The 72,089-nt window shown below is 43.4% G+C and overlaps 1 protein-coding gene across 1 annotated transcript; it reads right to left on the bottom strand.

The window, feature by feature from the left end:
- Positions 1-28,003: 28,003 nt before the first annotated feature.
- Positions 28,004-39,038, bottom strand: LOC140374707 (protein S100-A14-like). Its single transcript, XM_072461698.1, has 3 exons — positions 38,940-39,038; positions 32,890-33,018; positions 28,004-28,804 (listed from the first exon to the last, which is right to left on the bottom strand). The coding sequence occupies exons 1-3, from the start codon at positions 38,949-38,951 to the stop codon at positions 28,634-28,636; spliced, it is 312 nt and encodes a 103-aa protein (XP_072317799.1). The 5' UTR covers positions 38,952-39,038; the 3' UTR covers positions 28,004-28,633.
- Between the last annotated feature and the right edge of the window lie 33,051 nt (positions 39,039-72,089).

The following is a 72,089-nucleotide window of genomic DNA, read 5'->3' as shown; positions in this document are numbered from 1 at the left end:
TGTGTCTTTAGAGCTTTTTAAAACTCTAAGGTGTGTCTTTAGAGCTTTATAAAACTTTGAGGTGTGTCTTTAGAGCTGTATAAGAATCTGAGGTGTGTCTTTAGAGCTTTATAACACACTGAGGTCTGTCTTTAGAGATTTATACACTCTAAGGTGCGTCTTTAAAGATTTATACACTGTAAGGTGTGTCTTTAGAGCTTTATAACACTCTAAGGTGTGTCTTTAGAGCTTTATAAAACTCTCAGGTGTGTCTTTAGAGCTTTATACACTCTGAGCTGTGTCTTTAGAGCTTTATACACTCTGAGGTGTGTCTTTAGAGCATTATACCACTCTGAGGTATGTCTTTAGAGCTCTATAACACTCTGAGGTGTGTCTTTAGAGCTTTATAACACTCTGAGGTGTGTCTTTAGAGCTTTATACACTCTAAGGTGTGTCTTTAGAGATTTATACACTCTAAGGTGTGTCTTTAGAGCTTCATACACTCTGAGATGTGTCTCTAGAGCTTTATAACACTCTGAGGTGTGTCTTTAGAGCTCTATACACTCTAAGGTGCGTCTTTAAAGATTTATACACTCTAAGGTGTGTCTTTAGAGCTTTATAAAACTCTCAGGTGTGTCTTTAGAGCTCTATAACACTCTGAGGTGTGTCTTTAGAGCTTTATACACTCTGAGGTGTGTCTTTAGAGCTTTATAACACTCTGAGATCTGTCTTTAGAGCTTTATAACACTCTGAGGTGTGTCTTTAGAGCTTTATACACTCTAAGGTGCGTCTTTAGAGATTTATACACTCTAAGGTGTGTCTTTGGAGCTTTATAACACTCTAAGGTGTGTCTTTAGAGCTTTGTACACTCTGAGATGTGTCATTAGAGCTTTATAACACTCTGAGGTGTGTCTTTAGAGCCTCATGCACTCTGAGGTGTGTCTTTAGAACTTTATACCACTCTGAGGTGTGTCTTTAGAGCTTTATACACTCTGAGGTGCGTCTTTAGAGCTTTATACCACTCTGATGTGTGTCTTTAGAGCTCTATAACACTCTGAGATGTGTCTTTAGAGCTTTATAACACTCTAAGGTGCGTCTTTAGAGCTTTATACACTCTGATATGTGCCTTTAGAGCTTTGTACACTCTGAGGTGTGTCTTTAGAGCTTTGTACACTCTGAGGTGTGTTTTTTAGAGCTTTATACCACTCTGAGGTGTGTCTTTAGAGCTCTATAACACTCTGAGGTGTGTCTTTAGAGATTTATAACACTCCGAGGTGTGTTTTTTAGAGCTTTATACCACTCTGAGGTGTGTCTTTAGAGCTTTATAACACTCTGAGGTGTGTCTTTAGTGCTTTATAAAACTCTGAGGTGTGTCTTTAGAGCTTTAGAACACTCTGAGGTGTGTTTTTTAGAGCTTTATACCACTCTGAGGAGTGTCTTTAGAGCTCTATACCACTCTGAGATGTGTCTCTAGAGCTTTATACACTCTAAGGTGCGTCTTTAAAGATTTATGCACTCTAAGGTGTGTCTTTAGAGCTTTATAAAACTCTAAGGTGTGTTTTTAGAGCTTTATAAAACTCTCAGGTGTGTCTTTAGAGCTTTATACACTCTGAGGTGTGTCTTTAGAGCTTTATACACTCTGAGGTGTGTCTTTAGAGCTTTATGCACTCTGAGGTGTGTCTTTAGAGCTTTATACACTCTGAGGTGTGTCTTTGGAGCTTTATAACACTCTGAGGTGTGTGTTTAGAGCTTTGTACACTCTGAGGTGTGTCTTTAGAGCTTTATACACTCTGAGGTGTGTTTTTAGAGCTTTATAACACTCTAAGGTGTGTCTTTAGAGCTTTTTAATACTCTAAGGTGTGTCTTTAGAGCTTTAAAACACTCTGAGGTGTGTCTTTAGAGCTTTATACACTCTGAGGTGTGTTTTTACAGCTCTATAAAACTCTGAGGTGTGTCTTTAGAGCTCTATAACACTCTGAGGTTTGTCTTTAGAGCTCTATAACACTCTGAGGTGAGTCTTTAGAGCTTTTTACCACCCTGAGGTGTGTTTTTAGAGCTTTTTACACGCTGAGGTTTGTCTTTAGAGCTCTATAACACTCTGAGGTGTGTGTTTAGAGCTTTGTACACTCTGAGGTGTGTCTTTAGAGCTTTATAACACTCTAAGGTGTGTCTTTAGATCTTTATAAAACTATGAGGTGTGTCTTTAGAGCTTTATAACACTCTAATGTGCGTGTTTAGAGCTTTATACACTCTGCGGTATGTCTTTAGAGCTTTTTACACTCTGAGGTGTGTCTTTAGAGCTTTATACACTCTGAGATGTGTCTTTAGAGCTTTATAACACTCTAATGTGCGTCTTTAGAGCTTTATACACTCTGCGGTATGTCTTTAGAGCTTTATACACTCTGAGGTGTGTCTTTAGAGCATTATACCACTCTGAGGTATGTCTTTAGAGCTCTATAACACTCTGAGGTGTGTCTTTAGAGCTTTATAACACTTTGAGGTGTGTCTTTAGAGCTTTATAACCCTCTGAGGCGTGTCTTTAGAGCTTTATACACTCTAAGGTGCGTCTTTAGAGATTTATACACTCTGAGGTGTGTCTTTAGAGCTTTATACACTCTAAGGTGCGTCTTTAAAGATTTATACACTCTAAGGTGTGTCTTTAGAGCTTTATAACACTCTAAGGTGTGTCTTTAGAGCTTTATAAAACTCTCAGGTGTGTCTTTAGAGCTTTGTACACTCTGAGCTGTGTCTTTAGAGCTTTATACACTCTGAGGTGTGTCTTTAGAGCTCCATAACACTCTGAGGTTTGTCTTTAGAGCTCTATAACACTCTGAGGTGAGTCTTTAGAGCTTTTTACCACTCTGAGGTGTGTCTTTAGAGCTTTACACACTCTCAGGTTTGTCTTTAGAGCTCTATAACACTCTGAGGTGTGTCTTTAGAGCTTTGTACACTCTGAGGTGTGTCTTTAGAGCTTTACACAATCTGAGGTGTGTCTTTAGAGCTTTATAACACTCTGAGGTGTGTCTTTAGACCTTTATAAAACTCTGAGGTGCGTCTTTAGAGCTTTATACACTGTGAGGTATGTCTTTAGAGCTTTATACACTCTGAGGTGAGTCTTTAGAGCTTTATACACTCTGAAGTGTGTCTTTAGAGCTCTATAAAACTCTGAGGTGTGTCTTTAGAGCTCCATAACACTCTGAGGTGTGTCTTTAGAGCTTTTTAACAGTCTAAGGTGTGTCTTTAGAGCTTTTTAAAACTCTAAGGTGTGTCTTTAGAGCTTTATAAAACTTTGAGGTGTGTCTTTAGAGCTGTATAAGAATCTGAGGTGTGTCTTTAGAGCTTTATAACACACTGAGGTCTGTCTTTAGAGATTTATACACTCTAAGGTGCGTCTTTAAAGATTTATACACTGTAAGGTGTGTCTTTAGAGCTTTATAACACTCTAAGGTGTGTCTTTAGAGCTTTATAAAACTCTCAGGTGTGTCTTTAGAGCTTTATACACTCTGAGCTGTGTCTTTAGAGCTTTATACACTCTGAGGTGTGTCTTTAGAGCATTATACCACTCTGAGGTATGTCTTTAGAGCTCTATAACACTCTGAGGTGTGTCTTTAGAGCTTTATAACACTCTGAGGTGTGTCTTTAGAGCTTTATACACTCTAAGGTGCGTCTTTAGAGATTTATACACTCTAAGGTGTGTCTTTAGAGCTTTATAACACTCAAAGGTGCGTCTTTAGAGATTTATACACTCTAAGGTGTGTCTTTAGAGCTTCATACACTCTGAGATGTGTCTCTAGAGCTTTATAACACTCTGAGGTGTGTCTTTAGAGCTCTATACACTCTAAGGTGCGTCTTTAAAGATTTATACACTCTAAGGTGTGTCTTTAGAGATTTATACACTCTAAGGTGTGTCTTTAGAGCTTTATACACTCTGAGCTGTGTCTTTAGAGCTTTATACACTCTGAGGTGTGTCTTTAGAGCTGTATACACTCTGAGGTGTGTCTTCAGAGCTTTATACACTCTGAGGTATATTTTTAGAGCTCTATAAAACTCTGAGGTGTGTCTTTAGAGCTGTATACACTCTGAGGTGTGTCTTCAGAGCTTTATACACTCTGAGGTTTGTCTTTAGAGCTCTATAAAACTCTGAGGTGCGTCTTTAGAGCTTTATACACTCTGAGGTGTGTCTTTAGAGCTTTATAACACTCTGAGGTGTGTCTTTAGAGCTTTATACACTCTAAGGTGTGTCTTTAGAGCTTCATACCACTCTGAGGTGTGTCTTTAGAGCTTTATACCTCTCTGAGGTGTGTCTTTAGAGCTTTATAAAACTCTCAGGTGTGTCTTTAGAGCTCTATAACACTCTGAGGTGTGTCTTTAGAGCTTTATACACTCTGAGGTGTGTCTTTAGAGCTTTATAACACTCTGAGATCTGTCTTTAGAGCTTTATAACACTCTGAGGTGTGTCTTTAGAGCTTTATACACTCTAAGGTGCGTCTTTAGAGATTTATACACTCTAAGGTGTGTCTTTGGAGCTTTATAACACTCTAAGGTGTGTCTTTAGAGCTTTATAAAACTCTCAGGTGTGTCTTTATAGCTTTATACACTCTGAGATGTGTCTTTAGAGCTTTATAACACACTGAGTTGTGTATTTAGAGCTTTAAAACACTCTGAGGTCAGTCTTTAGAGCTTTGTACACTCTGAGATGTGTCATTAGAGCTTTATAACACTCTGAGGTGTGTCTTTAGAGCCTCATGCACTCTGAGGTGTGTCTTTAGAACTGTATACCACTCTGAGGTGTGTCTTTAGAGCTTTATACACTCTGAGATGTGTCTTTAGAGCTTTTAACACTCTGAGGTGCGTCTTTAGAGCTTTATACCACTCTGAGGTGTGTCTTTAGAGCTCTATAACACTCTGAGATGTGTCTTTAGAGCTTTATAACACTCTAAGGTGCGTCTTTAGAGCTTTATACACTCTGATATGTGTCTTTAGAGCTTTGTACACTCTGAGGTGTGTCTTTAGAGCTTTGTACACTCTGAGGTGTGTTTTTTAGAGCTTTATACCACTCCGAGGTGTGTTTTTTAGAGCTTTATACCACTCTGAGGTGTGTCTTTAGAGCTTTATAACACTCTGAGGTGTGTCTTTAGAGCTCTATAACACTCTGAGATGTGTCTTTAGAGCTTTATAACACTCTAAGGTGCGTCTTTAGAGCTTTATACACTCTGATATGTGTCTTTAGAGCTTTGTACACTCTGAGGTGTGTCTTTAGAGCTCTATAACACTCTGAGGTGTGTCTTTAGAGATTTATAACACTCCGAGGTGTGTTTTTTAGAGCTTTATACCACTCTGAGGTGTGTCTTTAGAGCTTTATAACACTCTGAGGTGTGTCTTTAGTGCTTTATAAAACTCTGAGGTGTGTCTTTAGAGCTTTGTACACTCTGAGGTGTGTCTTTAGAGCTTTATACACTCTAAGGTGTGTCTTTAGAGCTTTATACACTCTGAGGTGTGTCTTTAGTGCTTTATAAAACTCTGAGGTGTGTCTTTAGAGCTTTGTACACTCTGAGGTGTGTCTTTAGAGCTTTAAACACTCTGAGGTGTGTCTTTAGAGCTTTATAACACTCTGAGGTGTGTTTTTTAGAGCTTTATACCGCTCTGAGGTGTGTCTTTAGAGCTTTATACCACTCTGAGGTATGTCTTTAGAGCTCTATAACACTCTGAGGTGTGTATTTAGAGCTTTATACACTCTGAGGTGTGTCTTTAGAGCTTTATAACACTCTGAGATCTGTCTTTAGAGCTTTATAACACTCTGAGGTGTGTCTTTAGAGCTTTATACACTCTAAGGTGCGTCTTTAGAGATTTATACACTCTGAGGTGTGTCTTTAGAGCTTTATACACTCTGAGGTGAGTCTTTAGAGCTTTTTAAACTCTGAGGTGTGTCTTTAAAGCTTTACAACACTCTGAATTGTGTCTTTAGAGCTTTATAACACTGTGAGGTGTGTCTTTAGAGCTTTAAAACACTCTGAGATGTGTCATTAGAGCTTTATAACACTCTGAGGTGTGTTTTTTAGAGCTCTATACCACTCTGAGGTGTGTCTTTAGAGCTTTATAACACTCTGAGGTGTGTCTTTAGAGCTTTCTAACAGTCTGAGGTGTGTCTTTAGAGCTTTGTACACTCTGAGGTGTGTCTTAAGACCTTTTACACTCTGAGGTGTGTTTTTTTAGAGCTTTGTACACTCTGAGGTGTGTCTTTAGAGCTTTATACACTCTGAGGTGTGTCTTTAGAGCTTTATAACACTCTGAGATGTGTCTTTAGAGCTTTTAACACTCTGAGGTGCGTCTTTAGAGCTTTATACACTCTGAGGTTTGTCTTTAGAGCTTTATACACTCTGAGGTGTGTCTTTAGAGCTTTGTAATCTCTGAGGTTTGTCTTTAGAGCTTTATAACACTCTGAGATGTGTCTTTAGAGCTTTATAACACTCTAATGTGCGTCTTTAGAGCTTTATACACTCTGCGGTATGTCTTTAGAGCTTTATACACTCTGAGGTGTGTCTTTAGAGCATTATACCACTCTGAGGTATGTCTTTAGAGCTCTATAACACTCTGAGGTGTGTCTTTAGAGCTTTATAACACTCTGAGGTGTGTCTTTAGAGCTTTATAACACTCTGAGGCGTGTCTTTAGAGCTTTAGACACTCTAAGGTGCGTCTTTAGAGATTTATACACTCTGAGGTGTGTCTTTAGAGCTTTATACACTCTAAGGTGCGTCTTTAAAGATTTATACACTCTAAGGTGTGTCTTTAGAGCTTTATAACACTCTAAGGTGTGTCTTTAGAGCTTTATAAAACTCTCAGGTGTGTCTTTAGAGCTTTATACACTCTGAGCTGTGTCTTTAGAGCTTCATACACTCTGAGGTGTGTCTTTAGAGCTTTATACACTCTGAGGTATGTTTTTAGAGCTCTATAAAACTCTGATGTGTGTCTTTAGAGCTCCATAACACTCTGAGGTTTGTCTTTAGAGCTCTATAAAACTCTGAGGTGTGTCTTTAGAGCTCCATAACACTCTGAGGTTTGTCTTTAGAGCTCTATAACACTCTGAGGTGAGTCTTTAGAGCTTTTTACCACTCTGAGGTGTGTCTTTAGAGCTTTACACACTCTCAGGTTTGTCTTTAGAGCTCTATAACACTCTGAGGTGTGTCTTTAGAGCTTTGTACACTCTGAGGTGTGTCTTTAGAGCTTTACACAATCTGAGGTGTGTCTTTAGAGCTTTATAACACTCTGAGGTGTGTCTTTAGACCTTTATAAAACTCTGAGGTGCGTCTTTAGAGCTTTATACACTCTGAGATGTGTCTTTAGAGCTTTATAACACTCTGAGGTGCGTCTTTATAGCTTTATACAATCTGAAGTGTGTCTTTAGAGCTTTATACACTCTGAAGTGTGTCTTTAGAGCTTTATAACACTCTGAGGTGTGTTTTTTAGAGCTTTATACCACTCTGAGGTGTGTCTTTAGAGCTCTATAAAACTCTGAGGTGTGTCTTTAGAGCTCCATAACACTCTGAGGTGTGTCTTTAGAGCTTTGTACACTCTGAGGTGTGTTTTTAGAGCTTTTTAACACTCTAAGGTGTGTTTTTAGAGCTTTTTAAAACTCTAAGGTGTGTCTTTAGAGCTTTATAAAACTTTGAGGTGTGTCTTTAGAGCTGTATAAGAATCTGAGGTGTGTCTTTAGAGCTTTATAACACACTGAGGTCTGTCTTTAGAGATTTATACACTCTAAGGTGCGTCTTTAAAGATTTATACACTCTAAGGTGTGTCTTTAGAGCTTTATAACACTCTAAGGTGTGTCTTTAGAGCTTTATAAAACTCTCAGGTGTGTCTTTAGAGCTTTATACACTCTGAGGTGTGTCTTTAGAGCTTTATAACACTCTGAGATGTGTCTTTAGAGCTTTTAACACTCTGAGGTGCGTCTTTAGAGCTTTATACACTCTGAGGTTTGTCTTTAGAGCTTTATACACTCTGAGGTGTGTCTTTAGAGCTTTGTAATCTCTGAGGTTTGTCTTTAGAGCTTTATAACACTCTGAGATGTGTCTTTAGAGCTTTATAACACTCTAATGTGCGTCTTTAGAGCTTTATACACTCTGCGGTATGTCTTTAGAGCTTTATACACTCTGAGGTGTGTCTTTAGAGCATTTTACCACTCTGAGGTATGTCTTTAGAGCTCTATAACACTCTGAGGTGTGTCTTTAGAGCTTTATAACACTCTGAGGTGTGTCTTTAGAGCTTTATAACACTCTGAGGCGTGTCTTTAGAGCTTTAGACACTCTAAGGTGCGTCTTTAGAGATTTATACACTCTGAGGTGTGTCTTTAGAGCTTTATACACTCTAAGGTGCGTCTTTAAAGATTTATACACTCTAAGGTGTGTCTTTAGAGCTTTATAACACTCTAAGGTGTGTCTTTAGAGCTTTATAAAACTCTCAGGTGTGTCTTTAGAGCTTTATACACTCTGAGCTGTGTCTTTAGAGCTTCATACACTCTGAGGTGTGTCTTTAGAGCTTTATACACTCTGAGGTATGTTTTTAGAGCTCTATAAAACTCTGAGGTGTGTCTTTAGAGCTCCATAACACTCTGAGGTTTGTCTTTAGAGCTCTATAAAACTCTGAGGTGTGTCTTTAGAGCTCCATAACACTCTGAGGTTTGTCTTTAGAGCTCTATAACACTCTGAGGTGAGTCTTTAGAGCTTTTTACCACTCTGAGGTGTGTCTTTAGAGCTTTACACACTCTCAGGTTTGTCTTTAGAGCTCTATAACACTCTGAGGTGTGTCTTTAGAGCTTTGTACACTCTGAGGTGTGTCTTTAGAGCTTTACACAATCTGAGGTGTGTCTTTAGAGCTTTATAACACTCTGAGGTGTGTCTTTAGACCTTTATAAAACTCTGAGGTGCGTCTTTAGAGCTTTATACACTCTGAGATGTGTCTTTAGAGCTTTATAACACTCTGAGGTGCGTCTTTATAGCTTTATACACTCTGAAGTGTGTCTTTAGAGCTTTATACACTCTGAAGTGTGTCTTTAGAGCTTTATAACACTCTGAGGTGTGTTTTTTAGAGCTTTATACCACTCTGAGGTGTGTCTTTAGAGCTCTATAAAACTCTGAGGTGTGTCTTTAGAGCTCCATAACACTCTGAGGTGTGTCTTTAGAGCTTTGTACACTCTGAGGTGTGTTTTTAGAGCTTTTTAACACTCTAAGGTGTGTCTTTAGAGCTTTTTAAAACTCTAAGGTGTGTCTTTAGAGCTTTATAAAACTTTGAGGTGTGTCTTTAGAGCTTTATAACACACTGAGGTCTGTCTTTAGAGATTTATACACTCTAAGGTGCGTCTTTAAAGATTTATACACTCTAAGGTGTGTCTTTAGAGCTTTATAACACTCTAAGGTGTGTCTTTAGAGCTTTATAAAACTCTCAGGTGTGTCTTTAGAGCTTTATACACTCTGAGCTGTGTCTTTAGAGCTTTATAGACTCTGAGGTGTGTCTTTAGAGCTCTATAACACTCTGAGGTGTGTCTTTAGAGCTTTATAACACTCTGAGGTGTGTCTTTAGAGCTTTATAACACTCTGAGGTGTGTCTTTAGAGCTTTATACACTCTAAGGTGCGTCTTTAGAGATTTATACACTCTAAGGTGTGTCTTTAGAGCTTTATAACACTCTAAGGTGCGTCTTTAGAGATTTATACACTCTAAGGTGTGTCTTTAGAGCTTCATACACTCTGAGATGTGTCTCTAGAGCTTTATAACACTCTGAGGTGTGTCTCTAGAGCTCTATACACTCTAAGGTGCGTCTTTAAAGATTTATACACTCTAAGGTGTGTCTTTAGAGCTTTATAACACTCTAAGGTGTGTCTTTAGAGCTTTATAAAACTCTCAGGTGTGTCTTTAGAGCTTTATTCACTCTGAGCTGTGTCTTTAGAGCTTTATACACTCTGAGGTGTGTCTTTAGAGCTTTATACACTCTGAGGTGTGTCTTTAGAGCTTTATACACTCTGAGGTATGTTTTTAGAGCTCTATAAAACTCTGAGGTGTGTCTTTAGAGCTCCATAACACTCTGAGGTTTGTGTTTAGAGCTCTATAAAACTCTGAGGTGTGTCTTTAGAGCTCCATAACACTCTGAGGTTTGTCTTTAGAGCTCTATAACACTCTGAGGTGAGTCTTTAGAGCTTTTTACCACTCTGAGGTGTGTCTTTAGAGCTTTACACACTCTCAGGTTTGTCTTTAGAGCTCTATAACACTCTGAGGTGTGTCTTTAGAGCTTTGTACACTCTGAGGTGTGTCTTTAGAGCTTTAAACAATCTGAGGTGTGTCTTTAGAGCTTTATAACACTCTAAGGTGTGTCTTTAGACCTTTATAAAACTCTGAGGTGCGTCTTTAGAGCTTTATACACTCTGAGATGTGTCTTTAGAGCTTGATAACACTCTGAGGTGCGTCTTTACAGCTTTATACACTCTGAGGTGAGTCTTTAGAGCTTTATACACTCTGAAGTGTGTCTTTAGAGCTTTATAACACTCTGAGGTGTGTTTTTTAGAGCTTTATACCACTCTGAGGTGTGTCTTTAGAGCTCTATAAAACTCTGAGGTGTGTCTTTAGAGCTCCATAACACTCTGAGGTGTGTCTTTAGAGCTTTGTACACTCTGAGGTGTGTTTTTAGAGCTTTTTAACACTCTAAGGTGTGTCTTTAGAGCTTTTTAAAACTCTAAGGTGTGTCTTTAGAGCTTTATAAAACTTTGAGGTGTGTCTTTAGAGCTGTATAAGAATCTGAGGTGTGTCTTTAGAGCTTTATAACACACTGAGGTCTGTCTTTAGAGATTTATACACTCTAAGGTGTGTCTTTAAAGATTTATACACTCTAAGGTGTGTCTTTAGAGCTTTATACACTCTGGGATGTGTCTTTAGAGCTTTATAACACTGAGGTGTGTCTTTAGAGCTTTATACACTCTGAGGTGCGTCTTTAGAGCTTTATACACTCTGGGATGTGTCTTTAGAGCTTTATAACACTGTGAGGTGTGTCTTTAGAGCTTTATACACTCTGAGGTGCGTCTTTAGAGCTTTATACACTCTGAGGTGTGTCTTTAGAGCTTTATAACACTCTAAGGTGTGTCTTTAGAGCTTTATACACTCTGGGATGTGTCTTTAGAGCTTTATAACACTGTGAGGTGTGTCTTTAGAGCTTTATAACACTCTGAGGTTTGTCTTTAGAGCTCTATAACACTCTGAGGTGCGTCTTTAGAGCTTTATACACTCTGAGGTGTGTCTTTAGAGCTTTATAATACTCTAAGGTGTGTCTTTAAAGCTTTATAAAACTCTGAGGTGTGTCTTTAGAGCTTTATAACACTCTGAGCTGTGAGGTGCGTCTTTAGAGCTTTATACACTCTTAGGTGCGTCTTTAGAGCTTGAAACACTCTGAGGTGTGTCTTTAGAGCTTTTTAACACTCTAAGGTGTGTCTTTAGAGCTTTTTAAAACTCTGAGGTGTGTCTTTAGAGCTTTACAACACTCTGAGGTGTGTCTCCAGAGCTTTAAAACACTCTGAGGTGTGTCTTTAGAGCTTTATAACACTCTGAGGTGCGTCTTTAGAGCTTTATAACACTCTGAGGTGTGTCTTTATAGCTTTATAACACTCTGAGGTGTGTCTTTAGAGCTTTATACACTCTAAGTTGCGTCTTTAGAGATTTATACACTCTAAGGTGTGTCTTTAGAGCTTTATAACACTCTAAGGTGTGTCTTTAGAGCTTTATAAAACTCTCAGGTGTGTCTTTAGAGCTTTATACACTCTGAGGTGTGTCTTTAGAGCTTTATAAACTCTGAGGTGCGTCTTTAGAGCTTTATACACTCTGAGGTGTGTCTTTAGAGCTTTATAACACTCTGAGGTGTGTCTTTAGCGCTTTATACACTCTAAGGTGTGTCTTTAGAGCTTTATACCACTCTGAGGTGTGTCTTTAGAGCTTTATACCTCTCTGAGGTGTGTCTTTAGAGCTTTATAAAACTCTCAGGTGTGTCTTTAGAGCTCTATAACACTCTGAGGTGTGTCTTTAGAGCTTTATACACTCTGAGGTGTGTCTTTAGAGCTTTATAACACTCTGAGATCTGTCTTTAGAGCTTTATAACACTCTGAGGTGTGTCTTTAGAGCTTTATACACTCTAAGGTGCGTCTTTAGAGATTTATACACTCTAAGGTGTGTCTTTGGAGCTTTATAACACTCTAAGGTGTGTCTTTAGAGCTTTATAAAACTCTCAGGTGTGTCTTTAGAGCTTTATACACTCTGAGATGTGTCTTTAGAGCTTTATAACACTCTGAGGTGTGTCTTTAGAGCCTCATACACTCTGAGGTGTGTCTTTAGAACTTTATACCACTCTGAGGTGTGTCTTTAGAGCTTTATACACTCTGAGATGTGTCTTTAGAGCTTTTAACACTCTGAGGTGCGTCTTTAGAGCTTTATACCACTCTGAGGTGTGTCTTTAGAGCTTTATAACACTCTAAGGTGCGTCTTTAGAGCTTTATACACTCTGATATGTGTCTTTAGAGCTTTGTACACTCTGAGGTGTGTCTTTAGAGCTTTGTACACTCTGAGGTGTGTTTTTTAGAGCTTTATACCACTCTGATGTGTGTTTAGAGCTCTATAACACTCTGAGGTGTGTCTTTAGAGATTTATAACACTCCGAGGTGTGTTTTTTAGAGCTTTATACCACTCTGAGGTGTGTCTTTAGAGCTTTATAACACTCTGAGGTGTGTCTTTAGTGCTTTATAAAACTCTGAGGTGTGTCTTTAGAGCTTTGTACACTCTGAGGTGTGTCTTTAGAGCTTTGTACACTCTGAGGTGTGTCTTTAGAGCTTTATACACTCTGAGGTGTGTCTTTAGTGCTTTATAAAACTCTGAGGTGTGTCTTTAGAGCTTTGTACACTCTGAGGTGTGTCTTTAGAGCTTTAAACACTCTGAGGTGTGTCTTTAGAGCTTTATAACACTCTGAGGTGTGTTTTTTAGAGCTTTATACCGCTCTGAGGTGTGTCTTTAGAGCTTTATACCACTCTGAGGTATGTCTTTAGAGCTCTATAACACTCTGAGGTGTGTCTTTAGAGCTTTATACACTCTGAGGTGTGTCTTTAGAGCTTTATAACACTCTGAGATCTGTCTTTAGAGCTTTATAACACTCTGAGGTGTGTCTTTAGAGCTTTATACACTCTAAGGTGCGTCTTTAGAGATTTATACACTCTAAGGTGTGTCTTTGGATCTTTATAACACTCTAAGGTGTGTCTTTAGAGCTTTATAAAACTCTCAGGTGTGTCTTTAGAGCTTTATACACTCTGAGATTTGTCTTTAGAGCTTTATAACACACTGAGTTGTGTATTTAGAGCTTTAAAACACTCTGAGGTCAGTCTTTAGAGCTTTAAAACACTCTGAGATGTGTCATTAGAGCTTTATAACACTCTGAGGTGTGTCTTTAGAGCCTCATACACTCTGAGGTGTGTCTTTAGAGCTTTATACCACTCTGAGGTGTGTCTTTAGAGCTTTATACACTCTGAGATGTGTCTTTAGAGCTTTTAACACTCTGAGGTGCGTCTTTAGAGCTTTATACCACTCTGAGGTGTGTCTTTAGAGCTCTATAACACTCTGAGATGTGTCTTTAGAGCTTTATAACACTCTAAGGTGCGTCTTTAGAGCTTTGTACACTCTGAGGTGTGTCTTTAGAGCTTTGTACACTCTGAGGTGTGTTTTTTAGAGCTTTATACCACTCTGAGGTGTGTCTTTAGAGCTCTATAACACTCTGAGGTGTGTCTTTAGAGCTTTTTAACACTCTGAGGTCTGTCTTTAGAGCTTTATACACTCTAAGTTGCGTCTTTAGAGATTTATACACTCTAAGGTGTGTCTTTAGAGCTTTATAAAACTCTCAGGTGTGTCTTTAGAGCTTTATACACTCTGAGATGTGTCTTTAGAGCTTTATAAAACTTTGAGGTGTGTCTTTAGAGCTGTACAAGGCTCTGAGGTGTGTCTTTAGAGCTTTATACACTCTGAGGTGCGTCTTTAGAGCTTTATACACTCTGAGGTGTGTCTTTTGAGCTTTATAACACTCTGAGATGCGTCTTTAGAGCTGTATACACTCTAAGGTGCGTCTTTAGAGATTTATACACTCTAAGGTGTGTCTTTAGAGCTTTATAACACTCTAAGGTGTGTCTTTAGAGCTTTATAAAACTCTCAGGTGTGTCTTTAGAGCTTTATAACACTGTGAGGTGTGTCTTTAGAGCGTTATAACACTCTGATATGTGTCTTTAGAGCTTTGTACACTCTGAGGTGTGTCTTTAGAGCTTTGTACACTCTGAGGTGTGTTTTTTAGAGCTTTATACCACTCTGATGTGTGTTTAGAGCTCTATAACACTCTGAGGTGTGTCTTTAGAGATTTATAACACTCCGAGGTGTGTTTTTTAGAGCTTTATACCACTCTGAGGTGTGTCTTTAGAGCTTTATAACACTCTGAGGTGTGTCTTTAGTGCTTTATAAAACTCTGAGGTGTGTCTTTAGAGCTTTGTACACTCTGAGGTGTGTCTTTAGAGCTTTGTACACTCTGAGGTGTGTCTTTAGAGCTTTATACACTCTGAGGTGTGTCTTTAGTGCTTTATAAAACTCTGAGGTGTGTCTTTAGAGCTTTGTACACTCTGAGGTGTGTCTTTAGAGCTTTAAACACTCTGAGGTGTGTCTTTAGAGCTTTATAACACTCTGAGGTGTGTTTTTTAGAGCTTTATACCGCTCTGAGGTGTGTCTTTAGAGCTTTATACCACTCTGAGGTATGTCTTTAGAGCTCTATAACACTCTGAGGTGTGTCTTTAGAGCTTTATACACTCTGAGGTGTGTCTTTAGAGCTTTATAACACTCTGAGATCTGTCTTTAGAGCTTTATAACACTCTGAGGTGTGTCTTTAGAGCTTTATACACTCTAAGGTGCGTCTTTAGAGATTTATACACTCTAAGGTGTGTCTTTGGATCTTTATAACACTCTAAGGTGTGTCTTTAGAGCTTTATAAAACTCTCAGGTGTGTCTTTAGAGCTTTATACACTCTGAGATTTGTCTTTAGAGCTTTATAACACACTGAGTTGTGTATTTAGAGCTTTAAAACACTCTGAGGTCAGTCTTTAGAGCTTTAAAACACTCTGAGATGTGTCATTAGAGCTTTATAACACTCTGAGGTGTGTCTTTAGAGCCTCATACACTCTGAGGTGTGTCTTTAGAGCTTTATACCACTCTGAGGTGTGTCTTTAGAGCTTTATACACTCTGAGATGTGTCTTTAGAGCTTTTAACACTCTGAGGTGCGTCTTTAGAGCTTTATACCACTCTGAGGTGTGTCTTTAGAGCTCTATAACACTCTGAGATGTGTCTTTAGAGCTTTATAACACTCTAAGGTGCGTCTTTAGAGCTTTGTACACTCTGAGGTGTGTCTTTAGAGCTTTGTACACTCTGAGGTGTGTTTTTTAGAGCTTTATACCACTCTGAGGTGTGTCTTTAGAGCTCTATAACACTCTGAGGTGTGTCTTTAGAGCTTTTTAACACTCTGAGGTCTGTCTTTAGAGCTTTATACACTCTAAGTTGCGTCTTTAGAGATTTATACACTCTAAGGTGTGTCTTTAGAGCTTTATAAAACTCTCAGGTGTGTCTTTAGAGCTTTATACACTCTGAGATGTGTCTTTAGAGCTTTATAAAACTTTGAGGTGTGTCTTTAGAGCTGTACAAGGCTCTGAGGTGTGTCTTTAGAGCTTTATACACTCTGAGGTGCGTCTTTAGAGCTTTATACACTCTGAGGTGTGTCTTTTGAGCTTTATAACACTCTGAGATGCGTCTTTAGAGCTGTATACACTCTAAGGTGCGTCTTTAGAGATTTATACACTCTAAGGTGTGTCTTTAGAGCTTTATAACACTCTAAGGTGTGTCTTTAGAGCTTTATAAAACTCTCAGGTGTGTCTTTAGAGCTTTATAACACTGTGAGGTGTGTCTTTAGAGCGTTATAACACTCTAAGGTGTGTCTTTAGAGCTTTATAAAACTCTCAGGTGTGTCTTTAGAGCTTTATAACACTCTAAGGTGTGTCTTTAGAGCTTTATAAAACTCTCAGGTGTGTCTTTAGAGCTTTATAACACTCTAAGGTGTGTCTTTAGAGCTTTATAAAACTCTCAGGTGTGTCTTTAGAGCTTTATAACACTCTGAGGTGAGTCTTTAGAGCTTTTTAAACTCTGAGGTGTGTCTTTAAAGCTTTACAACACTCTGAATTGTGTCTTTAGAGCTTTATAACACTCTAAGGTGTGTCTTTAGAGTTTTAAAAAACTCTCAGGTGTGTCTTTAGAGCTTTATACACTCTGAGTTGTGTCTTTAGAGCTTTATACCACTCTGAGGTGTGTCTTTAGTGCTTTATAAAACTCTGAGGTGTGTCTTTAGAGCTTTGTACACTCTGAGGTGTGTCTTTAGAGCTTTATACACTCTAAGGTGTGTCTTTAGAGCTTTGTACACTCTGAGGTGTGTCTTTAGAGCTTTATACACTCTGAGGTGTGTCTTTAGAGCTTTATAACACTCTGAGGTGTGTCTTTAGTGCTTTATAAAACTCTGAGGTGTGTCTTTAGAGCTTTGTACACTCTGAGGTGTGTCTTTAGAGCTTTATACACTCTGAGGTGTGTCTTTAGAGCTTTATAACACTCTGAGATCTGTCTTTAGAGCTTTATAACACTCTGAGGTGTGTCTTTAGAGCTTTATACACTCTAAGGTGCGTCTTTAGAGATTTATACACTCTAAGGTGTGTCTTTGGAGCTTTATAACACTCTAAGGTGTGTCTTTAGAGCTTTATAAAACTCTCAGGTGTGTCTTTAGAGCTTTATACACTCTGAGATGTGTCTTTAGAGCTTTATAACACACTGAGTTGTGTATTTAGAGCTTTAAAACACTCTGAGGTCAGTCTTTAGAGCTTTATAACACTCTGAGGTGTGTCTTTAGAGCCTCATACACTCTGAGGTGTGTCTTTAGAGCTTTATACCACTCTGAGGTGTGTCTTTAGAGCTTTATACACTCTGAGATGTGTCTTTAGAGCTTTTAACACTCTGAGGTGCGTCTTTAGAGCTGTATGCACTCTGAGGTAAGTCTTTAGAGCTTTATACACTCTGAGGTGTGTCTTTAGAGCTTTATACCACTCTGAGGTGTGTCTTTAGAGCTCTATAACACTCTGAGATGTGTCTTTAGAGCTTTATACACTCTGAGGTGTGTCTTTAGAGCTTTGTACACTCTGAGGTGTGTCTTTAGAGCTTTGTACACTCTGAGGTGTGTTTTTTAGAGCTTTATACCACTCTGAGGTGTGTCTTTAGAGCTCTATAACACTCTGAGGTGTGTCTTTAGAGCTTTATAACACTCTGAGGTGTGTTTTTTAGAGCTTTATACCACTCTGAGGTGTGTCTTTAGAGCTCTATAACACTCTGAGGTGTGTCTTTAGAGCTTTATAACACTCTGAGGTGTGTCTTTAGAGCTTTTTAACACTCTGAGGTGTGTCTTTAGAGCTTTATACACTCTAAGTTGCGTCTTTAGAGATTTATACACTCTAAGGTGTGTCTTTAGAGCTTTATAAAACTCTCAGGTGTGTCTTTAGAGCTTTATACACTCTGAGATGTGTCTTTAGAGCTTTATAAAACTTTGAGGTGTGTCTTTAGAGCTGTACAAGGCTCTGAGGTGTGTCTTTAGATCTTTATACACTCTGAGGTGCGTCTTTAGAGCTTTATACACTCTGAGGTGTGTCTTTAGAGCTTTATAACACTCTGAGATGCGTCTTTAGAGCTGTATACACTCTAAGGTGCGTCTTTAGAGATTTATACACTCTAAGGTGTGTCTTTAGAGCTTTATACCACTCTGAGGTGTGTCTTTAGAGATTTATACACTCTAAGGTGTGTCTTTAGAGCTTTATACCACTCTGAGGTGTGTCTTTAGAGCTTTATACACTCTGAGATGTGTCTTTAGAGCTTTTAACACTCTGAGGTGCGTCTTTAGAGCTGTATGCACTCTGAGGTAAGTCTTTAGAGCTTTATACACTCTGAGGTGTGTCTTTAGAGCTTTATACCACTCTGAGGTGTGTCTTTAGAGCTCTATAACACTCTGAGATGTGTCTTTAGAGCTTTATACACTCTGAGGTGTGTCTTTAGAGCTTTGTACACTCTGAGGTGTGTCTTTAGAGCTCTATAACACTCTGAGGTGTGTCTTTAGAGCTTTATAACACTCTGAGGTGTGTTTTTAGAGCTGTATACACTCTAAGGTGCGTCTTTAGAGATTTATACACTCTAAGGTGTGTCTTTAGAGCTTTATAACACTCTAAGGTGTGTCTTTAGAGCTTTATACACTCTGAGGTGAGTCTTTAGAGCTTTTTAAACTCTGAGGTGTGTCTTTAAAGCTTTACAACACTCTGAATTGTGTCTTTAGAGCTTTATAACACTCTAAGGTGTGTCTTTAGAGCTGTATAAGGCTCTGAGGTGTGTATTTAGAGATTTATACACTCTAAGGTGCGTCTTTAAAGATTTATACACTCTAAGGTGTGTCTTTAGAGCTTTATAACACTCTAAGGTGTGTCTTTAGAGCTTTATAAAACTCTCAGGTGTGTCTTTAGAGCTTTATACACTCTGAGCTGTGTCTTTAGAGCTTTATAGACTCTGAGGTGTGTCTTTAGAGCTCTATAACACTCTGAGGTGTGTCTTTAGAGCTTTATAACACTCTGAGGTGTGTCTTTAGAGCTTTATACACTCTAAGGTGCGTCTTTAGAGATTTATACACTCTAAGGTGTGTCTTTAGAGCTTTATAACACTCTAAGGTGCGTCTTTAGAGATTTATACACTCTAAGGTGTGTCTTTAGAGCTTCATACACTCTGAGATGTGTCTCTAGAGCTTTATAACACTGAGGTGTGTCTCTAGAGCTCTATACACTCTAAGGTGCGTCTTTAAAGATTTATACACTCTAAGGTGTGTCTTTAGAGCTTTATAACACTCTAAGGTGTGTCTTTAGAGCTTTATAAAACTCTCAGGTGTGTCTTTAGAGCTTTATACACTCTGAGCTGTGTCTTTAGAGCTTTATACACTCTGAGGTGTGTCTTTAGAGCTTTATACACTCTGAGGTGTGTCTTTAGAGCTTTATACACTCTGAGGTATGTTTTTAGAGCTCTATAAAACTCTGAGGTGTGTCTTTAGAGCTCCATAACACTCTGAGGTTTGTCTTTAGAGCTCTATAAAACTCTGAGGTGTGTCTTTAGAGCTCCATAACACTCTGAGGTTTGTCTTTAGAGCTCTATAACACTCTGAGGTGAGTCTTTAGAGCTTTTTACCACTCTGAGGTGTGTCTTTAGAGCTTTACACACTCTCAGGTTTGTCTTTAGAGCTCTATAACACTCTGAGGTGTGTCTTTAGAGCTTTGTACACTCTGAGGTGTGTCTTTAGAGCTTTAAACAATCTGAGGTGTGTCTTTAGAGCTTTATAACACTCTAAGGTGTGTCTTTAGACCTTTATAAAACTCTGAGGTGCGTCTTTAGAGCTTTATACACTCTGAGGTGAGTCTTTAGAGCTTTATACACTCTGAAGTGTGTCTTTAGAGCTTTATAACACTCTGAGGTGTGTTTTTTAGAGCTTTATACCACTCTGAGGTGTGTCTTTAGAGCTCTATAAAACTCTGAGGTGTGTCTTTAGAGCTCCATAACACTCTGAGGTGTGTCTTTAGAGCTTTGTACACTCTGAGGTGTGTTTTTAGAGCTTTTTAACACTCTAAGGTGTGTCTTTAGAGCTTTTTAAAACTCTAAGGTGTGTCTTTAGAGCTTTATAAAACTTTGAGGTGTGTCTTTAGAGCTGTATAAGAATCTGAGGTGTGTCTTTAGAGCTTTATAACACACTGAGGTCTGTCTTTAGAGATTTATACACTCTAAGGTGTGTCTTTAAAGATTTATACACTCTAAGGTGTGTCTTTAGAGCTTTATACACTCTGGGATGTGTCTTTAGAGCTTTATAACACTGAGGTGTGTCTTTAGAGCTTTATACACTCTGAGGTGCGTCTTTAGAGCTTTATACACTCTGGGATGTGTCTTTAGAGCTTTATAACACTGTGAGGTGTGTCTTTAGAGCTTTATACACTCTGAGGTGCGTCTTTAGAGCTTTATACACTCTGAGGTGTGTCTTTAGAGCTTTATAACACTCTAAGGTGTGTCTTTAGAGCTTTATACACTCTGGGGTGTGTCTTTAGAGCTTTATAACACTGTGAGGTGTGTCTTTAGAGCTTTATAACACTCTGAGGTTTATCTTTAGAGCTCTATAACACTCTGAGGTGCGTCTTTAGAGCTTTATACACTCTGAGGTGTGTCTTTAGAGCTTTATAATACTCTAAGGTGTGTCTTTAAAGCTTTATAAAACTCTGAGGTGTGTCTTTAGAGCTTTATAACACTCTGAGCTGTGAGGTGCGTCTTTAGAGCTTTATACACTCTTAGGTGCGTCTTTAGAGCTTGAAACACTCTGAGGTGTGTCTTTAGAGCTTTTTAACACTCTAAGGTGTGTCTTTAGAGCTTTTTAAAACTCTGAGGTGTGTCTTTAGAGCTTTACAACACTCTGAGGTGTGTCTCCAGAGCTTTAAAACACTCTGAGGTGCGTCTTTAGAGCTTTATAACACTCTGAGGTGTGTCTTTAGAGCTTTATAACACTCTGAGGTGTGTCTTTAGAGCTTTATAAAACTCTCAGGTGTGTCTTTAGAGCTTTATACACTCTGAGGTGTGTCTTTAGAGCTTTATAAACTCTGAGGTGCGTCTTTAGAGCTTTATACACTCTGAGGTGTGTCTTTAGAGCTTTTTAACACTCTAAGGTGTGTCTTTAGAGCTTTTTAAAACTCTGAGGTGTGTCTTTAGAGCTTTACAACACTCTGAGGTGTGTCTCCAGAGCTTTAAAACACTCTGAGTTGCGTCTTTAGAGATTTATACACTCTAAGGTGTGTCTTTGGAGCTTTATAACACTCTAAGGTGTGTCTTTAGAGCTTTATAAAACTCTCAGGTGTGTCTTTAGAGCTTTATACACTCTGAGGTGCGTCTTTAGAGCTTTATACACTCTGAGGTGTGTCTTTAGAGCTTTATAAACTCTGAGGTGCGTCTTTAGAGCTTTATACACTCTGAGGTGTGTCTTTAGAGCTTTATAACACTCTGAGGTGTGTCTTTAGAGCTTTATACCTCTCTGAGGTGTGTCTTTAGCGCTTTATACACTCTAAGGTGTGTCTTTAGAGCTTTATACAACTCTGAGGTGTGTCTTTAGAGCTTTATACCTCTCTGAGGTGTGTCTTTAGAGCTTTATAAAACTCTCAGGTGTGTCTTTAGAGCTCTATAACACTCTGAGGTGTGTCTTTAGAGCTTTATACACTCTGAGGTGTGTCTTTAGAGCTTTATAACACTCTGAGATCTGTCTTTAGAGCTTTATAACACTCTGAGGTGTGTCTTTAGAGCTTTATACACTCTAAGGTGCGTCTTTAGAGATTTATACACTCTAAGGTGTGTCTTTGGAGCTTTATAACACTCTAAGGTGTGTCTTTAGAGCTTTATAAAACTCTCAGGTGTGTCTTTAGAGCTTTATACACTCTGAGATGTGTCTTTAGAGCTTTATAACACTCTGAGGTGTGTCTTTAGAGCCTCATACACTCTGAGGTGTGTCTTTAGAGCTTTTAACACTCTGAGGTGCGTCTTTAGAGCTTTATACCACTCTGAGGTGTGTCTTTAGAGCTCTATAACACTCTGAGATGTGTCTTTAGAGCTTTATAACACTCTAAGGTGCGTCTTTAGAGCTTTATACACTCTGATATGTGTCTTTAGAGCTTTGTACACTCTGAGGTGTGTCTTTAGAGCTTTGTACACTCTGAGGTGTGTTTTTTAGAGCTTTATACCACTCTGATGTGTGTTTAGAGCTCTATAACACTCTGAGGTGTGTCTTTAGAGATTTATAACACTCCGAGGTGTGTTTTTTAGAGCTTTATACCACTCTGAGGTGTGTCTTTAGAGCTTTATAACACTCTGAGGTGTGTCTTTAGTGCTTTATAAAACTCTGAGGTGTGTCTTTAGAGCTTTGTACACTCTGAGGTGTGTCTTTAGAGCTTTATACACTCTAAGGTGTGTCTTTAGAGCTTTGTACACTCTGAGGTGTGTCTTTAGAGCTTTATACACTCTGAGGTGTGTCTTTAGTGCTTTATAAAACTCTGAGGTGTGTCTTTAGAGCTTTGTACACTCTGAGGTGTGTCTTTAGAGCTTTATAACACTCTGAGGTGTGTCTTTAGAGCTTTTTAACACTCTGAGGTCTGTCTTTAGAGCTTTATACACTCTAAGTTGCGTCTTTAGAGATTTATACACTCTAAGGTGTGTCTTTAGAGCTTTATAAAACTCTCAGGTGTGTTTTTTAGAGCTTTATACCGCTCTGAGGTGTGTCTTTAGAGCTTTATACCACTCTGAGGTATGTCTTTAGAGCTCTATAACACTCTGAGGTGTGTCTTTAGAGCTTTATACACTCTGAGGTGTGTCTTTAGAGCTTTATAACACTCTGAGATCTGTCTTTAGAGCTTTATAACACTCTGAGGTGTGTCTTTAGAGCTTTATACACTCTAAGGTGCGTCTTTAGAGATTTATACACTCTAAGGTGTGTCTTTGGATCTTTATAACACTCTAAGGTGTGTCTTTAGAGCTTTATAAAACTCTCAGGTGTGTCTTTAGAGCTTTATACACTCTGAGATGTGTCTTTAGAGCTTTATAACACACTGAGTTGTGTATTTAGAGCTTTAAAACACTCTGAGGTCAGTCTTTAGAGCTTTGTACACTCTGAGATGTGTCATTAGAGCTTTATAACACTCTGAGGTGTGTCTTTAGAGCCTCATACACTCTGAGGTGTGTCTTTAGAGCTTTATACCACTCTGAGGTGTGTCTTTAGAGCTTTATACACTCTGAGATGTGTCTTTAGAGCTTTTAACACTCTGAGGTGCGTCTTTAGAGCTTTATACCACTCTGAGGTGTGTCTTTAGAGCTCTATAACACTCTGAGATGTGTCTTTTGAGCTTTATAACACTCTAAGGTGCGTCTTTAGAGCTTTATACACTCTGATATGTGTCTTTAGAGCTTTGTACACTCTGAGGTGTGTCTTTAGAGCTTTGTACACGCTGAGGTGTGTTTTTTAGAGCTTTATACCACTCTGAGGTGTGTCTTTAGAGCTCTATAACACTCTGAGGTGTGTCTTTAGAGATTTATAACACTCCGAGGTGTGTTTTTTAGAGCTTTATACCACTCTGAGGTGTGTCTTTAGAGCTTTATAACACTCTGAGGTGTGTCTTTAGAGCTTTTTAACACTCTGAGGTCTGTCTTTAGAGCTTTATACACTCTAAGTTGCGTCTTTAGAGATTTATACACTCTAAGGTGTGTCTTTAGAGCTTTATAAAACTCTCAGGTGTGTCTTTAGAGCTTTATACACTCTGAGATGTGTCTTTAGAGCTTTATAAAACTTTGAGGTGTGTCTTTAGAGCTGTACAAGGCTCTGAGGTGTGTCTTTAGAGCTTTATACACTCTGAGGTGCGTCTTTAGAGCTTTATACACTCTGAGGTGTGTCTTTTGAGCTTTATAACACTCTGAGATGCGTCTTTAGAGCTGTATACACTCTAAGGTGCGTCTTTAGAGATTTATACACTCTAAGGTGTGTCTTTAGAGCTTTATAACACTCTAAGGTGTGTCTTTAGAGCTTTATAAAACTCTCAGGTGTGTCTTTAGAGCTTTATAACACTGTGAGGTGTGTCTTTAGAGCGTTATAACACTCTAAGGTGTGTCTTTAGAGCTTTATAAAACTCTCAGGTGTGTCTTTAGAGCTTTATAACACTCTAAGGTGTGTCTTTAGAGCTTTATAAAACTCTCAGGTGTGTCTTTAGAGCTTTATAACACTCTAAGGTGTGTCTTTAGAGCTTTATAAAACTCTCAGGTGTGTCTTTAGAGCTTTATAACACTCTGAGGTGAGTCTTTAGAGCTTTTTAAACTCTGAGGTGTGTCTTTAAAGCTTTACAACACTCTGAAGTGTGTCTTTAGAGCTTTATAACACTCTGAGGTGTGTCTTTAAAGCTTTACAACACTCTGAATTGTGTCTTTAGAGCTTTTAACACTCTAAGGTGTGTCTTTAGAGTTTTAAAAAACTCTCAGGTGTGTCTTTAGAGCTTTATACACTCTGAGTTGTGTCTTTAGAGCTTTATACCACTCTGAGGTGTGTCTTTAGTGCTTTATAAAACTCTGAGGTGTGTCTTTAGAGCTTTGTACACTCTGAGGTGTGTCTTTAGAGCTTTATACACTCTAAGGTGTGTCTTTAGAGCTTTGTACACTCTGAGGTGTGTCTTTAGAGCTTTATAACACTCTGAGGTGTGTCTTTAGTGCTTTATAAAACTCTGAGGTGTGTCTTTAGAGCTTTGTACACTCTGAGGTGTGTCTTTAGAGCTTTATACACTCTGAGGTGTGTCTTTAGAGCTTTATAACACTCTGAGGTGTGTTTTTTAGAGCTTTATACCGCTCTGAGGTGTGTCTTTAGAGCTGTATACCACTCTGAGGTATGTCTTTAGAGCTCTATAACACTCTGAGGTGTGTCTTTAGAGCTTTATAACACTCTGAGATCTGTCTTTAGAGCTTTATAACACTCTGAGGTGTGTCTTTAGAGCTTTATACACTCTAAGGTGCGTCTTTAGAGATTTATACACTCTAAGGTGTGTCTTTGGAGCTTTATAACACTCTAAGGTGTGTCTTTAGAGCTTTATAAAACTCTCAGGTGTGTCTTTAGAGCTTTATACACTCTGAGATGTGTCTTTAGAGCTTTATAACACACTGAGTTGTGTATTTAGAGCTTTAAAACACTCTGAGGTCAGTCTTTAGAGCTTTATAACACTCTGAGGTGTGTCTTTAGAGCCTCATACACTCTGAGGTGTGTCTTTAGAGCTTTATACCACTCTGAGGTGTGTCTTTAGAGCTTTATACACTCTGAGATGTGTCTTTAGAGCTTTTAACACTCTGAGGTGCGTCTTTAGAGCTGTATGCACTCTGAGGTAAGTCTTTAGAGCTTTATACACTCTGAGGTGTGTCTTTAGAGCTTTATACCACTCTGAGGTGTGTCTTTAGAGCTCTATAACACTCTGAGATGTGTCTTTAGAGCTTTATACACTCTGAGGTGTGTCTTTAGAGCTTTGTACACTCTGAGGTGTGTCTTTAGAGCTTTGTACACTCTGAGGTGTGTTTTTTAGAGCTTTATACCACTCTGAGGTGTGTCTTTAGAGCTCTATAACACTCTGAGGTGTGTCTTTAGAGCTTTATAACACTCTGAGGTGTGTTTTTTAGAGCTTTATACCACTCTGAGGTGTGTCTTTAGAGCTCTATAACACTCTGAGGTGTGTCTTTAGAGCTTTATAACACTCTGAGGTGTGTCTTTAGAGCTTTTTAACACTCTGAGGTGTGTCTTTAGAGCTTTATACACTCTAAGTTGCGTCTTTAGAGATTTATACACTCTAAGGTGTGTCTTTAGAGCTTTATAAAACTCTCAGGTGTGTCTTTAGAGCTTTATACACTCTGAGATGTGTCTTTAGAGCTTTATAAAACTTTGAGGTGCGTCTTTAGATCTTTATACACTCTGAGGTGCGTCTTTAGAGCTTTATAACACTCTGAGATGCGTCTTTAGAGCTGTATACACTCTAAGGTGCGTCTTTAGAGATTTATACACTCTAAGGTGTGTCTTTAGAGCTTTATAACACTCTAAGGTGTGTCTTTAGAGCTTTATAACACTCTGAGGTATGTCTTTAGAGCTTTATACACTCTGAGGTGAGTCTTTAGAGCTTTTTAAACTCTGAGGTGTGTCTTTAAAGCTTTACAACACTCTGAATTGTGTCTTTAGAGCTTTATAACACTCTAAGGTGTGTCTTTAGAGCTGTATAAGGCTCTGAGGTGTGTCTTTAGAGCTTTAAAACACTCTGAAGTGTGTCTTTAGAGCTTTATAACACTCTGAGGTGTGTCTTTAAAGCTTTACAACACTCTGAATTGTGTCTTTAGAGCTTTATAACACTCTAAGGTGTGTCTTTAGAGTTTTAAAAAACTCTCAGGTGTGTCTTTAGAGCTTTATACACTCTGAGTTGTGTCTTTAGAGCTTTATACCACTCTGAGGTGTGTCTTTAGTGCTTTATAAAACTCTGAGGTGCGTCTTTAGAGCTTTATACACTCTAAGGTGTGTCTTTAGAGCTTTGTACACTCTGAGGTGTGTCTTTAGAGCTTTATACACTCTGAGGTGTGTCTTTAGAGCTTTATAACACTCTGAGGTGTGTCTTTAGTGCTTTATAAAACTCTGAGGTGTGTCTTTAGAGCTTTGTACACTCTGAGGTGTGTCTTTAGAGCTTTATACACTCTGAGGTGTGTCTTTAGAGCTTTATAACACTCTGAGGTGTGTTTTTTAGAGCTTTATACCGCTCTGAGGTGTGTCTTTAGAGCTGTATACCACTCTGAGGTATGTCTTTAGAGCTCTATAACACTCTGAGGTGTGTCTTTAGAGCTTTATAACACTCTGAGATCTGTCTTTAGAGCTTTATAACACTCTGAGGTGTGTCTTTAGAGCTTTATACACTCTAAGGTGCGTCTTTAGAGATTTATACACTCTAAGGTGTGTCTTTGGAGCTTTATAACACTCTAAGGTGTGTCTTTAGAGCTTTATAAAACTCTCAGGTGTGTCTTTAGAGCTTTATACACTCTGAGATGTGTCTTTAGAGCTTTATAACACACTGAGTTGTGTATTTAGAGCTTTAAAACACTCTGAGGTCAGTCTTTAGAGCTTTATAACACTCTGAGGTGTGTCTTTAGAGCCTCATACACTCTGAGGTGTGTCTTTAGAGCTTTATACCACTCTGAGGTGTGTCTTTAGAGCTTTATACACTCTGAGATGTGTCTTTAGAGCTTTTAACACTCTGAGGTGCGTCTTTAGAGCTGTATGCACTCTGAGGTAAGTCTTTAGAGCTTTATACACTCTGAGGTGTGTCTTTAGAGCTTTATACCACTCTGAGGTGTGTCTTTAGAGCTCTATAACACTCTGAGATGTGTCTTTAGAGCTTTATACACTCTGAGGTGTGTCTTTAGAGCTTTGTACACTCTGAGGTGTGTCTTTAGAGCTTTGTACACTCTGAGGTGTGTTTTTTAGAGCTTTATACCACTCTGAGGTGTGTCTTTAGAGCTCTATAACACTCTGAGGTGTGTCTTTAGAGCTTTATAACACTCTGAGGTGTGTTTTTTAGAGCTTTATACCACTCTGAGGTGTGTCTTTAGAGCTCTATAACACTCTGAGGTGTGTCTTTAGAGCTTTATAACACTCTGAGGTGTGTCTTTAGAGCTTTTTAACACTCTGAGGTGTGTCTTTAGAGCTTTATACACTCTAAGTTGCGTCTTTAGAGATTTATACACTCTAAGGTGTGTCTTTAGAGCTTTATAAAACTCTCAGGTGTGTCTTTAGAGCTTTATACACTCTGAGATGTGTCTTTAGAGCTTTATAAAACTTTGAGGTGTGTCTTTAGAGCTGTACAAGGCTCTGAGGTGTGTCTTTAGAGCTTTATAACACTCTGAGATGCGTCTTTAGAGCTGTATACACTCTAAGGTGCGTCTTTAGAGATTTATACACTCTAAGGTGTGTCTTTAGAGCTTTATAACACTCTAAGGTGTGTCTTTAGAGCTTTATAACACTCTGAGGTATGTCTTTAGAGCTTTATACACTCTGAGGTGAGTCTTTAGAGCTTTTTAAACTCTGAGGTGTGTCTTTAAAGCTTTACAACACTCTGAATTGTGTCTTTAGAGCTTTATACACTCTGAGGTGTGTCTTTAGAGCTTTAAAACACTCTGAAGTGTGTCTTTAGAGCTTTGTACACTCTGAGGTGTGTCTTTAGAGTCTTTAAAATTGTTTTCTGGAAAAGTCTCAGATTCAAGTTCAGGACAAAAGACACAACATTTTGTCTCTCGCTCCAGAAGTCTTTTTATTCAAATCCAACAAACAAGAACGACATGATAATGTTAGAGTTAAAGTCCAGGTCAGAGTTAGAGTTAGAGTTAGTCTGAAGACGTTGAATACAAAATGTAAACATGTCAAAAGTGTTGGGGTCAGTTGGGGTCAGTTGGGGTCAGTTGGGGTCAGTTGGGGTCAGTTGCGGTCAGTTGGGGTCAGTTGCGGTCAGTTGGGGTCAGTTGGGGTCAGTTGCGGTCAGTTGGGGTCAGTTGGGGTCAGTTGGGGTCAGTTGGGGTCAGTTGGGGTCAGTTGGGGTCAGTTGGGGTCAGTTGCGGTCAGTTGGGGTCAGTTGGGGTCAGTTGCGGTCAGTTGGGGTCAGTTGGGGTCAGTTGCGGTCAGTTGGGGTCAGTTGGGGTCAGTTGGGGTCAGTTGGGGTCAGTTGGGGTCAGTTGGGGTCAGTTGGGGTCAGAAACATGACTCTGAAGTGGCTTTTCCCTTTTTACACTGAAACATTTGAACATTTGAGTTTGACATGAAATAGAAAGTAAGTGTTGTTAGTTTGTAATAAGCCTTAGCTCCTCCCCTGGCCCCGCCCTGACAGGAGGCCCCGCCCTCCCACGAGGCTGCAGGTGCACAGGAGGCCCCGCCCTCACATGAGGCTGCAGGTGCAGGTGGCGCCCGTCTCTTTGGGCGTGGCCTCGTACAGCGTGGAGGCCTGAGAGTTCACCAGGCTCCAGAAGTTCTCAAAGGAAACGTCTTGTCCCTTCTGAACTCCCATCTTCTGCAGGAGCGTCCCCACACCATCGTCTGTCTCCAGAGTCTGCAAGGACCAGAGGACACCATGAGAGGGACCAGAGGACACCATGAGAGGGACCAGAGGACACAATGAGAGGGACCAGAAGACACCATGAGAGAGACCAGAGGACACCATGAGAGAGACCAGAGGACACCATGAGAGAGACCAGAGGACACCATGAGAGAGACCAGAGGACACCATGAGAGAGACCAGAGGACACCATGAGAGAGACCAGAGGACACCATGAGAGAGACCAGTGGACACAATGAGAGAGACCAGAGGACACCATGAGAGGGACCAGAGGACACCATGAGAGAGACCAGAGGACACCATGAGAGGGACCAGAGGACACCATGAGAGAGACCAGAGGACACCATGAGAGGGACCAGAGGACACCATGAGAGAGACCAGAGGACACCATGAGAGGGACCAGAGGACACCATGAGAGAGACCAGAGGACACCATGAGAGAGACCAGAGGACACCATGAGAGAGACCAGAGGACACCATGAGAGGGACCAGAGGACACAATGAGAGGGACCAGAAGACACCATGAGAGAGACCAGAGGACACCATGAGAGAGACCAGTGGACACAATGAGAGGGACCAGAGAACACCATGAGAGAGACCAGAGGACACCATGAGAGGGACCAGAGGACACCATGAGAGAGACCAGAGGACACCATGAGAGAGACCAGAGGACACCATGAGAGAGACCAGAGGACACCATGAGAGAGACCAGAGGACACCATGAGAGAGACCAGTGGACACAATGAGAGGGACCAGAAGACACCATGAGAGAGACCAGAGGACACCATGAGAGAGACCAGAGGACACCATGAGAGAGACCAGAGGACACCATGAGAGAGACCAGAGGACACCATGAGAGAGTCCAGTGGACACCATGAGAGAGACCAGAGGACACCATGAGAGAGACCAGTGGACACAATGAGAGAGACCAGTGGACACCATGAGAGAGTCCAGTGGACACAATGAGAGAGACCAGAGGACACCATGAGAGGGACCAGAGGACACCATGAGAGAGACCAGAGGACACCATGAGAGGGACCAGAGGACACCATGAGAGAGACCAGAGGACACCATGAGAGAGACCAGAGGACACCATGAGAGAGACCAGAGGACACCATGAGAGAGACCAGTGGACACAATGAGAGGGACCAGAAGACACCATGAGAGGGACCAGAGGACACCATGAGAGAGACCAGAGGACACCATGAGAGAGACCAGAGGACACCATGAGAGAGACCAGAGGACACCATGAGAGAGACCAGTGGACACAATGAGAGAGACCAGAGGACACCATGAGAGAGACCAGTGGACACAATGAGAGAGACCAGAGGACACCATGAGAGGGACCAGAGGACACCATGAGAGGGACCAGAGGACACAATGAGAGAGACCAGAGGACACCATGAGAGAGACCAGAGGACACCATGAGAGAGACCAGAGGACACCATGAGAGGGACCAGAGGACACCATGAGAGGGACCAGAGGACACAATGAGAGGGACCAGAAGACACCATGAGAGAGACCAGAGGACACCATGAGAGAGACCAGAGGACACCATGAGAGAGACCAGAGGACACCATGAGAGAGACCAGAGGACACCATGAGAGAGACCAGAGGACACCATGAGAGGGACCAGAGGACACAATGAGAGAGACCAGAGGACACCATGAGAGGGACCAGAGGACACCATGAGAGGGACCAGAGGACACAATGAGAGAGACCAGAGGACACCATGAGAGGGACCAGAGGACACCATGAGAGAGACCAGTGGACACAATGAGAGGGACCAGAAGACACCATGAGAGAGACCAGAGGACACCATGAGAGGGACCAGAGGACACCATGAGAGAGACCAGAGGACACCATGAGAGGGACCAGAGGACACCATGAGAGAGACCAGAGGACACCATGAGAGAGACCAGAGGACACCATGAGAGAGACCAGTGGACACAATGAGAGGGACCAGAAGACACCATGAGAGAGACCAGAGGACACCATGAGAGGGACCAGAGGACACCATGAGAGAGACCAGAGGACACCATGAGAGAGACCAGAGGACACCATGAGAGAGACCAGAGGACACCATGAGAGAGACCAGAGGACACCATGAGAGAGACCAGTGGACACAATGAGAGGGACCAGAGGACACCATGAGAGAGACCAGAGGACACCATGAGAGGGACCAGAGGACACCATGAGAGAGACCAGAGGACACCATGAGAGAGACCAGAGGACACCATGAGAGAGACCAGAGGACACCATGAGAGAGACCAGAGGACACCATGAGAGAGACCAGTGGACACAATGAGAGGGACCAGAAGACACCATGAGAGAGACCAGAGGACACCATGAGAGAGACCAGAGGACACCATGAGAGAGACCAGAGGACACCATGAGAGAGACCAGAGGACACCATGAGAGAGTCCAGTGGACACAATGAGAGGGACCAGAGAACACCATGAGAGAGACCAGAGGACACCATGAGAGGGACCAGAGGACACCATGAGAGAGACCAGAGGACACCATGAGAGAGACCAGAGGACACCATGAGAGAGACCAGAGGACACCATGAGAGAGACCAGAGGACACCATGAGAGAGACCAGAGGACACCATGAGAGGGACCAGAGGACACCATGAGAGAGACCAGAGGACACCATGAGAGAGACCAGAGGACACCATGAGAGGGACCAGAGGACACCATGAGAGAGACCAGAGGACACCATGAGAGAGACCAGAGGACACCATGAGAGAGACCAGAGGACACCATGAGAGAGACCAGAGGACACAATGAGAGGGACCAGAAGACACCATGAGAGAGACCAGAGGACACCATGAGAGAGACCAGAGGACACCATGAGAGAGACCAGAGGACACCATGAGAGAGACCAGAGGACACCATGAGAGGGACCAGAGGACACAATGAGAGAGACCAGAGGACACCATGAGAGGGACCAGAGGACACCATGAGAGGGACCAGAGGACACAATGAGAGAGACCAGAGGACACAATGAGAGAGACCAGAGGACACCATGAGAGGGACCAGAGGACACCATGAGAGAGACCAGAGGACACCATGAGAGGGACCAGAGGACACCATGAGAGAGACCAGAGGACACCATGAGAGAGACCAGAGGACACAATGAGAGGGACCAGAGAACACCATGAGAGAGACCAGAGGACACCATGAGAGAGACCAGTGGACACAATGAGAGGGACCAGAGGACACCATGAGAGAGACCAGTGGACACAATGAGAGGGACCAGAGGACACCATGAGAGAGACCAGAGGACACCATGAGAGGGACCAGAGGACACCATGAGAGAGACCAGAGGACACCATGACAGAGACCAGAGGACACCATGAGAGAGACCAGAGGACACCATGAGAGAGACCAGAGGACACCATGAGAGAGACCAGAGGACACCATGAGAGAGACCAGTGGACACAATGAGAGGGACCAGAGAACACCATGAGAGAGACCAGAGGACACCATGAGAGGGACCAGAGGACACCATGAGAGAGACCAGAGGACACCATGAGAGAGACCAGAGGACACCATGAGAGAGACCAGAGGACACCATGAGAGAGACCAGAGGACACCATGAGAGAGACCAGTGGACACAATGAGAGGGACCAGAAGACACCATGAGAGAGACCAGAGGACACCATGAGAGAGACCAGAGGACACCATGAGAGAGACCAGAGGACACCATGAGAGAGACCAGAGGACACCATGAGAGAGACCAGAGGACACCATGAGAGAGACCAGAGGACACCATGAGAGAGACCAGAGGACACCATGAGAGAGACCAGTGGACACAATGAGAGGGACCAGAGAACACCATGAGAGAGACCAGAGGACACCATGAGAGAGACCAGAGGACACCATGAGAGAGACCAGTGGACACAATGAGAGGGACCAGAGGACACCATGAGAGAGACCAGAGGACACCATGAGAGAGACCAGAGGACACTATGAGAGGGACCAGAGGACACCATGAGAGGGACCAGAGGACACCATGAGAGGGACCAGGGGACACTGGGACCATGAGAGGGACCAGAGACAAAACCTGTCTCACCTTGGACAGGACAGGCATCTGGTTGGACAGCAGCGTCTGGAACTGTGTCGTGTTCATCGTGGGTTTGTTTTCTGACGCTTTGTGGAACTCTGAGACCAACGTGTTGAGGGCCAGTTCCAGGTCTGAGTACTGAGGAGAGAGAGGTCAGAGGTCAGACTGACCAGGCCTGACCAGGTCTAAACCAGGTCTAAACCAGGTCTAAACCAAGACTAAACCAGGTCTAAACCAGGTCTAAACCAGGACTAAACCAGGACTAAACCAGGTCTAAACCAGGACTAAACCAGGACTAAACCAGATCTAAACCAGGACTAAACCAGGACTAAACCAGGACTAAACCAGATCTAAACCAGGACTAAACCAGGACAAAACCAGATCTAAACCAGGACTAAACCAGGTCTAAACCAGGACTAAACCAGGTCTAAACCAGGACTAAACCAGGTCTAAACCAGGACTAAACCAGGACAAAACCAGATCTAAACCAGGACTAAACCAGGTCTAAACCAGGTCTAAACCAGGTCTAAACCAGGACTAAACCAGGACAAAACCAGATCTAAACCAGGACTAAACCAGGTCTAAACCAGGTCTAAACCAGGTCTAAACCAGGACTAAACCAGATCCAAACCAGGGCTAAACCAGATCCAAACCAGGGCTAAACCAGATCTAAACCAGGACTAAACCAGATCTAAACCAGGACTAAACCAGGGCTAAACCAGGGCTAAACCAGGGCTAAACCAGGACTAAACCAGGACTAAACCAGATCTAAACCAGGACTAAACCAGGACTAAACCTGGACGAAACCAGGTCTAAACCAGGTCTAAACTAGGTCTAAACCAGGACTAAACCAGGACTAAACCAGGACTAAACCAGGTCTAAACCAGGACTAAACCAGGACTAAACCAGGACTAAACCAGGACTAAACCAGGTCTAAACCAGGACTAAACCAGGACTAAACCAGGACTAAACCATGTCTAAACCAGGACTAAACTCTAATAGGAGTCAGATGTTTTAATGGAGACATATTTTCTGAATGACTCTGGAGAATGTAAGGAATGTGACTGAAACAGGGGGCTAAACAGGGCTAAAGTGAGGCTAAACAGGGTAAAAAAAGGCTATAGTGGGGCTAAACAGGGATAAACAGGGCTAAAGTGGGGCTAAAGCGGGGCTAAAGCGGGGCTTAACAGGGCTAAAGTGGGGCTAAAGTGGGGCTAAACAGGGGCTAAACAGGGCTAAAGTGGGGCTAAACAGGGCTAAGCGGGGCTAAAGTGGGGCTAAACAGGGCTAAAGTGGGGCTAAAGTGGGGCTAAACAGGGCTAAAGTGGGGCTAAACAGGGGCTAAACAGGGCTAAAGTGGGGCTAAACAGGGCTAAGCGGGGCTAAAGCGGGGCTAAACAGGGCTAAGCGGGGCTAAAGTGGGGCTAAACAGGGCTAAAGTGGGGCTAAAGTGGGGCTAAACAGGGCTAAAGCGGGGCTAAACAGAGCTAAAGCGGGGCTAAACAGGGGGCTAAAGTGGGGCTAAAGTGGGGCTAAAGTGGGGCTAAAGCGGGGCTAAAGCGGGGCTAAAGTGGGGCTAAAGTGGGGCTAAACAGGGCTAAACAGGGCTAAAGTGGGGCTAAAGTGGGGCTAAAGCGGGGCTAAACGGGGCTAAAGCGGGGCTAAACCGGGGCTAAACCGGGGCTAAACAGGGGGCTAAAGTGGGGCTAAAGCGGGGCTAAAGTGGGGCTAAAGTGGGGCTAAAGTGGGGCTAAACAGGGCTAAAGCGGGGCTAAACAGGGCTAAAGCGGGGCTAAACCGGGGCTAAACCGGGGCTAAAGTGGGGCTAAACAGGGGGCTAAAGTGGGGCTAAAGCGGGGCTAAACATGGCCAAAGTGGGGCTAAACTGGGGCTAAACTGGGGCTAAACTGGGGCTAAAGTGGGGCTAAAAAGGGGCTAAACAGGGCTAAACAGGGCTAAAGTGGGGCTAAACAGGGCTAAAGTGGGGCTAAACGGGGCTAAACAGGGCTAAGCGGGGCTAAAGCGGGGCTAAACAGGGCTAAACAGGGCTAAACAGGGCTAAAGCGGGGCTAGACAGGGTTAAAGTGGGGCTAAACGGGGCTAAAGCGGGGCTAAACAGGGGGCTAAAGCGGGGCTAAACAGGGGGCTAAAGTGGGGCTAAACAGGGGGCTAAAGTGGGGCTAAACAGGGTTAAAGCGGGGCTAAACAGGGTTAAAGCGGGGCCAAACTGGGCTAAACGGGGCTAAACTGGGGCTAAAGTGGGGCTAAAGTGGGGCTAAAGTGGGGCTAAACAGGGGCTAAACAGGGCTAAAGTGGGGCTAAACAGGGCTAAGCGGGGCTAAAGCGGGGCTAAACAGAGCTAAAGCGGGGCTAAACAGAGCTAAAGCGGGGCTAAACAGGGGGCTAAAGTGGGGCTAAACAGGGGGCTAAAGTGGGGCTAAACAGGGCTAAAGTGGGGCTAAAGTGGGGCTAAAGCGGGGCTAAAGCGGGGCTAAAGTGGGGCTAAAGTGGGGCTAAAGTGGGGCTAAACAGGGCTAAACAGGGCTAAAGTGGGGCTAAAGCGGGGCTAAAGCGGGGCTAAAGCGGGGCTAAACCGGGGCTAAACAGGGGGCTAAACAGGGGGCTAAAGTGGGGCTAAACAGGGGGCTAAACAGGGCTGAAGTGGGGCTAAAGCGGGGCTAAAGTGGGGCTAAAGTGGGGCTAAAGTGGGGCTAAACAGGGCTAAAGTAGGGCTAAACAGGGCTAAAGCGGGGCTAAACAGGGCTAAAGCGGGGCTAAACAGGGCTAAAGCGGGGCTAATCCGGGGCTAAACCGGGGCTAAAGTGGGGCTAAACAGGGGGCTAAAGTGGGGCTAAAGTAGGGCTAAAGCGGGGCTAAACAGGGCTAAAGCGGGGCTAAACGGGGCTAAAGTGGGTCTAAACAGGGGGCTAAACAGGGGGCTAAAGTGGGGCTAAACATGGCCAAAGTGGGGCTAAAATGGGGCTAAACTGGGGCTAAAGTGGGGCTAAACAGGGGCTAAACAGGGCTAAAGTGGGGCTAAACAGGGCTAAAGTGGGGCTAAACGGGGCTAAACAGGGCTAAGCGGGGCTAAAGCGGGGCTAAACAGGGCTAAACAGGGGCTAAACAGGGCTAAAGCGGGACTAAACAGGGTTAAAGTGGGGCTAAACGGGGCTAAAGCGGGGCTAAACAGGGGGCTAAAGCGGGGCTAAACAGGGGGCTAAAGTGGGGCTAAACAGGGCTAAAGTGGGGCTAAAGCGGGGCTAAAGTGGGGCTAAAGTGGGGCTAAAGTGGGGCTAAAGTGAGGCTAAACAGGGCTAAAGTGGGGCTAAAGCGGGGCTAAACAGGGCTAAAGCGGGGCTAAACAGGGCTAAAGCGGGGCTAAACAGGGGGCTAAGCAGGGGGCTAAAGTGGGGCTAAACAGGGCTAAAGTGGGGCTAAAGCGGGGCTAAAGTGGGGCTAAAGTGGGGCTAAATTGGGGCTAAACAGGGCTAAAGTGGGGCTAAACAGGGCTAAAGTGGGGCTAAACAGGGCTACAGCGGGGCTAAACAGAGCTAAAGCGGGGCTAAACCGGGGCTAAAGTGGGGCTAAACAGGGGGCTAAAGTGGGGCTAAAGTAGGGCTAAAGTGGGGCTAAACAGGGCTAAACAGGGCTAAAGTGGGGGTAAAACAGGGCTAAAGTGGGGCTAAACAGGGCTAAAGTGGGGCTAAAGCGGGGCTAAACAGGGCTAAAGCGGGGCCAAACAGGGCTAAACCGGGACTAAACAGGGCTAAACCGGGGCTAAACAGGGCTAAACCAAGGCTAAACAGGGCTAAAGCGGGACTAAACAGGGCTAAAGCGTCTGTGGAGCCTGATAAATGCTGCTAGAGGCAGTTTTGTTTTATTCGGAATAAACCAAACAGGAGAAACCAGGCCCCGCCCCCTGCAGGTAACATAAGCCCAGCCTCCTGCAGGTAACATAGGCCCCACATCCAGCAGGTGACAAAGGCCCCACCCCCTGAAGGTAACATAGGCCCCACCCCCTGAAGGTAACATAGGCCCCGCCCCCTGCAGGTAACATAGGCCCCGCCTCCTACAGGTAATACAGGCCCCGCCTCCTGCAGGTAACATAGGCCCCACCTCCAGCAGGTGACATAAGCCCCACCCCCTGAAGGTAACATAGTGCCCACCCCCAGCAGGTAACACAGGCCCCGCCTCCTGCAGGTAACACAGGCCCCACCCCCTGCAGGTGACACAGGCCCCACCCCCTGCAGGTGACACAGGCCCCACCCCCTGAAGGTAACATAGGCCCCACCCCCTGAAGGTAACACAGGCCCCACCCCCTGAAGGTAACACAGGCCCCACCCCCTGAAGGTAACACAGGCCCCACCCCCTGCAGGTGACACAGGCCCCGCCCCCTGCAGGTGACACAGGCCCCGCCTCCTGCAGGTAACATAGGCCCCGCCTCCTACAGGTAACACAGGCCCCGCCTCCTGCAGGTAACACAGGCCCCACCCCCTGCAGGTGACACAGGCCCCACCCCCTGAAAGTAACACAGGCCCCACCCCCTGCAGGTGACAGAGGCCCCACCCCCTGAAGGTAACATAGGCCCCACCCCCTGCAGGTAACACAGGCCCCACCCCTGCAGGTGACACAGGCCCCACCCCCTGAAGGTAACACAGGCCCCACCCCCTGCAGGTGACACAGGCCCCACCCCCTGAAGGTAACACAGGCCCCACCCCCTGCAGGTGACACAGGCCCCACCCCCTGAAGGTAACACAGGCCCCACCCCCTGCAGGTGACACAGGCCCCACCCCCTGCAGGTGACACAGGCCCAACCCCCTGAAGGTGACACAGGCCCAACCCCCTGAAGGTAACACAGGCCCCACCCCCTGCAGGTTACATAGGCCCCGCCTCCTGCAGGTAACACAGGCCCCGCCTCCTGCAGGTAACACAGGCCCCGCCTCCTGCAGGTAACACAGGCCCCACCCCCTGCAGGTGACACAGGCCCCACCCCCTGAAGGTAACACAGGCCCCACCCCCTGCAGGTGACAGAGGCCCCACCCCCTGAAGGTAACATAGGCCCCACCCCCTGCAGGTGACACAGGCCCCACCCCCTGAAGGTGACACAGGCCCCACCCCCTGCAGGTGACACAGGCCCCACCCCCTGCAGGTGACACAGGCCCCACCCCCTGCAGGTGACACAGGCCCCACCCCCTGCAGGTGACACAGGCCCCACCCCCTGCAGGTGACACAGGCCCCACCCCTGCAGGTGACACAGGCCCCACCCCCTGAAGGTTACATAGGCCCCGCCCCCTGCAGGTAACACAGGCCCCGCCTCCTGCAGGTAACACAGGCCCCGCACACAGGCCCCGCCTCCTGCAGGTAACACAGGCCCCGCCTCCTGCAGGTGACTGACAGGTTCCAAACAAACAGACACAAAATCAACAAAAGTTCCCAGTTTTGGGCCAAAAAGCTGCTCAGACCTGTTCTTGTGCCACGTGAAGCCTGACCCGCCCGCTGACCCTCCCGAGCCGACCACGCTGACCCGGACTGTTTAAGGTCCAGATCTTTGGACTTTGAGACTTAAGAGTAAATTTGTCTTTTCTTTCTCAAACAGTGACCACACCCACAACTGCAGGACCAGGACCAGGACCAGGACCAAACCAGGACTAAACCAGGACTAAACCAGGTCTAAACCAGGTCTTGTCCCGCACCAAACAAACAATAAATGAAGATCACATTTCAGGATCTTTGGAGAAAACCAGTTGTGCGCAATAAACTCGTAATTAGCTCTGTCTAAACCCGGTCTAAACCCGGACTAAACCCAGTCTAAACCGGGTCTGAAAGTGGCAGACCAGAAGAACAAAGTCAGAACGGAACCAGGACGAACTGTTGTGTTTTAAAGTCCTTGAAATAAACCGCTAAAAAGCGTGTGAGTAACTTTTAATCCCGGTTCACGCCCTGCTCGCCGCCGCCGTCAGGAATCCTCGGCTGTTTCCGCCTGTTTCCGACACATTCCGAACACTTTTCTGCACTTTTATGTCATTTTCACACATTTTGTGAACTTTACATAAACTCACCTTCGCCGCCATTTGGGAAAAGTTGTGACAAAGTCGGAAAAGTGAGAAAAAGGCGAAATTTTCCGGAGATGGACGAGCGCAGCCGAAGTGTCCCGAAGCGCGCAGAGCCGAGAGTGACGCGCGGCGGAAGTGGAGCATTTTGAAAGCGTAGGCCGCGCCCACTGGCACGAGCACCTGAGGAGAGGGCGGGGCCTGGGCGGGGATACACCTGAGGGTTCAGAGGTCACGTTCTGTAGACCTGAACCCACTGAACACTCTTCACACCGAACACTCTTCATACTGAACACTCTTCACACTGAACACTCTTCATATTGAACACACTGAACACCCTTCACACTGAACACTCTTCACACTGAACACTCTTCACACTGAACACTCTTCATACTGAACACTCTTCACACTGAACACTCTTCATACTGAACACTCTTCATACTGAACACTCTTCACACTGAACACTCTTCATATTGAACACACTGAACACTCTTCAAACTGAACACTCTTCATACTGAACACTCTTCACACTGAACACTCTTCACACTGAACACTCTTCATATTGAACACACTGAACACTCTTCACACTGAACACTCTTCACACTGAACACTCTTCACACTGAACACTCTTCATACTGAACACTCTTCACACTGAACACTCTTCACACTGAACACTCTTCATACTGAACACTCTTCACACTGAACACTCTTCATACTGAACACTCTTCACACTGAACACTCTTCATACTGAACACTCTTCACACTGAACACTCTTCATATTGAACACACTGAACACTCTTTATACTGAACACTCTTCATACTGAACACTCTTCACACTGAACACTCTTCACACTGAACACTCTTCATATTGAACACACTGAACACCCTTCACACTGAACACTCTTCACACTGAACACTCTTCACACTGAACACTCTTCACACTGAACACTCTTCACACTGAACACTCTTCATACTGAACACTCTTCACACTGAACACTCTTCATACTGAACACTCTTCACACTGAACACTCTTCATATTGAACACACTGAACACTCTTCAAACTGAACACTCTTCATACTGAACACTCTTCACACTGAACACTCTTCACACTGAACACTCTTCATATTGAACACACTGAACACCCTTCACACTGAACACTCTTCACACTGAACACTCTTCACACTGAACACTCTTCACACTGAACACTCTTCATACTGAACACTCTTCACACTGAACACTCTTCATACTGAACACTCTTCACACTGAACACTCTTCATACTGAACACTCTTCACACTGAACACTCTTCATACTGAACACTCTTCACACTGAACACTCTTCACACTGAACACTCTTCACACTGAACACTCTTCATACTGAACACTCTTCACACTGAACACTCTTCACACTGAACACTCTTCATACTGAACACTCTTCACACTGAACACTCTTCACACTGAACATACTGAACACCCTTCACACTGAACACTCTTCACACTGAACACTCTTCATACTGAACACTATTCACACTGAACACTCTTCACACTGAACACTCTTCACACTGAACACTCTTCACACCGAACACTCTTCACACTGAACACTCTTCACACCGAACACTCTTCACACTGAACACTCTTCATACTGAACACACTGAACACCCTTCACACTGAACACTCTTCATACTGAACACACTGAACACCCTTCACACTGAACACTCTTCACACTGAACACTCTTCAGACTGAACACTCTTCAGACTGAACACTCTTCACACTGAACACTCTTCACACTGAACACTCATCATACTGAACACACTGAACACTCTTCATACTGAACACTCTTCACACTGAACACTCTTCATACTGAACACACTGAACACTCTTCATACTGAACACTCTTCACACTGAACACTCCTCATACTGAACACTCTTCACACTGAACACTCTTCACACTGAACACTCTTCATACTGTACACTCTTCACACTGAACACTCTTTATACTGAACACTCTTCACACTGAACACTCTTCATACTGAACACACTGAACACTCTTCATACTGAACACTCTTCACACTGAACACTCCTCATACTGAACACTCTTCACACTGAACACTCTTCACAATGAACACTCTTCATACTGAACACTCTTCACACTGAACACTCTTCATACTGAACACTCTTCACACTGAACACTCTTCATACTGAACTCATACTGAACACTCTTCACACTAAACACTCTTCATACTGAACACACTGAACACTCTTCATACTGAACACTCTTCATACTGAACACTCCTCATACTGAACACTCTTCATACTGAACACTCCTCACACTGAAGACTCTTCACACTGAACACTCTTTATACTGAACACTCTTCATACTGAACACTCTTCATACTGAACACTATTCACACTGAACACTCTTCACACTGAACACTCTTCACACTGAACACTATTCACACCGAACACTCTTCACACCGAACACTCTTCACACTGAACACTCTTCACACTGAACACTATTCACACCGAACACTCTTCACACTGAACACTCTTCATACTGAACACACTGAACACCCTTCACACTGAACACTCTTCATACTGAACACACTGAACACCCTTCACACTGAACACTCTTCACACTGAACACTCTTCATACTGAACACTCTTCAGACTGAACACTCTTCACACTGAACACTCTTCACACTGAACACTCATCATACTGAACACACTGAACACTCTTCATACTGAACACTCTTCATACTGAACACTCTTCACACTGAACACTCTTCATACTGAACACACTGAACACTCTTCATACTGAACACTCTTCACACTGAACACTCCTCACACTGAACACTCTTCATACTGTACACTCTTCACACTGAACACTCTTTATACTGAACACTCTTCACACTGAACACTCTTCATACTGAACACACTGAACACTCTTCATACTGAACACTCTTCATACTGAACACTCTTCACACTGAACACTCCTCATACTGAACACTCTTCACACTGAAGACTCTTCACACTGAACACTCTTTATACTGAACACTCTTCACAATGAACACTCTTCATACTGAACACTCTTCACACTGAACACTCTTCATACTGAACACTCTTCACACTGAACACTCTTCACACTGAACACTCTTCATACTGAACACTCTTCACACTGAACACTCTTCATACTGAACACTCTTCACACTGAACACTCTTCATACTGAACACTCTTCACACTGAACACTCTTCATACTGAACACTCTTCACACTGAACACTCTTCACACTGAACACTCTTCACACTGAACACTCTTCATACTGAACACTCTTCACACTGAACACTCTTCACACTGAACACCCTTCATACTGAACACTCTTCATACTGAACACTCTTCACACTGAACACTCTTCACACTGAACATACTGAACACCCTTCACACTGAACACTCTTCACACTGAACACTCTTCATACTGAACACTATTCACACTGAACACTCTTCACACTGAACACTCTTCACACTGAACACTCTTCACACCGAACACTCTTCACACTGAACACTCTTCACACCGAACACTCTTCACACTGAACACTCTTCATACTGAACACACTGAACACCCTTCACACTGAACACTCTTCATACTGAACACACTGAACACCCTTCACACTGAACACTCTTCACACTGAACACTCTTCAGACTGAACACTCTTCAGACTGAACACTCTTCACACTGAACACTCTTCACACTGAACACTCATCATACTGAACACACTGAACACTCTTCATACTGAACACTCTTCACACTGAACACTCTTCATACTGAACACACTGAACACTCTTCATACTGAACACTCTTCACACTGAACACTCCTCATACTGAACACTCTTCACACTGAACACTCTTCACACTGAACACTCTTCATACTGTACACTCTTCACACTGAACACTCTTTATACTGAACACTCTTCACACTGAACACTCTTCATACTGAACACACTGAACACTCTTCATACTGAACACTCTTCACACTGAACACTCCTCATACTGAACACTCTTCACACTGAACACTCTTCACAATGAACACTCTTCATACTGAACACTCTTCACACTGAACACTCTTCATACTGAACACTCTTCACACTGAACACTCTTCATACTGAACTCATACTGAACACTCTTCACACTAAACACTCTTCATACTGAACACACTGAACACTCTTCATACTGAACACTCTTCATACTGAACACTCCTCATACTGAACACTCTTCATACTGAACACTCCTCACACTGAAGACTCTTCACACTGAACACTCTTTATACTGAACACTCTTCATACTGAACACTCTTCATACTGAACACTATTCACACTGAACACTCTTCACACTGAACACTCTTCACACTGAACACTATTCACACCGAACACTCTTCACACCGAACACTCTTCACACTGAACACTCTTCACACTGAACACTATTCACACCGAACACTCTTCACACTGAACACTCTTCATACTGAACACACTGAACACCCTTCACACTGAACACTCTTCACACTGAACACTCTTCATACTGAACACTCTTCAGACTGAACACTCTTCACACTGAACACTCATCATACTGAACACACTGAACACTCTTCATACTGTACACTCTTCACACTGAACACTCTTTATACTGAACACTCTTCACACTGAACACTCTTCATACTGAACACACTGAACACTCTTCATACTGAACACTCTTCATACTGAACACTCTTCACACTGAACACTCCTCATACTGAACACTCTTCACACTGAAGACTCTTCACACTGAACACTCTTTATACTGAACACTCTTCACAATGAACACTCTTCATACTGAACACTCTTCACACTGAACACTCTTCATACTGAACACTCTTCACACTGAACACTCTTCATACTGAACTCATACTGAACACTCTTCACACTAAACACTCTTCATACTGAACACACTGAACACCCTTCACACTGAACACTCTTCACACTGAACACTCTTCATACTGAACACTCTTCAGACTGAACACTCTTCACACTGAACACTCTTCACACTGAACACTCATCATACTGAACACTCTTCACAATGAACACTCTTCATACTGAACACTCTTCATACTGAACACTCTTCACACTGAACACTCTTCACACTGAACACACTGAGCACCCTTCACACTGAACACTCTTCACACTGAACACTCTTCATACTGAACACTCTTCACACTGAACACTCTTCACACTGAACACTCTTCACACTGAACACTCTTCATACTGAACACTCTTCACACCGAACACTCTTCACACTGAACACTCTTCATATTGAACACACTGAACACCCTTCACACTGAACACTCTTCACACTGAACACTCTTCACACTGAACACTCTTCACACTGAACACTCTTCACACTGAACACTCTTCATACTGAACACACTGAACATTCTTCACACTGAACACTCTTCACACTGAACACTCTTCATACTGAACACACTGAACACTCTTCATACTGAACACTCTTCATACTGAACACTCTTCACAATGAACACTCTTCATACTGAACACACTGAACACTCTTCATACTGAACACTCTTCACACTGAACACTCTTCATATTGAACACACTGAACACTCTTCACACTGAACACTCTTCACACTGAACACTCTTCATACTGAACACTCTTCACACTGAACACTCTTCACACTGAACACTCTTCATACTGAACACTCTTCACACTGAACACTCTTCACACTGAACACACTGAACACTCTTCACACTGAACACTCTTCACACTGAACACTCTTCATACTGAACACACTGAACACCCTTCATACTGAACACTCTTCATACTGAACACTCTTCACACTGAACACTCTTCACACTGAACATACTGAACACCCTTCACACTGAACACTCTTCACACTGAACAATCTTCATACTGAACACTCTTCACACTGAACACTCTTCACACTGAACACTCTTCATACTGAACACTCTTCACACCGAACACTCTTCACACTGAACACTCTTCATACTGAACACACTGAACACCCTTCACACTGAACACTCTTCATACTGAACACACTGAACACCCTTCACACTGAACACTCTTCACACTGAACACTCTTCATACTGAACACTCTTCAGACTGAACACTCTTCACACTGAACACTCTTCACACTGAACACTCATCATACTGAACACACTGAACACTCTTCATACTGTACACTCTTCACACTGAACACTCTTTATACTGAACACTCTTCACACTGAACACTCTTCATACTGAACACACTGAACACTCTTCATACTGAACACTCTTCATACTGAACACTCTTCACACTGAACACTCCTCATACTGAACACTCTTCACACTGAAGACTCTTCACACTGAACACTCTTTATACTGAACACTCTTCACAATGAACACTGTTCATACTGAACACTCTTCACACTGAACACTCTTCATACTGAACACTCTTCACACTGAACACTCTTCATACTGAACACACTGAACACCCTTCACACTGAACACTCTTCATACTGAACACACTGAACACCCTTCACACTGAACACTCTTCACACTGAACACTCTTCACACTGAACACTCTTCACACTGAACACTCATCATACTGAACACACTGAACACTCTTCATACTGAACACTCTTCACACTGAACACTCCTCATACTGAACACTCTTCACACTGAACACTCTTCACACTGAACACTCTTCATACTGTACACTCTTCACACTGAACACTCTTTATACTGAACACTCTTCACACTGAACACTCTTCATACTGAACACACTGAACACTCTTCATACTGAACACTCTTCATACTGAACACTCTTTATACTGAACACTCTTCACAATGAACACTCTTCATACTGAACACTCTTCACACTGAACACTCTTCATACTGAACACTCTTCACACCGAACACTCTTCATACTGAACACACTGAACACCCTTCACACTGAACACTCTTCATACTGAACACACTGAACACCCTTCACACTGAACACTCTTCACACTGAACACTCTTAATACTGAACACTCTTCAGACTGAACACTCTTCACACTGAACACTCTTCACACTGAACACTCATCATACTGAACACACTGAACACTCTTCATACTGTACACTCTTCACACTGAACACTCTTTATACTGAACACTCTTCACACTGAACACTCTTCATACTGAACACACTGAACACTCTTCATACTGAACACTCTTCATACTGAACACTCTTCACACTGAACACTCCTCATACTGAACACTCTTCACACTGAAGACTCTTCACACTGAACACTCTTTATACTGAACACTCTTCACAATGAACACTCTTCATACTGAACACTCTTCACACTGAACACTCTTCATACTGAACACTCTTCACACTGAACACTCTTCATACTGAACTCATACTGAACACTCTTCACACTAAACACTCTTCATACTGAACACACTGAACACCCTTCACACTGAACACTCTTCACACTGAACACTCTTCATACTGAACACTCTTCAGACTGAACACTCTTCACACTGAACACTCTTCACACTGAACACTCATTATACTGAACACACTGAACACTCTTCATACTGAACATTCTTCATACTGAACACTCTTCACACTGAACACTCTTCATACTGAACACACTGAACACTCTTCATACTGAACACTCTTCACACTGAACACTCCTCATACTGAACACTCTTCACACTGAACACTCTTCACACTGAACACTCTTCATACTGTACACTCTTCACACTGAACACTCTTTATACTGAACACTCTTCACACTGAACACTCTTCATACTGAACACACTGAACACTCTTCATACTGAACACTCTTCATACTGAACACTCTTCACACTGAACACTCTTCATACTGAACACTCTTCACACTGAAGACTCTTCACACTGAACACTCTTTATACTGAACACTCTTCACAATGAACACTCTTCATACTGAACACTCTTCACACTGAATACTCTTCATACTGAACACTCTTCACACTGAACACTCTTCATACTGAACTCATACTGAACACTCTTCACACTAAACACTCTTCATACTGAACACACTGAACACTCTTCATACTGAACACTCTTCATACTGAACACTCCTCATACTGAACACTCTTCATACTGAACACTCCTCACACTGAAGACTCTTCACACTGAACACTCTTTATACTGAACACTCTTCATACTGAACACTCTTCATACTGAACACTATTCACACTGAACACTCTTCACACTGAACACTCTTCACACTGAACACTATTCACACCGAACACTCTTCACACCGAACACTCTTCACACCGAACACTCTTCACACTGAACACTCTTCATACTGAACACACTGAACACCCTTCACACTGAACACTCTTCATACTGAACACACTGAACACCCTTCACACTGAACACTCTTCATACTGAACACTCTTCAGACTGAACACTCTTCACACTGAACACTCTTCACACTGAACACTCATCATACTGAACACACTGAACACTCTTCATACTGTACACTCTTCACACTGAACACTCTTTATACTGAACACTCTTCACACTGAACACTCTTCATACTGAACACACTGAACACTCTTCATACTGAACACTCTTCATACTGAACACTCTTCACACTGAACACTCCTCATACTGAACACTCTTCACACTGAAGACTCTTCACACTGAACACTCTTTATACTGAACACTCTTCACAATGAACACTGTTCATACTGAACACTCTTCACACTGAACACTCTTCATACTGAACACTCTTCACACTGAACACTCTTCATACTGAACACACTGAACACCCTTCACACTGAACACTCTTCATACTGAACACACTGAACACCCTTCACACTGAACACTCTTCACACTGAACACTCTTCACACTGAACACTCTTCACACTGAACACTCATCATACTGAACACACTGAACACTCTTCATACTGAACACTCTTCACACTGAACACTCCTCATACTGAACACTCTTCACACTGAACACTCTTCACACTGAACACTCTTCATACTGTACACTCTTCACACTGAACACTCTTTATACTGAACACTCTTCACACTGAACACTCTTCATACTGAACACACTGAACACTCTTCATACTGAACACTCTTCATACTGAACACTCTTTATACTGAACACTCTTCACAATGAACACTCTTCATACTGAACACTCTTCACACTGAACACTCTTCATACTGAACACTCTTCACACCGAACACTCTTCATACTGAACACACTGAACACCCTTCACACTGAACACTCTTCATACTGAACACACTGAACACCCTTCACACTGAACACTCTTCACACTGAACACTCTTAATACTGAACACTCTTCAGACTGAACACTCTTCACACTGAACACTCTTCACACTGAACACTCATCATACTGAACACACTGAACACTCTTCATACTGTACACTCTTCACACTGAACACTCTTTATACTGAACACTCTTCACACTGAACACTCTTCATACTGAACACACTGAACACTCTTCATACTGAACACTCTTCATACTGAACACTCTTCACACTGAACACTCCTCATACTGAACACTCTTCACACTGAAGACTCTTCACACTGAACACTCTTTATACTGAACACTCTTCACAATGAACACTCTTCATACTGAACACTCTTCACACTGAACACTCTTCATACTGAACACTCTTCACACTGAACACTCTTCATACTGAACTCATACTGAACACTCTTCACACTAAACACTCTTCATACTGAACACACTGAACACCCTTCACACTGAACACTCTTCACACTGAACACTCTTCATACTGAACACTCTTCAGACTGAACACTCTTCACACTGAACACTCTTCACACTGAACACTCATTATACTGAACACACTGAACACTCTTCATACTGAACATTCTTCATACTGAACACTCTTCACACTGAACACTCTTCATACTGAACACACTGAACACTCTTCATACTGAACACTCTTCACACTGAACACTCCTCATACTGAACACTCTTCACACTGAACACTCTTCACACTGAACACTCTTCATACTGTACACTCTTCACACTGAACACTCTTTATACTGAACACTCTTCACACTGAACACTCTTCATACTGAACACACTGAACACTCTTCATACTGAACACTCTTCATACTGAACACTCTTCACACTGAACACTCTTCATACTGAACACTCTTCACACTGAAGACTCTTCACACTGAACACTCTTTATACTGAACACTCTTCACAATGAACACTCTTCATACTGAACACTCTTCACACTGAATACTCTTCATACTGAACACTCTTCACACTGAACACTCTTCATACTGAACTCATACTGAACACTCTTCACACTAAACACTCTTCATACTGAACACACTGAACACTCTTCATACTGAACACTCTTCATACTGAACACTCCTCATACTGAACACTCTTCATACTGAACACTCCTCACACTGAAGACTCTTCACACTGAACACTCTTTATACTGAACACTCTTCATACTGAACACTCTTCATACTGAACACTATTCACACTGAACACTCTTCACACTGAACACTCTTCACACTGAACACTATTCACACCGAACACTCTTCACACCGAACACTCTTCACACCGAACACTCTTCACACTGAACACTCTTCATACTGAACACACTGAACACCCTTCACACTGAACACTCTTCATACTGAACACACTGAACACCCTTCACACTGAACACTCTTCACACTGAACACTCTTCATACTGAACACTCTTCAGACTGAACACTCTTCACACTGAACACTCTTCACACTGAACACTCATCATACTGAACACACTGAACACTCTTCATACTGAACACTCTTCATACTGAACACTCTTCACACTGAACACTCTTCATACTGAACACACTGAACACTCTTCATACTGAACACTCTTCACACTGAACACTCCTCATACTGAACACTCTTCACACTGAACACTCTTCACACTGAACACTCTTCATACTGTACACTCTTCACACTGAACACTCTTTATACTGAACACTCTTCACACTGAACACTCTTCATACTGAACACACTGAACACTCTTCATACTGAACACTCTTCATACTGAACACTCTTCACACTGAACACTCCTCATACTGAACACTCTTCACACTGAAGACTCTTCACACTGAACACTCTTTATACTGAACACTCTTCACAATGAACACTCTTCATACTGAACACTCTTCACACTGAACACTCTTCATACTGAACACTCTTCACACTGAACACTCTTCATACTGAACTCATACTGAACACTCTTCACACTAAACACTCTTCATACTGAACACACTGAACACTCTTCATACTGAACACTCTTCATACTGAACACTCCTCATACTGAACACTCTTCATACTGAACACTCCTCACACTGAAGACTCTTCACACTGAACACTCTTTATACTGAACACTATTCACAATGAACACTCTTCATACTGAACACTCTTCACACTGAACACTCTTCATACTGAACACTCTTCACACTGAACACTCTTCACACTGAACACACTGAGCACCCTTCACACTGAACACTCTTCACACTGAACACTCTTCATACTGAACACTCTTCACACTGAACACTCTTCACACTGAACACTCTTCACACTGAACACTCTTCATACTGAACACTCTTCACACCGAACACTCTTCACACTGAACACTCTTCATATTGAACACACTGAACACCCTTCACACTGAACACTCTTCACACTGAACACTCTTCATACTGAACACTCTTCACACTGAACACTCTTCACACTGAACACTCTTCATACTGAACACACTGAACATTCTTCACACTGAACACTCTTCACACTGAACACTCTTCATACTGAACACACTGAACACTCTTCATACTGAACACTCTTCATACTGAACACTCTTCACAATGAACACTCTTCATACTGAACACACTGAACACTCTTCATACTGAACACTCTTCACACTGAACACTCTTCATATTGAACACACTGAACACTCTTCACACTGAACACTCTTCACACTGAACACTCTTCATACTGAACACTCTTCACACTGAACACTCTTCACACTGAACACTCTTCATACTGAACACTCTTCACACTGAACACTCTTCACACTGAACACACTGAACACTCTTCACACTGAACACTCTTCACACTGAACACTCTTCATACTGAACACACTGAACACCCTTCATACTGAACACTCTTCATACTGAACACTCTTCACACTGAACACTCTTCACACTGAACATACTGAACACCCTTCACACTGAACACTCTTCACACTGAACAATCTTCATACTGAACACTCTTCACACTGAACACTCTTCACACTGAACACTCTTCATACTGAACACTCTTCACACCGAACACTCTTCACACTGAACACTCTTCATACTGAACACACTGAACACCCTTCACACTGAACACTCTTCATACTGAACACACTGAACACCCTTCACACTGAACACTCTTCACACTGAACACTCTTCATACTGAACACTCTTCAGACTGAACACTCTTCACACTGAACACTCTTCACACTGAACACTCATCATACTGAACACACTGAACACTCTTCATACTGTACACTCTTCACACTGAACACTCTTTATACTGAACACTCTTCACACTGAACACTCTTCATACTGAACACACTGAACACTCTTCATACTGAACACTCTTCATACTGAACACTCTTCACACTGAACACTCCTCATACTGAACACTCTTCACACTGAAGACTCTTCACACTGAACACTCTTTATACTGAACACTCTTCACAATGAACACTCTTCATACTGAACACTCTTCACACTGAACACTCTTCATACTGAACACTCTTCACACTGAACACTCTTCATACTGAACTCATACTGAACACTCTTCACACTAAACACTCTTCATACTGAACACACTGAACAGTCTTCATACTGAACACTCTTCATACTGAACACTCCTCATACTGAACACTCTTCATACTGAACACTCCTCACACTGAAGACTCTTCACACTGAACACTCTTTATACTGAACACTCTTCATACTGAACACTCTTCATACTGAACACTATTCACACTGAACACTCTTCACACTGAACACTCTTCACACTGAACACTCTTCACACCGAACACTCTTCACACCGAACACTCTTCACACTGAACACTCTTCATACTGAACACACTGAACACCCTTCACACTGAACACTCTTCATACTGAACACACTGAACACCCTTCACACTGAACACTCTTCACACTGAACACTCTTCACACTGAACACTCTTCACACTGAACACTCATCATACTGAACACACTGAACACTCTTCATACTGAACACTCTTCACACTGAACACTCCTCATACTGAACACTCTTCACACTGAACACTCTTCACACTGAACACTCTTCATACTGTACACTCTTCACACTGAACACTCTTTATACTGAACACTCTTCACACTGAACACTCTTCATACTGAACACACTGAACACTCTTCATACTGAACACTCTTCATACTGAACACTCTTTATACTGAACACTCTTCACAATGAACACTCTTCATACTGAACACTCTTCACACTGAACACTCTTCATACTGAACACTCTTCACACTGAACACTCTTCATACTGAACTCATACTGAACACTCTTCACACTAAACACTCTTCATACTGAACACACTGAACACTCTTCATACTGAACACTCTTCATACTGAACACTCCTCATACTGAACACTCTTCATACTGAACACTCCTCACACTGAAGACTCTTCACACTGAACACTCTTTATACTGAACACTCTTCACAATGAACACTCTTCATACTGAACACTCTTCACACTGAACACTCTTCATACTGAACACTCTTCACACTGAACACTCTTCACACTGAACACACTGAACACCCTTCACACTGAACACTCTTCACACTGAACACTCTTCATACTGAACACTCTTCACACTGAACACTCTTCACACTGAACACTCTTCACACTGAACACTCTTCATACTGAACACTCTTCACACCGAACACTCTTCACACTGAACACTCTTCATATTGAACACACTGAACACCCTTCACACTGAACACTCTTCACACTGAACACTCTTCATACTGAACACTCTTCACACTGAACACTCTTCACACTGAACACTCTTCATACTGAACACACTGAACATTCTTCACACTGAACACTCTTCACACTGAACACTCTTCATACTGAACACACTGAACACTCTTCATACTGAACACTCTTCATACTGAACACTCTTCACAATGAACACTCTTCATACTGAACACACTGAACACTCTTCATACTGAACACTCTTCACACTGAACACTCTTCATATTGAACACACTGAACACTCTTCACACTGAACACTCTTCACACTGAACACTCTTCATACTGAACACTCTTCACACTGAACACTCTTCACACTGAACACTCTTCATACTGAACACTCTTCACACTGAACACTCTTCACACTGAACACACTGAACACTCTTCACACTGAACACTCTTCACACTGAACACTCTTCACACTGAACACTCTTCATACTGAACACACTGAACACCCTTCATACTGAACACTCTTCATACTGAACACTCTTCACACTGAACACTCTTCACACTGAACATACTGAACACCCTTCACACTGAACACTCTTCACACTGAACAATCTTCATACTGAACACTCTTCACACTGAACACTCTTCACACTGAACACTCTTCATACTGAACACTCTTCACACCGAACACTCTTCACACTGAACACTCTTCATACTGAACACACTGAACACCCTTCACACTGAACACTCTTCATACTGAACACACTGAACACCCTTCACACTGAACACTCTTCACACTGAACACTCTTCATACTGAACACTCTTCAGACTGAACACTCTTCACACTGAACACTCTTCACACTGAACACTCATCATACTGAACACACTGAACACTCTTCATACTGTACACTCTTCACACTGAACACTCTTTATACTGAACACTCTTCACACTGAACACTCTTCATACTGAACACACTGAACACTCTTCATACTGAACACTCTTCATACTGAACACTCTTCACACTGAACACTCCTCATACTGAACACTCTTCACACTGAAGACTCTTCAAACTGAACACTCTTTATACTGAACACTCTTCACAATGAACACTCTTCATACTGAACACTCTTCACACTGAACACTCTTCATACTGAACTCATACTGAACACTCTTCACACTAAACACTCTTCATACTGAACACACTGAACAGTCTTCATACTGAACACTCTTCATACTGAACACTCCTCATACTGAACACTCTTCATACTGAACACTCCTCACACTGAAGACTCTTCACACTGAACACTTTTTATACTGAACACTCTTCATACTGAACACTCTTCATACTGAACACTATTCACACTGAACACTCTTCACACTGAACACTCTTCACACTGAACACTCTTCATACTGAACACACTGAACAGTCTTCATACTGAACACTCTTCATACTGAACACTCCTCATACTGAACACTCTTCATACTGAACACTCCTCACACTGAAGACTCTTCACACTGAACACTCTTTATACTGAACACTCTTCATACTGAACACTCTTCATACTGAACACTATTCACACTGAACACTCTTCACACTGAACACTCCTCATACTGAACACTCTTCACACTGAACACTCTTCACACTGAACACTCTTCATACTGTACACTCTTCACACTGAACACTCTTTATACTGAACACTCTTCACACTGAACACTCTTCATACTGAACACACTGAACACTCTTCATACTGAACACTCTTCACACTGAACACTCTTCATACTGTACACTCTTCACACTGAACACTCTTTATACTGAACACTCTTCACACTGAACACTCTTCATACTGAACACACTGAACACTCTTCATACTGAACACTCTTCATACTGAACACTCTTCACACTGAACACTCCTCATACTGAACACTCTTCACACTGAAGACTCTTCACACTGAACACTCTTTATACTGAACACTCTTCACAATGAACACTCTTCATACTGAACACTCTTCACACTGAACACTCTTCATACTGAACACTCTTCACACTGAACACTCTTCATACTGAACTCATACTGAACACTCTTCACACTAAACACTCTTCATACTGAACACACTGAACACTCTTCATACTGAACACTCTTCATACTGAACACTCCTCATACTGAACACTCTTCATACTGAACACTCCTCACACTGAAGACTCTTCACACTGAACACTCTTTATACTGAACACTCTTCATACTGAACACTCTTCATACTGAACACTCTTCACACTGAACACTCTTCATACTGAACACTCTTCACACTGAACACTCTTCACACTGAACACACTGAACACCCTTCACACTGAACACTCTTCACACTGAACACTCTTCACACTGAACACTCTTCATACTGAACACACTGAACATTCTTCACACTGAACACTCTTCACACTGAACACTCTTCATACTGAACACACTGAACACTCTTCATACTGAACACTCTTCATACTGAACACTCTTCACAATGACCACTCTTCATACTGAACACACTGAACACTCTTCATACTGAACACTCTTCACACTGAACACTCTTCATATTGAACACACTGAACACTCTTCACACTGAACACTCTTCACACTGAACACTCTTCATACTGAACACTCCTCATACTGAACACCCTTCACACTGAACACTCTTCACACTGAACAATCTTCATACTGAACACTCTTCACACTGAACACTCTTCACACTGAACACTCTTCATACTGAACACTCTTCACACCGAACACTCTTCACACTGAACACTCTTCATACTGAACACACTGAACACCCTTCACACTGAACACTCTTCATACTGAACACACTGAACACCCTTCACACTGAACACTCTTCACACTGAACACTCTTCATACTGAACACTCTTCAGACTGAACACTCTTTACACTGAACACTCTTCACACTGAACACTCATCATACTGAACACACTGAACACTCTTCATACTGAACACTCTTCATACTGAACACTCTTCACACTGAACACTCTTCATACTGAACACACTTCATACTGAACACTCTTCATACTGAACACTCTTCACACTGAACACTCCTCACACTGAACACTCTTTATACTGAACACTCTTCACACTGAACACTCTTCACACTAAACACTCTTCATACTGAACACACTGAACACTCTTCACACTGAACACTCTTCATACTGAACACTCTTCACACTGAACACTCTTCATACTGAACACTCTTCACACTGAACACTCTTCACACTGAACACACTGAACACCCTTCACACTGAACACTCTTCACACTGAACACTCTTCACACTGAACAGTCTTCACACTGAACACTCTTCATACTGAACACTCTTCACACCGAACACTCTTCACAGTGAACACTCTTCATACTGAACACACTGAACACCCTTCACACTGAACACTCTTCACACTGAACAATCTTCATACTGAACACTCTTCACACTGAACACTCTTCACACTGAACACTCTTCATACTGAACACTCTTCACACCGAACACTCTTCACACTGAACACTCTTCATACTGAATACACTGAACACCCTTCACACTGAACACTCTTCATACTGAACACACTGAACACCCTTCACACTGAACACTCTTCACACTGAACACTCTTCACACTGAACACTCTTCACACTGAACACCCTCCACACTGAACACTCTTCACACTGAACACCAATCACACTGAACACTCTTCACACTGAACACTCTTCATACTGAACACACTGAACACTCTTCACACTGAACACTCTTCATACTGAACACTCTTCACACTGAACACTCTTCGTACTGAACACTCTTCACACTGAACACCCTCCACACTGAACACTCTTCACACTGAACACCATTCACACTGAACACTCTTCACACTGAACACTCTTCATACTGAACACACTGAACACTCTTCACACTGAACACTCTTCATACTGAACACTCTTCACACTGAACACTCTTCACACTGAACACCATTCACACTGAACACTCTTCACACTGAACACCCTTCACACTGAACACCCTTCACACTGAACACTCTTCATACTGAACACTCTTCACACTGAACACTCTTCACACTGAACACCATTCACACTGAACACCCTTCACACTGAACACTCTTCATACTGAACACACTGAACACTCTTCACACTGAACACTCTTCACACTGAACACCCTTCACACTGAACACTCTTCATACTGAACACACTGAACACTCTTCACACTGAACACTGGAGGTCAGTATTTCCTCAGAATCAAACGTCTCATCTCACTTCATTTTCTCCTTATAAGAAGTATTTACACATTTATCTGAGGCCAACTGCTAAGACCCTCGAGACAAACGTTAGACACTTGTCCCAGCGTCCTCAGTCCTTAGAGCCTCCCACTGTCCTTAGACCCTCCTTCTGTCCTTAGACCCTCCTTCTGTCCTTAGACCCTCCTTCTGTCCTTAGATCCTCCCTCTGTCCTTAGACTCTCCTTCTGTCCTTAGACCCTCCTTCTGTCCTTAGAACCTCCCTCTGTCCTTAGAGCCTCCTTCTGTCCTTAGACCCTCCCTCTGTCCTTAGAGCCTCCCTCTGTCCTTAGAGCTTCCTTCTGTCCTTAGAACCTCCTTCTGTCCTTAGACCCTCCTTCTGTCCTTAGACCCTCCCTCTGTCCTTAGAGCCTCCTTCTGTCCTTAGACCCTCCTTCTGTCCTTAGAGCCTCCCTGTGTCTTTAGACCCTCCCTCTGTCCTTAGACCCTCCCTCTATCCTTAGACCCTCCCTCTGTCCTTAGAGCCTCCCTCTGTCCTTAGACCCTCCTTCTGTCCTTAGACCCTCCTTCTGTCCTTAGAGCCTCCCTCTGTCCTTAGACCCTCCCTCTGTCCTTAGAGCCTCCCTCTGTCCTTAGAGGGTTAGGGGAGAACCGGTTCTTCAGGAGGAAAACCAGTTCTTCAGGAGGAAAACCAGTTCTTCAGGTGGAGAACCGGTTCTTCAGGAGGAGAACCGGTTCTTCAGGAGGAGAACCGGTTCTTCAGGAGGAGAACCAGGTCTTCAGTAGGAGAACCTGTTCGAGGCAGATGAGGAACCGTTCATCTGGAGTAGATGTTTCTCCAGGATCATCTGGATCCACATCATGGATGTGTCTGTTTCAATCCCGACAGGAAGTGAGAGAAGAAGAAGAAAAGACAATGAACAAACACAAGTGAAATTAAATATGAAATATAGTTTGATAGAAGAAGTGTTTATCAGAGGACAGAGCTCGTACTTCCCCCAGAGTTGCTGCTAGGGCAGCGGAGCTGAAACTGAAGCTTTATATTTCTGTTCCTAACTGGCCTGAACATAAGTCATTCAAAGAGGAACGTTTTAAGTCTGGACATAAATAAAGAGACTGTGTCGCCTCTTTAACATGGACACAGCTCTACCTCCTACTGTGCTTTTAGAGACTCTTGGGACCAGAAGGCTCTACCTCCTACTGTGCTTTTAGAGACTCTTGGCACCACCAGAAGGCTCTACCTCCTACTGTGCTTTTAGAGACTCTTGGGACCAGAAGGCTCTACCTCCTACTGTGCTTTTAGAGACTCTTGGCACCACCAGAAGGCTCTACCTCCTACTGTGCTTTTAGAGACTCTCGGCACCACCAGAAGGCTCTACATCCTACTGTGCTTTTAGAGACTCTTGGGACCACCAGAAGGTTCTACCTCCTACTGTGCTTTTAGAGACTCTCGGCACCACCAGAAGGCTCTACATCCTACTGTGCTTTTAGAGACTCTCGGCACCACCAGAAGGCTCTACATCCTACTGTGCTTTTAGAGACTCTTGGGACCACCAGAAGGCTCTACATTCATGTGCAATTATTGTGAAATTCATGTGCAATCTATGTGCTGTCGTGACACATATTCATGTGCAATTACTGTCGGGATCACATGCAATGGTATTTATTTATGTATTTATTTGTCTAAGGGAGTTTTTTATTTATTTATAGAAGATCTTCTACTGAAAGTGTTTTTCAGACTTCCTATAAGTGATCTGTTCTTCTGGATCTACCTCTGGATCTACCTGTGTTGCACCAATGAAATTTCCCCATGTGGGACAATAAAGGATTATCTTATCTTATCTTATCTTATCCTACTGTGCTTTTAGAGACTCTTGGGACCACCAGAAGGTTCTACCTCTTACTGTGCTTTTAGAGACTCTTGGAACACCAGAAGGCTCTACCTCTTACTGTGCTTTTAGAGACTCTTGGAACACCAGAAGGCTCTACCTCCTACTGTGCTTTTAGAGACTCTTGGGACCACCAGAAGGTTCTACCTCTTACTGTGCTTTTAGAGACTCTTGGACCACCAGAAGGCTCTACCTCCTACTGTGCTTTTAGAGACTCTTGGGACCACCAGAAGGTTCTACCTCTTACTGTGCTTTTAGAGACTCTTGGACCACCAGAAGGCTCTACCTCCTACTGTGCAGTTTGTTCAGGGTTAAGAAGCAGATCATTAAGTGTCCTCCAGGTTTTTATCTCCTTCACACGACCTCTAAGTCTCCTTGATCGCTCTGATCAGGTTCATTGGTAAATACAGCTGAGTGTCATCTGCATCTGACCATGTGACCTGACCATGTGACCTGATCATGTGACCTAACGGCAGCATATAAAGAGGAAACAGAACTGGACCCAGTACTGACCCCTGGGACTCTGAGGGCGGGGCCTCTGAGGGCGGGGCCTCTGGCACCTACATCACATTCTGACCTTTGCAGTAGAATGTTGTGGTCGATGGTCAAACGCTGAGGTCAGAACCAGGATTGAGACTGTGGTGGGCTCTGAACCCTGAAAAAAGTGACAGTGTGTTGCCATGGTTACAGCTGTGACAGTGTGTTACCATGGCTACAGTGTGACAGTGTGTTAACATGGCTACAGTGTGACAGTGTGTTACCATGGTTACAGCTGTGGCAGTGTGTTACCATGGCTACAGTGTGACAGTGTGAAACCATGGCTACAGTGTGACAGTGTGTTACCATGGTTACAGCTGTAACAGTGTGTTACCATCGCTACAGTGTGACAGTGTGTTACCATGGCTACAGTGTGACAGTGTGTTACCATGGCTACAGTGTGACAGTGTGTTACCATGGCTACAGTCTGACAGTGTGTTACCATGGCTACAGCTGTGACAGTGTGTTACCATGGCTACAGTGTGACAGTGTGTTACCATGGCTAAAGTGTGACAGTGTGTTACCATGGCTACAGTGTGACAGTGTGTTACCATGGCTACAGCTGTGACAGTGTGTTACCATGGCTACAGTGTGACAGTGTGTTACCATGGCTAAAGTGTGACAGTGTGTTACCATGGCTACAGTGTGACAGTGTGTTACCATGGTTACAGCTGTGACAGTGTGTTACCATGGCTACAGTGTGTTACCATGGCTACAGTGTGACAGTGTGTTACCATGGCTACAGCTATGACAGTCTGTTACCATGGCTACAGTGTGACAGTGTGTTACCATGGCTACGGCTGTGCCAGTGTGCTACCATGACCACAGCTGTGACAGTGTGTTACCATGGTGACAGCTGTGACAGTGTGTTGCCATGGCTACAGTGTGACAGTTTGTTACCATGGCTACAGTTTGACAGTGTGTTACCATGGCTACAGCTGTGACAGTGTGTTACCATGGCTACAGTGTGACAGTGTGTAACCATAGCTACAGGGTGACAGTTTGTTACCATGGCTACAGTTTGACAGTGTGTTACCATGGCTACAGCTGCGACAGTGTGTTACCATGACTACAGCTGTGACAGTGTGTTACCATGGCTACAGTGTGACAGTGTGTTACCATGGCTACAGTTTGACAGTGTGTTACCATGGCTACAGTGTGACGGTGTTTTACCATGGCTACAGCTGTGACAGTGTGTTACCATGGCTACAGTGTGACAGTGTGTTACCATGGCTAAAGTGTGACAGTGTTACCATGGTTACAGTGTGACAGTGTTACCATGGTTACCGCTTTGACAGTGTGTTACCATGGCTAAAGTGTGACAGTGTGTTACCATGGCTACAGTGTGACAGTGTGTTACCATGGCTACAGATATGACAGTCTGTTACCATGGCTACAGTGTGACAGTGTGTTACCATGGCTACAGCTGTGACAGTGTGTTACCATGACTACAGCTGTGACAGTGTGTTACCATGACTACAGCTGTGACAGTGTGTTACCATGGCTACAGTGTGACAGTGTGTTACCATGGCTACAGTTTGACAGTGTGTTACCATGGCTACAGCTGTGACAGTGTGAAACCATGGCTACAGCTGTGACATTGTGTTACCATGACTACAGTGTGACAGTGTGTTACCATGACTACAGTGTGACAGTGTGTTACCATGGCTATTGCTGTGACAGTGTGTTACCATGGCTACAGTGTGACAGTGTGTTACCATGGCTAAAGTGTGACAGTGTGATACCATGGCTACAGCTGTGACAGTGTGTTACCATGACTACAGCTGTGACAGTGTGTTATCATGACTACAGTGTGACAGTGTGTTACCATAGCTACAGTGTGACAGTGAGTTACCATGGCTACAGCTGTGACATTGTGTTTCCATGACTACAGTGTGTTACCATGACTACAGTGACAGTGTGTTACCATGGCTTCAGCTTTGACAGTGTGTTACAATGACTACAGCTGTGAGAGTGTGTTACCATGACTACAGTGTGAGAGTGTGTTACCATGGCTACAGTGTGACAGTGTGTTACCATGGCTACAGTGTGACAGTGTGTTACCATGGCTACAGCTGTGACAGTGTGTTACCATGGCTACAGTGTGACAGTGTGTTACCATGGCTAAAGTTTGACAGTGTGTTAACATGACTACAGTGTGACAGTGTGTTACCATGGCTAAAGTGTGAGAATGTGTTACCATGGCTACAGTGTGACAGTGTGTTACCATGGTTACAGCTGTGACAGTGTGTTGCCATGGCTACAGTGACAGTGTGTTACCATGGCTAAAGTGTGACACTGTGATACCATAGCTACAGTGTGACAGTGTGTTACCATGGCTACAGCTGTGACAGTGTGAAACCATGGCTACAGCTGTGACATTGTGTTACCATGACTACAGTGTGACAGTGTGTTACCATGACTACAGTGTGACAGTGTGTTACCATGACTACAGCTGTGACAGTGTGTTACCATGACTACAGCTGTGACAGTGTGTTACCATGGCTACAGTGTGACAGTGTGTTACCATGGCTACAGCTGTGACAGTGTGTTACCATGACTACAGCTGTGACAGTGTGTTACCATGACTACAGCTGTGACAGTGTGTTACCATAACTACAGTGTGACAGTGTGTTACCATAGCTACAGTGTGACAGTGTGTTACCATGACTACAGTGTGACAGTGTGTTACCATGACTACAGTGTGACAGTGTGTTACCATGGCTATTGCTGTGACAGTGTGTTACCATGGCTACAGTGTGACAGTATGTTACCATGGCTACAGCTGTGACAGTGTGTTACCATGGCTAAAGTGTGACAGTGTGATACCATGGCTACAGCTGTGACAGTGTGTTACCATGACTACAGCTGTGACAGTTTGTTACCATGACTACAGTGTGACAGTGTGTTACCATAGCTACAGTGTGACAGTGAGTTACCATGGCTACAGCTGTGACATTGTGTTTCCATGACTACAGTGTGTTACCATGACTACAGTGTGACAGTGTGTTACCATGGCTTCAGCTTTGACAGTGTGTTACAATGACTACAGCTGTGAGAGTGTGTTACCATGACTACAGTGTGAGAGTGTGTTACCATGGCTACAGTGTGACAGTGTGTTACCATGGCTACAGCTGTGACAGTGTGTTACCATGGCTACAGTGTGACAGTGTGTTACCATGGCTACAGTTTGACAGTGTGTTACCATGGCTACAGTGTGAGAGTGTGTTACCATGGCTACAGCTGTGACAGTGTGTTACCATGGCTACAGTGTGACAGTGTGTTACCATGGCTAAAGTGTGACACTGTGATACCATAGCTACAGCGTGACAGTGTGTTACCATCGCTACAGTGTGACGGTGTGTTACCATGGCTACAGTGTGAGAGTGTGTTACCATGGCTACAGCTGTGACAGTGTGTTACCATGGCTACAGTGTGACAGTGTGTTACCATGGCTAAAGTTTGACAGTGTGTTAACATGACTACAGTGTGACAGTGTGTTACCATGGCTAAAGTGTGAGAATGTGTTACCATGGCTACAGTGTGACAGTGTGTTACCATGGTTACAGCTGTGACAGTGTGTTGCCATGGCTACAGTGACAGTGTGTTACCATGGCTAAAGTGTGACACTGTGATACCATAGCTACAGCGTGACAGTGTGTTACCATCGCTACAGTGTGACGGTGTGGTACCATGGCTACAGTGTGACAGTGTGTTACCATGGCTACAGATATGACAGTCTGTTACCATGGCTACAGTGTGACAGTGTGTTACCATGGCTACAGCTGTGACAGTGTGTTACCATGACTACAGCTGTGACAGTGTGTTACCATGAATACAGCTGTGACAGTGTGTTACCATGGCTACAGTGTGACAGTGTGTTACCATGGCTACAGTGTGACAGTGTGTTACCATGGCTACAGCTGTGACAGTGTGAAACCATGGCTACAGCTGTGACATTGTGTTACCATGACTACAGTGTGACAGTGTGTTACCATGACTACAGTGTGACAGTGTGTTACCATGGCTATTGCTGTGACAGTGTGTTACCATGGCTACAGTGTGACAGTGTGTTACCATGGCTACAGCTGTGACAGTGTGAAACCATGGCTACAGCTGTGACATTGTGTTACCATGACTACAGTGTGACAGTGTGTTACCATGACTACAGTGTGACAGTGTGTTACCATGGCTATTGCTGTGACAGTGTGTTACCATGGCTACAGTGTGACAGTGTGTTACCATGGCTACAGCTGTGACAGTGTGTTACCATGACTACAGCTGTGACAGTGTGTTACCATGACTACAGCTGTGACAGTGTGTTACCATGACTACAGTGTGACAGTGTGTTACCATAGCTACAGTGTGACAGTGTGTTACCAAGGCTACAGCTGTGACAGTGTGAAACCATGGCTACAGCTGTGACATTGTGTTACAATGACTACAGTGTGACAGTGTGTTACCATGACTACAGTGTGACAGTGTGTTACCATGGCTATTGCTGTGACAGTGTGTTACCATGGCTACAGTGTGACAGTGTTTTACCATGGCTACAGCTGTGACAGTGTGTTACCATGGCTAAAGTGTGACAGTGTGATACCATGGCTACAGCTGTGACAGTGTGTTACCATGACTACAGCTGTGACAGTGTGTTATCATGACTACAGTGTGACAGTGTGTTACCATAGCTACAGTGTGACAGTGAGTTACCATGGCTACAGCTGTGACATTGTGTTTCCATGACTACAGTGTGTTACCATGACTACAGTGACAGTGTGTTACCATGGCTTCAGCTTTGACAGTGTGTTACAATGACTACAGCTGTGAGAGTGTGTTACCATGACTACAGTGTGAGAGTGTGTTACCATGGCTACAGTGTGACAGTGTGTTACCATGGCTACAGTGTGACAGTTTGTTACCATGGCTACAGCTGTGACAGTGTGTTACCATGGCTACAGTGTGACAGTGTGTTACCATGGCTACAGTTTGACAGTGTGTTACCATGGCTACAGTGTGACAGTGTGTTACCATGGCTACAGCTGTGACAGTGTGTTACCATGGCTACAGTGTGACAGTGTGTTACCATGGCTAAAGTTTGACAGTGTGTTAACATGACTACAGTGTGACAGTGTGTTACCATGGCTAAAGTGTGAGAATGTGTTACCATGGCTACAGTGTGACAGTGTGTTACCATGGTTACAGCTGTGACAGTGTGTTGCCATGGCTACAGTGACAGTGTGTTACCATGGCTAAAGTGTGACACTGTGTTACCATGGCTACAGGTGTGACAGTGTCTTACCATGGCTACATTGTGATAGTCTGTTACCATGGCTACAGCTTTGACAGTGTGTTACCATGGCTACAGTGTGTTACCATAACTAAAGTTTGACAGTGTGTTACCATGACTACAGTGTGACAGTGTGTTACCATGACTACAGTGTGACAGTGTGTTACCATGACTACAGCTGTGACAGTGTGTTACCATGACTACAGCTGTGACAGTGTGTTACCATGGCTACAGTGTGACAGTGTGTTACCATGGCTACAGCTGTGACAGTTTGTTACCATGACTACAGCTGTGACAGTGAGTTACCATGGCTACAGCTGTGACATTGTGTTTCCATGACTACAGTGTGTTACCATGACTACAGTGACAGTGTGTTACCATGGCTTCAGCTTTGACAGTGTGTTACAATGACTACAGCTGTGAGAGTGTGTTACCATGACTACAGTGTGAGAGTGTGTTACCATGGCTACAGTGTGACAGTGTGTTACCATGGCTACAGTGTGACAGTTTGTTACCATGGCTACAGCTGTGACAGTGTGTTACCATGGCTACAGTGTGACAGTGTGTTACCATGGCTACAGTTTGACAGTGTGTTACCATGGCTACAGTGTGACAGTGTGTTACCATGGCTACAGCTGTGACAGTGTGTTACCATGGCTACAGTGTGACAGTGTGTTACCATGGCTAAAGTTTGACAGTGTGTTAACATGACTACAGTGTGACAGTGTGTTACCATGGCTAAAGTGTGAGAATGTGTTACCATGGCTACAGTGTGACAGTGTGTTACCATGGTTACAGCTGTGACAGTGTGTTGCCATGGCTACAGTGACAGTGTGTTACCATGGCTAAAGTGTGACACTGTGTTACCATGGCTACAGGTGTGACAGTGTCTTACCATGGCTACATTGTGATAGTCTGTTACCATGGCTACAGCTTTGACAGTGTGTTACCATGGCTACAGTGTGTTACCATGACTAAAGTTTGACAGTGTGTTACCATGACTACAGTGTGACAGTGTGTTACCATGACTACAGTGTGACAGTGTGTTACCATGACTACAGCTGTGACAGTGTGTTACCATGACTACAGCTGTGACAGTGTGTTACCATGGCTACAGTGTGACAGTGTGTTACCATGGCTACAGCTGTGACAGTTTGTTACCATGACTACAGCTGTGACAGTGTGTTACCATGACTACAGCTGTGACAGTGTGTTACCATGACTACAGTGTGACAGTGTGTTACCATAGCTACAGTGTGACAGTGTGTTACCATGACTACAGTGTGACAGTGTGTTACCATGACTACAGTGTGACAGTGTGTTACCATGACTACAGCTGTGACAGTGTGTTACCATGGCTATTGCTGTGACAGTGTGTTACCATGGCTACAGTGTGACCGTGTGTTACCATGGCTACAGCTGTGACAGTGTGTTACCATGACTACAGCTGTGACAGTTTGTTACCATGACTACAGTGTGACAGTGTGTTACCATAGCTACAGTGTGACAGTGAGTTACCATGGCTACAGCTGTGACATTGTGTTTCCATGACTACAGTGTGTTACCATGACTACAGTGTGACAGTGTGTTACCATGGCTTCAGCTTTGACAGTGTGTTACAATGACTACAGCTGTGAGAGTGTGTTACCATGACTACAGTGTGAGAGTGTGTTACCATGGCTACAGTGTGACAGTGTGTTACCATGGCTACAGTGTGACAGTGTGTTACCATGGCTACAGTTTGACAGTGTGTTACCATGGCTACAGTGTGACAGTGTGTTACCATGGCTACAGCTGTGACAGTGTGTTACCATGGCTACAGTGTGACAGTGTGTTACCATGGCTAAAGTTTGACAGTGTGTTACCATGGCTACAGCTGTGACAGTGTGAAACCATGGCTACAGCTGTGACAGTGTGTTACCATGACTACAGTGTGACAGTGTGTTACCATGGCTACAGTGTGACAGTGAGTTACCATGGCTACAGTGTGACAGTGTGTTACCATGGCTACAGCAGTGACAGTGTGTTACCATGGCTACAGTGTGACAGTGTGTTACCATGGCTACAGCTGTGAGAGTGTGTTACCATGGCTACAGCTGTGAAAGCGTGTTACTATGGCTACAGTGTGGCAGTCTGTTACTATGGCTACAGTGTGACAGTGTGTTACCATGGCTACAGTGTGACAGTGTGTTACCATGGCTACAGTGTGACAGTGTGTTACCATGGCTACAGCTTTGACAGTGTGTTACCATGACTACAGTTTGACAGTGTGTTACCATGACTACAGCGTGACACTATGTTACCATGACTACAGTGTGACATTGTGTTACCATGGCTACAGTGTGTTACCATGGCTACTGCTGTGAGAGTGTGTTACCATGGCTACAGTGCGTTACCATGACTACAGAGTGACAGTATGTTACCATGACTACAGTGTGACAGTGTGTTACCATGACTAAAGTTTGACAGTGTGTTACCATGGCTACAGCTGTGACAGTGTGTTACCATGACTACAGCTGTGACAGTGTGTTACCATGACTACAGCTGTGACAGTGTGTTACCATGACTACAGTGTGACAGTGTGTTACCATAGCTACAGTGTGACAGTGTGTTACCATGACTACAGTGTGACAGTGTGTTACCATGACTACAGTGTGACAGTGTGTTACCATGGCTATTGCTGTGACAGTGTGTTACCATGGCTACAGTGTGACAGTGTGTTACCATGGCTACAGCTGTGACAGTGTGTTACCATGACTACAGCTGTGACAGTTTGTTACCATGACTACAGTGTGACAGTGTGTTACCATAGCTACAGTGTGACAGTGAGTTACCATGGCTACAGCTGTGACATTGTGTTTCCATGACTACAGTGTGTTACCATGACTACAGTGTGACAGTGTGTTACCATGGCTTCAGCTTTGACAGTGTGTTACAATGACTACAGCTGTGACAGTGTGTTACCATGAATACAGCTGTGACAGTGTGTTACCATGGCTACAGTGTGACAGTGTGTTACCATGGCTACAGTGTGACAGTGTGTTACCATGGCTACAGCTGTGAGAGTGTGAAACCATGGCTACAGCTGTGACATTGTGTTACCATGACTACAGTGTGACAGTGTGTTACCATGACTACAGTGTGACAGTGTGTTACCATGACTACAGCTGTGACAGTGTGTTACCATGACTACAGCTGTGACAGTGTGTTACCATGGCTACAGTGTGACAGTGTGTTACCATGGCTACAGTGTGACAGTGTGTTACCATGGCTACAGCTGTGACAGTGTGAAACCATGGCTACAGCTGTGACATTGTGTTACCATGACTACAGTGTGACAGTGTGTTACCATGGCTACAGGTGTGACAGTGTCTTACCATGGCTACATTGTGATAGTCTGTTACCATGGCTACAGTGTGACAGTGTGTTACCATGGCTACAGCTGTGAAAATATGTTACCATGGCTACAGTATGACCGTGTGTTACCATGGCTACAGTGTGACAGTGTGTTACCATGGCTACAGCTTTGACAGTGTGTTACCATGGCTACAGTGTGTTACCATGACTACAGTTTGACAGTGTGTTACCATGACTACAGTGTGACAGTGTGTTACCATGACTACAGTGTGACAGTATGTTACCATGACTACAGTGTGACAGTGTGTTACCATGGTTACAGCTGTGAGAGTGTGTTACCATGGCTACTGCTGTGAGAGTGTTTTACCATGGCTACTGCTGTGTGAGTGTGTTACCATGGCTACAGTATGTTACCATGGCTACAGTGTGACAGTGTGTTACCATGACTACAGTGTGACAGTGTGTTACCATGACTACTGTGTGACAGTGTGTTACCATGACTATAGTGTGACAGTGTGTTACCATGGCTACAGCTGTGACAGTGTGTTACCATGACTACAGTGTGACAGTGTGTTACCATGACTACAGTGTGACAGTGTGTTACCATGACTGCAGTGTGACAGTGTGTTACCATGGCTACAGCTGTGACAGTGTGTTACCATGACTACAGTGTGACAGTGTGTTACCATGACTACAGTGTGACAATGTGTTACCATGACTACAGTGTGACAGTATGTTACCATGACTATAGTGTGACAGTGTGTTACCATGACTACAGCTGTGACAGTGTGTTACCATGACTACTGTGTGACAGTGTGTTACCATGACTATAGTGTGACAGTGTGTTACCATGACTACAGCTGTGACAGTGTGTTACCATGTATACAGGGTGACAGTGTGTTACCATGGCTACAGCTGTGACAGTGTGTTACCATGACTACAGCTGTGACATTGTGTTTCCATGACTACAGTGTGTTACCATGACTACAGTGTGACAGTGTGTTACCATGGCTTCAGCTGTGACAGTGTGTTACAATGACTACAGCTGTGAGAGTGTGTTACCATGACTACAGTGTGAGAGTGTGTTACCATGGCTACAGTGTGACAGTGTGTTACCATGGTGACAGTGTGTTACCATGGCTACAGTTTGACAGTGTGTTACCATGACTACAGTGTGACTGTGTGTTATCATGGCTAAAGTGTGAGAGTGTGTTACGATGGCTACAGTTTGACAGTGTGTTACCATGGCTACAGTGTGACAGTGTGTTACCATGGCTACAGGTGTGACAGTGTGTTACCATGGCTACTGTGTGACAGTGTGTTACCATGGCTAAAGTTTGACAGTGTGTTAACATGACTACAGTGTGACAGTGTGTTACCATGGCTAAAGTGTGAGAGTGTGTTACCATGGCTACAGTGTGACAGTGTGTTACCATGGTTACAGCTGTGACAGTGTGTTGCCATGGCTACAGTGACAGTGTGTTACCATGACTACAGTGTGACAGTGTGTTACCATGCCTACAGGTGACGGTGTGGTACCATGGCTACAGTGTGACAGTGTGTTACCATGGTTACAGCAGTGACAGTGTGTTACCATGGCTACTGCTTTGACAGTGTGTTACCATGGCTACAGCTTTGACAGTGTGTTACCATGGTTACAGCTGTGAGAGTGTGTTACCATGGCTACAGTGTGTTACCATGGCTACTGCTGTGAGAGTGTGTTAACATGGCTACAGTGCGTTACCATGACTACAGTGTGACAGTGTTTTACCATGACTACAGTGTGACAGTATGTTACCATGACTACAGTGTGACAGTGTGTTACCATGACTACAGTGTGACAGTATGTTACCATGACTACAGTGTGACAGTGTGTTACCATGACTACAGCTGTGAGAGTGTGTTACCATGACTACAGCTGTGAGAGTGTGTTACCATGACTACAGCGTGGCATTGTGTTACCATGGCTACAGCTCTGAGAGTGTGTTACCCTGACTATAGCTGTGAGAGTGTGTTACCATGGCTACAGCTGTGACAGTGTGTTACCATGACTACAGCGTGACAGTGTGTTACCATGGCTACAGGTGTGACAGTGTCTTACCATGGCTACAGCTGTGACAATATGTTACCATGGCTACAGTGTGACCGTGTGTTACCATGGCTACAGTATAACACTGTGTTACCATGGCTACAGTGTGTTACCATGGCTACAGCTGTGACAATATGTTACCATGGCTACAGTGTGACCGTGTGTTACCATGGCTACAGTGTAACACTGTGTTACCATGGCTACAGTGTGACCATGTGTTACCATGGCTACAGCTGTGACAGTGTGTTACCCTGGCTACAGCGTGACAGTGTGTTACCATGACTACAGTATGGCAGTGTGTTACCATGGCTACAACTGTGACAGTGTGTTACCATGGTTACAGCTGTGACAGTGTGTTACCATGGTTACAACTGTGACAGTGTGTTACAATTGCTAAAGTGTGACAGTGTGTTACCATGACTACAGCTGTGACAGTGTGTTACCATGACTACAGTGTGACAGTGTGTTACCATGACTACAGTGTGACAGTATGTTACCATGACTACAGTGTCACAGTGTGTTACCATGACTACAGTGTGACAGTATGTTACCATGACTACAGTGTGGCATTGTGTTACCATGACTACAGTGTGACAGTTTGTTATCATGGCTACAGCTGTGAGAGTGTGTTACCATGACTACAGCTGTGAGAGTCTGTCACCATGACTACAGCGTGGCAGTGTGTTACCATGGCTACAGCTGTGAGAGTGTGTTACCATGACTACAGCTGTGAGAGTGCGTTACCATGGCTACAGTGTGACAGTGTGTTACCATGGCTACAGTGTGAAAGTGTTTTACCATGAGTGTGTTACCATGGCTACAGTGTGTTACCATGACTACAGTTTGACAGTGTTACCATGACTACAGTGTGACAGTGTGTTACCATGACTACAGTGTAACACTATGTTACCATGACTACAGTGTGACAGTGTGTTACCATGGTTACAGCTGTGAGAGTGTGTTACCATGGCTACAGTGTGTTACCATGGCTACTGCTGTGAGAGTGTGTTACCATGGCTACTGCTGTGAGAGTGTTTTACCATGGCTACTGCTGTGAGAGTGTGTTACCATGGCTACAGTATGTTACCATGGCTACAGTGTGACAGTGTGTTACCATGACTACAGTGTGACAGTGTGTTACCATGACTACTGTGTGACAGTGTGTTACCATGACTATAGTGTGACAGTGTGTTACCATGGCTACAGCTGTGACAGTGTGTTACCATGACTACAGTGTGACAGTGTGTTACCATGACTACAGTGTGACAGTGTGTTACCATGACTGCAGTGTGACAGTGTGTTACCATGGCTACAGCTGTGACAGTGTGTTACCATGACTACAGTGTGACAGTGTGTTACCATGACTACAGTGTGACAATGTGTTACCATGACTACAGTGTGACAGTATGTTACCATGACTATAGTGTGACAGTGTGTTACCATGACTACAGCTGTGACAGTGTGTTACCATGACTACTGTGTGACAGTGTGTTACCATGACTATAGTGTGACAGTGTGTTACCATGACTACAGCTGTGACAGTGTGTTACCATGTATACAGGGTGACAGTGTGTTACCATGGCTA

Source organism: Eucyclogobius newberryi, unplaced genomic scaffold, assembly GCF_026437365.1.
Source record: "Eucyclogobius newberryi isolate DKJ021-1_F unplaced genomic scaffold, fEucNew1.0.hap1 SCAF_30, whole genome shotgun sequence".
Taxonomy (NCBI): Eukaryota; Metazoa; Chordata; class Actinopteri; order Gobiiformes; family Gobiidae; genus Eucyclogobius; species Eucyclogobius newberryi.
The sequence above is the reverse complement of the archived record's forward strand: the minus strand, read 5'-3'. Positions and strand labels throughout refer to the sequence as shown.

Excerpts from the sequence above, each read along its gene's own strand:
- LOC140374707 (XM_072461698.1), bottom strand. Across the intron at positions 28,805-32,889 it reads AGATGCCTGTCCTGTCCAAG|ACTCTGGAGACAGACGATGG; the intron begins GTGAGACAGGTT and ends TGGTCCTTGCAG.